Source organism: Triticum urartu, chromosome 7A (genome assembly GCF_056163025.1).
Source record: "Triticum urartu cultivar PI428250 chromosome 7A, HENAU_Tu73, whole genome shotgun sequence".
NCBI lineage: Eukaryota > Viridiplantae > Streptophyta > Magnoliopsida > Poales > Poaceae > Triticum > Triticum urartu.
Window position 1 is genome coordinate 612,556,472 of NC_141879.1, and position 72,089 is coordinate 612,628,560.

The 72,089-nt window shown below is 45.6% G+C and overlaps 5 protein-coding genes across 5 annotated transcripts; 3 read left to right on the forward strand and 2 right to left on the reverse strand.

The window, feature by feature from the left end:
- The first annotated feature begins 6,299 nt into the window (after positions 1-6,299).
- LOC147960677 (uncharacterized) lies at positions 6,300-6,977 on the forward strand. Its single transcript, XM_087533482.1, has one exon. It carries the CDS (start codon positions 6,300-6,302, stop codon positions 6,975-6,977), a length of 678 nt encoding a protein of 225 aa, XP_087389608.1.
- A 1,567-nt stretch (positions 6,978-8,544) lies between these two features.
- Positions 8,545-8,922, reverse strand: LOC147960678 (uncharacterized). The gene is made up of 2 exons (XM_087533483.1): positions 8,770-8,922; positions 8,545-8,709 (listed from the first exon to the last, which is right to left on the reverse strand). The coding sequence occupies exons 1-2, from the start codon at positions 8,920-8,922 to the stop codon at positions 8,545-8,547; spliced, it is 318 nt and encodes a 105-aa protein (XP_087389609.1).
- An 18,018-nt stretch (positions 8,923-26,940) lies between these two features.
- On the forward strand, positions 26,941-28,597 carry DGL1 (dolichyl-diphosphooligosaccharide-protein glycosyltransferase 48kDa subunit family protein). The gene has a single exon (XM_048684159.2). It carries the CDS (start codon positions 27,098-27,100, stop codon positions 28,412-28,414), a length of 1,317 nt encoding a protein of 438 aa, XP_048540116.1. The 5' UTR covers positions 26,941-27,097; the 3' UTR covers positions 28,415-28,597.
- Positions 28,598-35,510: 6,913 nt separating this feature from the next.
- Positions 35,511-39,307, forward strand: LOC125520157 (putative bifunctional riboflavin biosynthesis protein RIBA 1, chloroplastic). The gene is made up of 7 exons (XM_048684990.2): positions 35,511-35,736; positions 36,496-36,877; positions 36,961-37,182; positions 37,317-37,642; positions 37,862-37,991; positions 38,411-38,707; positions 38,790-39,307. The coding sequence occupies exons 1-7, from the start codon at positions 35,693-35,695 to the stop codon at positions 39,045-39,047; spliced, it is 1,659 nt and encodes a 552-aa protein (XP_048540947.1). The 5' UTR covers positions 35,511-35,692; the 3' UTR covers positions 39,048-39,307.
- Positions 39,308-40,709: 1,402 nt separating this feature from the next.
- Positions 40,710-42,769, reverse strand: LOC125519133 (uncharacterized). Its single transcript, XM_048684006.2, has 3 exons — positions 42,204-42,769; positions 41,159-42,000; positions 40,710-41,038 (listed from the first exon to the last, which is right to left on the reverse strand). The coding sequence occupies exons 1-3, from the start codon at positions 42,767-42,769 to the stop codon at positions 40,710-40,712; spliced, it is 1,737 nt and encodes a 578-aa protein (XP_048539963.2).
- Between the last annotated feature and the right edge of the window lie 29,320 nt (positions 42,770-72,089).

Here is a 72,089-nt window from a genome sequence, read left to right on the forward strand (position 1 = left end):
CAACTCTCCCATCTTGGTGAGGGCAATCTCCATCAACATATTCAACAGCACCATCTCCTCTCAAACCCTAGTTCATCTCTTGTGTTTAATCTTGTTACCAGAACTATAGATTGGTACTTGTGGGTGACTAGTAGTGTTGATTACATCTTGTAGTTGATTACTATATGGTTTATTTGGTGGAAGATTATATGTTTAGATCATTATGCTATTTAATACTCCTCTGATCATGAACATGTTTATCATTTGTGAGTAGATACTTTTGTTCTTGAGGTCATGAGAGAAATCATGTTGCAAGTAATCATGTGAAATTGATATGTGTTTGATATTTTGATAGTATGTATGTTGTTATTCCCTTAGTGGTGTCATGTGAACGTCGACTACATGACACTTCACCATATTTGGGCCTAAGGGAATGCATTGTGGAGTAGCAATTAGATGGTGGGTTGCGAGAGTGACAGAAGCTTAAACCCCAGTTTATGCGCTATTTCGTAAGGGGCCGATTGGATCCAAAAGTTTAATGCTATGGTTAGAATTTATTCTTAATACTTTTCTCGTAGTTGTGGATGCTTGCAGGAGGGTTAATCATAAGTAGGAGGTTTGTTCAAGTAAGAACAGCACCTAAGCATCGGTCCACCCACATATCAAATTATCAAAGTAGTGAACACAAATCAAACCAACATGATGAAAGTGACTAGATGAAATTCTCGTGTACCCTCAAGAACGCTTTGCTTATCATAAGAGACTGTTTTGGCCTATCCTTTGCCTCAAAAGGATTGGGCTACCTTGCTGCACTTTTGTTACTATTATCGTTACTTTCTCGTTACAAATTATCTTGCTATCAAACTACTCCGCTACTTACAATTTCAGCACTTGCAGACAATACCTCACCGGAAACTACTAGTCATTTCCTTCTGCTCCTCGTTGGGTTCGACACTCTTACTTATCGAAAAGAGCTACAATTGATCCCCTATACTTGTGGGTCATCAGATTGCTTATAGACTTGTATTTCTTCTCCGATATTTGGGTTTTGTTTGGCCAACTTGGTCTATTTATCTTGCAATGGGAAGAGGTGCTTTGTGATCGGTTCGATCTTATGGTGCTTGATCCCAGTGACAGAAGGGGAACCGACAAGTATGTATCGTTGCTATTAAGGATAACAAGATGGGGTCTATTTCTACATAAATAGATCTTGTGTACATCATGTCATCGTTCTTATTGCATTACTCCGTTTCTCCATGAACTTAATACACTAGATGCATGCTGGATAACGGTCGATGTGTGGAGTAATAGTAGTAGATGCAGGCAGGAGTCGGTCTACTAATCTTGGACATGATGCCTATATAATGATCATTGCCTGGATATCGTCATGATTATTTGAAGTTCTATCAATTGTCCAACAGTAATTCGTTTACCCACCGTTTGCTATTTTCCTCGAGAGAAGCCACTAGTGAAAACTACGGCCCCTGGGTCTCTTCCTCAATATATTTGCATTTGCGATCTATTTTCCTTTGCTTTTATTTTCAGATCTATTAAACCAAAAATACAAAAATACCTTGCTGCAATTTATTTTATTTGGCGTTCGATCTATCAACTTATTACAACTCTCTCACGTCTATTTTCCAATTTCTGTCGCCGTTATCCGAAAGGGATTAACAACCCCTTTAATACATCGGGTTGCGAGTATTTGTTATTTGTGTGCAGGAGATGTTTATGTAGTGTTGCTTGGTTCTCCTATTGGTTCAATAACCTTGGTCTCATCACTGAGGGAGATACCTACTGTTGTTGTGTTGCATCATCCCTTCCTCTTTGGGGAAATACCGACGTAGTTCTAGTAGACATCAGTAGACAACTGGGCGTAGAACAACCAGTACAAAATAAATTACACTAAAAAGCATACTCATCTTCTTCTTTCTCCGAGTGTACGCCGCTGGATGTAGATTGAAAATTGTACTAAACCAATAGCAAAGAAAGACGACACCTGCAAATGGCCTTGCCATACCCGACTTTCAAGACCGCAATAGTGTAGCTACCAGACCTCAAACGGTCCAATCTCTGTGCTCAGGTGTCATCCCTGGATCAGTAATGCTGACATCACACAGTACTTGAAGGATTTATAACAGAGTAGCAATCACACACTTATTACATCGAGTGTCTCAATAGAGAACTTATTACAATAAATATGGCTTAAGGCCATCTAATAACGATAACAGCTGAAGTCTTGGAAGATAAGTGAGTCCATCAACTCCAACGGCATCACTGAGTATAGAACCACGACCTAAAACTCCTTAATCGTCGTCTGAAAAGTCTGCAACATTAACGTTGCAGCCCGAAACGGGTCAGCACATGGAATATGCTGGCAAGGTAACACATAGAGAGTACTGAAATGAAACAGCTATTCTACATGCATATTTGGCCGGTGGAAGCTCTATGGTTATAGTTTTGCGTAAAGCCAATTTTTCCCTACTACAAAGGAATAAATTTTATTTAACTATCATGGTAGTTGTTAAACATTGAGAATGGTTGACAGCATTCTCAATTCCAATTAAGCATCATCATTAAACAAAACCCAACAAAATTAAATTTTAGAGTAACATGTTGAGATTCACATGATAATCCAGGTACTAGATACTCAAGATGTCCATAACCGGGGACACGGCTAACCATGATTAGTTTATACACTCTGCAGAGGTTTGCGCACTTTTCCCCACAAGACTCGATCGCCTCCGTTTGGTTTCTCGCACTACATGGTGTTTGAGAAGATGGATGACCGAGACACAGTCTTTCAGAAGCGCTAGCACCTTACGATGGATAGACCGTTACACCTATTTTCCCCTACATCTGCTAGTCTACCCTGTAAGAGTTCGCACGACTTAATCAACTATGCTAGAGCCCATAATAGCTTGTGGCTGCACACGGAAGTTTCTAGTTTGAAAAATCTCATGTTCCCTTTGGGCCTGGGTGGCGGTCCAAAAAAACAGGCAATCCTAGAATACCCAGGTACCTCAATCCACACAGATGTGTGTTTAAGTTGCCACCTTAGATAAACCATTAATTAACAAACTCACATCTGTCATGGATATCACTCACCCAATCCACGTCTACTAGCATAGCATAGCAATAGTAAGCAAACGTAGAAGTAACTCCCAAAGGTTTGATAATATAACAGGTAATAGGTACTACCTCAACTACTTCCCATCCCACAATTTAATTAGATCCTAATCATGCAATGTTTGAGGATTTATCTAATGCAATAAAACTGGGTAGTAGGAGGTATGATCAAAGTTTTACTTGCCTTGTTGATGATCTGCGAAACCTAGAGATTCGAAGTAACAGGCGGCGCACACCGGGTATTCTATCACAGACAAACAAATAAGCATACAATAATTACTCATCTAATGCACCGGTAAAACTAAAATAAGATATCTAACCAGAAAGTTCAACTTAAGAACTCCGGTTTGCAAAAAGAATCAAATCAAACGAAGCAACGAAAGTCAAACGGCAAAAGAAACAGGCTTCGTTTACTATTCTGGATCTAGGGCAATTTTTTACAGTGGCAAAAACTTGTTTAAGTTGGTTAAACGGATAGAGGGTTTCGAGATGAAACTTCAGGCGCTTGAATCGCCTGATTCCGATAAACGAGCGAAAAGTTATACTAAAACGAAAATCGGATCAGAAATCGCGATCAGAAAAATCGCGGATTTAATCCGAGAAAAAGAAAAACGACTAATGTTCGCTAGAACGAACGAACAAACGAACGCTCGCTATTTAAATAAATCAGAAAAACCGATCTATTTAAAAAACGAAGCTAAAAAATGAAAAAAAACCATCGGAAAAAACGAACGGTTTTTCGGAAAAAAACCGGCATCTCAAAAAAACTACCCGGCAACTCCGGCGAGAAATCCGGCGGCGGCAGCGGGCTCCGGCGACGGTGGTCGGCGGCGGGCGGCGGCGGCGGCGCGGACGGTGGCAGCGGCGCGGGCGGCGGCGGCGCTAGGGTTCGGGGCGGCAGGGCGGCTCGGTGGGCTGCGGGGTCGGGCGCCCCGGCTTTTAAAGGCCGGCCCCGGAGGAGTCCGGGCCTAACACGGCCCGTAGGTTGGTTTTGTTTTTTTTTAAATTATTCCACGCAGAAAAACAAATAAAAGAAATACTAAACAGACTCCAAAAATCCCGAAATAAATTTTTCCGGGCATCTAAAATTAAGCCGCACAATGTGAACATTTATTTGGGGCCTAAATGCAATTTTGAAAAACACACATTTTTCCTAAATTCAAATAAAATATCGAAAAACTCCGAAATAAAATCTTATTTGATTTTATTATTAAATCCTCAATATTTCTTTATTTTGGGAAAGTCATTTTATTCCCTCTCTCATATTTTTGTAATAGAAATAATTGATGATAAAATAATTAAAATCAAATGATCCTATTCTCAAAATTTGAGAAAACTCAAATATGAAAATAACGAAATCCCCAACTCTCTCCGTGGGTCCTTGAGTTGCGTAGAATTTCTAGGATCAAAGCCAAAAGCAAATAAAATATGATATGCAATGATGATCTAATGTATAACATTCCAAATTGAAATTTTGGGATGTTACAAATAGCCACTCGCCCCTTGAGACGAGATCTAAAAATCGTTGAAGCAACATTGACTGGAGCATCACCCTCATGCAAAACACGCTTGCAATCAATCACCATCAACACAGAGAGTTGGAGAAACCGGACCAAGTCACAGAATAACACCTAAGTCTCACACCAATAGGTTGTCATAACCTCTCCTTGTAAGACGCACGAACTGCAGATCTGAAGGGAACCAACAGATTTGGGGACACAAACTCACAGGCTCTTTGTTAACGCCAGATCGGATGTCATCAAGGTAGGGAAAGACTGGAGAGACCTTATTCCAACACGTCATTGTCGCAAACACCTCGTCGATGTCGCCGGAGAAGTAACAGCCTAACAAAAACAAAATGGACGAGTCCCAGCTCCTCTTTCCACTGACAAGGCCACCAGACAGAGAAGAGGATGGGGACTGAAACTGTGGTGGTAGTTGTGGCGGCAGCAGCTAGATTAGGAGGTGATCACATTGTGAGAACCTTTTGAATGTACTTCCCTACCTTTATGTCAAGTCGGCATACAAGAGGGGAAGAACACCACGACGGTGACCCCGCCCATCAAGAAGTTCGGGTGGGCCCAACAAAAAGACGTGAGTAAGAGAAACTCCATCGCGCTGACCCATTTCGTTCGCGCGTGTCCATTTGGGTCGGCATGGACAGAAAAGTCGGCCCAACGCCTTGACCCAAATGGATGCGCGTCCGCTTTTCGTCCGCCTGCCGACCCATTCTGGCCCAATTTTGAGCCTGATTTGAGTCAGCATGGACACGAAGCGGACGCATGCGACGCGCACCTACTCCTCCCCTGGCCCACTATTTGGTGGCACATTGGCCATCCTCTTACATTCATATCCACAACAAACCCTCGCTCGCGCTGCCCGGTCATCGTCGCCGCCCATTTTTCAGTGCCTCTGCCAGCAGCCCGTGCCGACACACCTCCCCCATCACCGCCACCTCCCACGTCGCCGGCACCACCGCCTCTCCTCCGGGGCACCGAAAGCTTCCCACCCCACACTCTAACGTCGCCGCAAGCAGAAAGCCACCTCCCCCCGTCCTGGCCAACTCCTTCGTCCGATACCGCCCACTGTACTGGCGCCAGCATGCTCGACGGACGCTGCCAGGACAGCCACCTAGTCCAAGGGAGGCGCATGTCTCTTCTCTTCACCGGCCATCTTCTTCGTTGATGCCTGCAAGCTGTTCAACAGTTTTCCAAGGAAAAAATGGACTCTGCCGACGAGTTCTTTTTCCACAATTTCCTTTGTGACTCTGACGATTCCTCATCTAATGATGAGGAGATGTTGGATGCTGTGTTGGTCCATGACACCTTAATAGGCAGCGACTGTTGTTCTAGGGCTCGATCCCAGGGCACATTCCAGCGTTGAATCACAACCGAGAGAGCGGCCATTTGCTTCTTTGGAAGGACTACTTTGACACAACCAACATGTTGTTCAAACATCAGAAATTCGGGCAGCATTTTCGTATGGATAGGCATCTTTTCAACCGTATTAGAAAGGGAGTGGTCGGATATGATAACTGTTTTGAGTGCAAAGAGGATGCCCTTGGAAAGATTGGCTTCTCATCTTATTAGAAATGCACTGCAGCCATCCGGATCCGGATGCTTGCATACGGAGTGCCCGGTGATCTCATTGATGAGTACGTCCATATGAGCGATTCTACATGCCTAGAGTCCATGTACAAGTTCTGCAAGGTTGTGATTGTTGTGTTTGGCCCTGAGTACTTGAGAGAGCTGACTGCTCAAGATACAGCCCGCTTGTTGGCAATGAATGTCAGCAGCGGCTTCCTAGGGATGCTTGGCAACATAGACTACATGCACTGGGAATGTAAGAACTGCCCTTCTATTTGGCAAGGGCAGTATAAGGGCCATGTCAGAGCTTGCACTGTCACACATGAGGCCGTGGCCTCACAAGATCTCTGGATCTGGCACTTTTTCTTCGGCATGGCCGGATCGCACAATGATATCAATGTCCTTCAATGCTCGTCGGTGTTTGCAAGGCTTGCCAAAGGCAACAACCCGTCGGTGAATGTTACCATCAACGGCCACAACTACGATAAAGGATACTACCTAGGTGACGGTATCTATCCTCAATTGGCCACTATTGTGAAGACAATCCCCAACCCTTTTGGAGAGAAGAGGAAAAGATTTGCTCAAGAGCAAGAAAGTGCTAGGAAGGATGTCGAGCGTGCCTTCGGTGTTCTGCAATCTCAATGGGGCATCGTTTCGTATCCTACTAGAACTTGGAGCACCAAGAAGTCGTGGGAGGTGATAACTGCTTGTGTGATCATGCACAATATGATCGTAGAGGATGAGCGCCCGGAACGTATCTACGATCAAGGTTTTCAGTTTTAGAGTGAAAATGTTGTGCCTGAGCATGGAGGAGGAGCGGCAACGTTTGCACAATTCACCCAATTTCACCATGAAATGCGTGATTGGAAAACTCACATGCAACTACAAAATGATTTGGTTGAGCATATGTGAGATCATGTTGGCAACCAGTAGATGTATTTTTTTCAAATGTATTTGAGACAATTTAATTTTTATTCGGCTTGTAAAACCATGATAAATTTATTTGGTTGTGAAACTATGCAAAATGTGTGCATATTTGTTGAAAAATAGCGGCCAGCCAGCCACGCTGGCAAATATGAGTTGGCGTGTTGGGCGCACTGTCGATCCAAATCATAAACAGGACGAACGTCGCACGGTCGGCCGACCGAAACGGACAAAAGCAGACAAAATCGCCATCCATTTGGGTCGGCGCGTTGGAGTTGCTCTAACCACGCATTTGGTTGGACGCAGGTAACGTTTTCAGTACTGTAATGAGAATACGCTGTATTAGATCACGGACTGAGAGATTACACGATGTGTGTGGTTCAAGCAACGGAGAAGGAAACCATGGTCTAACGCTGGCGGCCTTGTAGAAGATGCTCGGTTGCTGGGGATATAGCTTGTGGCCAAATCAGAGAGCGCTAGCTGTTCATGGTGGTGCCGCTGCTCACGGTAGAGAAAGGAAAATTGGCCGCACTGCTCGCCGTGGCGAAGATCATTGGCGCTTCTGATCATGGCGGAGGGAGATCATCGGCGCCGCCGCTGCTTACGGTGGCGAGTCACGGCAGCCAAGGGAGATAAGGTGTTGTTTCCCATGAAGGGGAGGAAGATCTCCGGTGCTGCAGGCTGCTACTCGGTGCTCGTGGCGAACAAAAGATCGGGCAAGCGGAGAATAGAGAGAGGGGATCGATACAAGACGAACGGCGTAATTCCATACCACTCTGTATGTGTTGTATTTGGTTTTACGAGGAACCGTGTTTGATTACGGGGAACCGAAACCGGTCTGACTCAAACAAACACATGTAACATAATGCTAAGAGCATCTCCAACAGCCGCGCTACACGCAGCGCGCTAAAAACACGTTTACAGCGCGCAGAGCGCCTGTTTTTGCGCGGCAGGGTGCGTTTGCTCCAGCGGCCGCTGCAAATTTTAGGGCGCGCGAGCCGCTCTAGCAGCCGTTTCAAAAAAACTGCGCGTGCTCTCGCACAAACAATATATGCACTCCGAACAAATATAAAAAAACATATGCATAGATTAAAAATAGATAAAAAGGACCATACATAGATAGTTCACATATCGTACATAGTTCATCTCATAGCATAGATAGATAAAAAAACTAGTCCAACACGATAAACACTATGGTGCAACTAGATAAAAACTATGGTGCAACTAGAACCTACTCCGAGTCGTCCTCATCATCATTCTCGCTGGTGTCGTCCGAGGTATCTAGCCACGCGTCTTCCCAACGAGGGTCGTCTGAGTCGAAAAATGACTCCCCGCCTGCGTTAACAAGATCGCACTATGCCTCTGTGAGTGCCTTCCGCCGACGCATGTCCGCCCGCTCCGCACGACGCCTTGCCATCCTCTCTGCCTAGAAGGCGTTCTCGTCGGTGACATCCGGCGGGTAGCGCTGGCGCAACCCCGCCATGGCTCGCTCGTCCGCCTCGGCGATGAGGAGGTGGCGTTGCTGCCGACGGTGTTCCTCACAGTCCTGGTCTATTATAAGACTAGGCAGAGGGGTGCTGGGATGCGCCTCCTAGCACGTCCAGATGTCATGGAAGTTCATCTGTGCGAGAGGCCTCTAGAGGCGTCATGCCACCGCGTCGTACACGCGGGCGGCCTCGTGCGCAGTCTCGAACATGCCGAGGCCGAGGCAGACGTCGCCGGACCGAATCTCAGCGTAGAAGGCGTCAGAGGGGCGCTCGCGGACGCCGCGATAGCCCTGAGATCCCCGATGGCGCGGCGGCATGGTGGCGCGTCGGTGACGGGGCGAGGAAGCGGCAGAGGAATCATAGGAAGAGGGGAGAGAGCGCGTGGCAATGTGGATAGCGATGGGAGGCCGCGTGGCGGCTGCAACAATTTATAGGAGCGCCGGAAGCAGTGCACCAAATCTAGCGCGCGACCTACCGCTTTTTCCCCCACGCGCAATTCTTTACCGTGCCTCGGAGTTTCCCGCCTCCGCTGGAGCGCGCGAAAATGTCCCTCACGCGCTAAAATGGAAGTTTACCATGCGCATGGGGTTTTTGTTGCCGCTGTTGAGCACCTCCAGCCACGCCCCCAACAGGCCCCCAGGCCATTTTTTCCCACCGACACCCGAAAAATGGCCCAGTCGCGCCCCCAGGAGCCTGTTTTTTGCCGGTTTGGGCCGAAACTGGCGCCGGCGGACCCAGGGCGAACCCGGCGCATTGGGGGTGCCTGAGGGCGCCAGGGAAAGCGTTTTTGAAGAGAACGAGAATGGGCCCGCCGAGTCAGCGACACGCCGCTTCGTCGTCCTCATCGCCTCGGTTCCTGCGGGAATCAATGCCAAGGCTACCGCGCCGGTCAGCCTCCATTGATGCCTCACGGGCGGCACAGTGAAGGTGTCGCGATGCGCGTCCCGTCCCGCTCCCGCCACATGTTTCCCGGCATGCAGGTGCTGCGACGCGCGTCCCGCTCACCGCCCGCCTCGGCTATAAAAGCGGACCTCCCCGTCAGTGAATGCCACAGTCGCCACAACACGCCTTCTCTCGCCTCGTCTTCCCCCAGAAGCCACCTCTCTCCCTCTGCCCCTCCCCCCCCGGCCCGCCCACGAGCATGGTTGAGCGGTACCCCAGCAACTCCGCGGCGGCGAACGGCTTCGGCCGACGCCATCTCCACGAGGACGAGGTGCTCCTCCTATACGAGGCCGACTATCCGGCGCCCCCAGACATGCGGGTGCCGGGCTTGTGGAAGTAGAGCATCGGCGGCATCCCGGTATCGCCGGTGCCCACCGGGGCTGAACGGCGGGCCGAGATCACCCGCATCCGTTCGTCGTTGACGGAGGCATAGCAGAACAAGCCGAGGTACGCTGCCGACAACCACACGCTATGGACGATGTACTTCGAGCGCCGCCACGCAGACCAAATCGCCTCCACCAACGGCATCATCACCCGCGGCCGCCTCAATGCCGAAGGGTGGCGCGAGTGGTGGGGCGTTCTGGCCGCACCCTCGAGGTCGTTCTCGACCACATCGAGACCGGCAACATGCCGTGTCTCGAGTACCCACCGCGCCTGTCATTCTCTCACCGTCATGGCAACTCCTAGACGTCGCGACGAATGGATGAGGCAGGGACCTCCTCATCGTCGGGCTCTGGCTCGCCGGCGCTCCGCCCCATCAAGCCGGAGCCGGAGGAGACGCCGCTTCGGCGCCGCACCCGCAGCGGCGCCCTCGTCATCAACGAGCGCAGTCACCCCTCCTTCCCGCGTTCCCTCCGCCTTGTCCGGCCGAAGCCCGAGCCGGGGCTGCTCCCCATGAAGCCAGAGCACGCGGAGATGGCCGCCGATGATGAGACCGCCCTCAAGTGGGCGAAGGCGGACTAGGTACGTGAGCAGGTGCTCCACCAGCGACAAGCGTACGCGGAGCTCCAGGCCCGGCGCCGCGGACGCGAGGAGGGCGGCAGCGTCGTCCTCGACTGCGACGACGAGGACGAGCCCGAGCCGTCCAACCCCCCACGCGTCGGTGACCCTGGGTAGCGGTGCAGTAGGGACTGTAGGGGAACATAGTAATTTCAAAAAAATCCTACGCACACGCAAGATCTATCATGGTGATGCATAGCAAAGAGAGGGGAAGAGTATTGTCCATGTACCCTCATAGACCGTAAGCGGAAGCGTTATGACAACGCGGTTGATGTAGTCGAACGTCTTCACGATCCGACCGATCCTAGCACCGAAGGTACGGCACCTCCGCGATCTGCACACGTTCAGCTCGGTGACGTCTGACGAACTCTAGATCTAGCTGAATGTCGAGGGAGATTTTCGTTAGCACGACGGCGTGATGACGGTGATGATGAAGCTACCGGAACAGGGTTTCGCCTAAGCACCACTACGATATGACCGAGGTGGATTATGGTGGAGGGGGGCACCGCACACGGCTAAGACAATTGTCAACTTGTGTGTCTATGGGGTGCCCCCCTCCCCCGTATATAAAGGAGTGGAGGAGGGGGAGGGCCGGCCCTCTATGGCGCGCCCTGGAGGAGTCCTATTCCAACCGGGAGTAGGATCCCCCCCTTCCCTAGTTGGACTAGGAGAGGAAGAAAGGGGGAGGAAGGAGGAAGGAAAGGGGGGCTGGCCCCCCACCCAATTCGGATTGGGCTTGGGGGGCGCGCCCCCTCCTAGGCTTCCTTCTCCTCTCTCCCACTATGGCCCAATAAGGCCCATATACCTCCCGCGGGGTTCCGGTAACCTCCCGGTACACCGGTAAATGCCCTAACTCACCCGGAACCATTCCGGTGTCCAAACATAGTCATCCAATATATCGATCTTTACATCTCGACCATTTCGAGACTCCTCACCATGCCCGTGATCACATTCGGGACTCTGAACAACCTTAGGTACATCAAAACACATAAACTCATAATACCGATCGTCATCGAATGTTAAGCGTGCGGACCCTACGGGTTCGAGAACTATGTAGACATGACCGAGACTCATCTCCGGTCAATAACCAATAGCGGAACTTGGATGCTCATATTGGTTCCTACATATTCTACAAAGATCTTTATCGGTCAAACCGCATAACAACATACGTTGTTCCCTTTGTCATCGGTATGTTACTTGCCCGAGATTCGATCGTCGGTATCATCATACCTAGTTCAATCTCGTTACCGGCAAGTCTCTTTACTCGTTCTGTAATGCTACATCCCGTAACTAAGTCATTTAGTCACATTGCTTGCAAGGCTTATAGTGATGTGCATTACCCAGAGGGCCCAGAGATACCTCTCCGATACACCGAGTGACAAATCCTAATCTTGATCTATGCCAACTCAACAAACACCATCGGAGACACCTGTAGAGCATCTTTATAGTCACCCAGTTACGTTGTGATGTTTGATAGCACACTAAGTGTTCCTTCGGTATTTGGGAGTTGCATAATCTCATAGTCATAGGAACACGTATAAGTTATGCAGAAAGCAATAGCAGTAAACTAAACGATCATCGTGCTAAGTTATAGGATGGGTCAAGTCTATCATATCATTCTCTAATGATGTGATCCCGTTCATCAAATGACAACTCTTTGTCTATGGCTAGGAAACCTAACCATCTTTGATCAACGAGCTAGTCAAGTAGAGGCATACTAGTGACACTCTGTTTGTCTATGTATTCACACATGTACTAAGTTTTTGGTTAGTACAATTCTAGCATGAATAATAAACATTTATCATGATATAAGGAAATATAAATAACAATTTTATTATTGCCTCTAGGGCATATTTCCTTCAGTCTCCCACTTGCACTAGAGTCAATAATCTAGATTACATTGTAATGATTCTAACACCCATGGGGTCTTAGTGTTGATCATGTTTTTCTCGTGAGAGAGGCTTAGTTAACGGGTCTGCAACATTCAGATCCATATGTATCTTGCAAATCTCTATGTCTCCCTCCTTGACTTGATCGTGGTTGGAATTGAAGCATCTCTTGATGTTCTTGGTTCTCTTGTGAAATCTAGATTCCTTTGCCAAGGCAATTGCACCAGTATTGTCACAAAAGATTTTCATTGGACCCGATGCGCTAGGTATGACACCTAGATCATATATGAACTCCTTCATCTAGACTCCTTCATTCGCTGTTTTCGAAGCAGCTATGTACTCCGCTTCACATGTAGATCCCGCCACGACGCTCTGCTTGAAACTGCACCAACTGACAGCTCCACCATTTAATAAAAATACGTATCCGGTTTGTGACTTAGAGTCAGCCGGATCAGTGTCAAAGCTTGCATCGACGTAACCATTTACGATGAGCTCTTTGTCACCTCCATAAACGAGAAACATATCCTTAGTCCTTTTCGGGTATTTCAGGATGTTCTTGACCGCTGTACAGTGATCCACTCCTGGATTACTTTGGTACCTCACTGCTAAACTAATAGCAAGGCACACATCAGTTCTGGTACACGGCATTGCATACATGATAGAACCTATGGCTGAAGCATAGGGAATGACTTTTATTTTCTCTCTATCTTCTGCAGTGGTCAGGCATTGAGTCTGACTCAACTTCACACCTTGTAACACAGGCAAGAACCCTTTCTTTGCTTAATCAATTTTGAACTTCTTCAAAATTTTATCAAGGTATGTGCTTAGTGAAAGTCCAATTAAGCGTCTTGATCTATCTCTATAGATCTTGATGCCTAATATATAAGCAGCTTCACAGAGGTCTTTCATTGAAAAATTCTTATTCAAGTATCCTTTTATGCTATTCAGAAATTCAGTATCATTTCTGATCAGCAATATTTCATCCACATATAATATTAGAAATGCTATAGAGCTCCCACTCACTTTCTTGTAAAAGCAGGCTTCTCCAAAAGTCTGTATAAAACCATATGCTTTGATCACACTATCAAAGCGTATATTCCAACTCCGAGAGGCTTGCACCAGTCCATAAATGGATCGCTGGAGCTTGCACACTTTGTTAGCACCTTTTGGATCGATAAACCTTCTGGTTGCATCATATACAACTCTTCTTTAAGATATCCATTAAGGAATGCAGTTTTGACATCCATTTGCCAAATTTCATAATCATAAAATGTGGCAATTGCTAACATGATTCGGACGGACTTAAGCTTTGTAGACAGTAACATTACCGTCAGCGCCAGTCTTCTTCTTGAAGAACCATTTATTCTCTATGGACTGCCAATCATCGGGCAAGTCAACCAAAGTCCACACTTTGTTCTCATACATGGATCCCATCTCAGATTTCATGGCCTCAAGACATTTTGCGGAATCTGGGCTCATCATCGCTTCCTCATAGTTCACAGGTTCGTCATGGTCAAGTAACATGACCTCCAGAACAGGATTACCGTACCACTCTGGTGCGGATGTTACTCTGGTTGACCTACGAGGTTCAGTAGTAACTTGATCAGAAGTTTCATGATCATCATCATTAGCTTCCTCACTTACTGGTGTAGGAATCACTGGAACTGATTTCAGTGGCGAACTACTTTCCAATAAGGGAGTAGGTACAATTACCTCGTCAAGTTCTACTTTCCTCCCACTCACTTCTTTCGAGAGAAACTCCTTCTCTAGAAAGGATCCATTCTTAGCAACGAATATCTTGCCTTCGGATCTGTGATAGAAGGTGTACCCAACAGTCTCCTTTGGGTATCCTATGAAGACACATTTCTCCGATTTGGGTTCAAGCTTATCAGGTTGAAGTTTTTTCACATAAGCATAGCAGCCCCAAACTTTAAGAAACGACAACCTGGGTTTCTTGCCAAACCACAGTTCATAAGGTGTCGTCTCAACGGATTTTGATGTTGCCCTATTTAACGTGAATGCAGCTGTCTCTAAAGCATAACCCCAAAATGATAGCGGTAAATCAGTGAGAGACATCATAGATCGCACCATATCTAATAAAGTGCGGTTACGATGTTCAGACACACCATTATGTTGTGGTGTTCCAGTTGGCGTGAGTTGCGAAACTATTCCGCATTGTTTCAAATGAAGACCAAACTCATAACTCAATTTTCTTGTTATGATGATTTTCCACTTCACTCTAAAATTCTTTGAACTTTTCAAATGTTTCAGACTTATGTTTCATCAAGTAGATATACCCATATCTGCTCAAATCATCTTCATCTCCTTCAACTCTTCTGGTCCAAGCTTGTAAGGACGTTTGCAAACAGGTTCCGTGCCAGGCTCAGGATCAATGACGAATTCAACTGGCCGGTGAGGAGGCATTCCTGGAAGCTCTTCTGGAAAGATGTCTTGATATTCACAAACGACTGGAATCTGAGAGATGGCATTCAACTCGCCCTTCTCATTAAGAGAAAACAGTCGAATGGTATCATCACGAGCGACAAAGACGATCACATCCTCAGACGAGTGTGTCAATTGAATCTGCCTGGCAGCACAATCAAGCTGAGCCTTGTGCTTAGAAAGCGAGTCCATGCCGAGAATTAGATCAATATCCGAGTTACCAAGAACAATTGGAGAAGCCAAAAATTTGTAGTCACCCATCTTGATAGAAACATCCGGAACCATGGAATTAGTGTTCATGCGTTTACTCGATGAGACAACTGCTAACGGACTAGGCAAAACTTGGAAAGCCAACTCATGCTTAGATGCAAATGGTCTTGAGATGAAACTAAGTGATGCACCAGTGCAAAAAGAACTTCTGCAGGAATATCATTAACAGGAAGGTTACCCATGATCACTTCTGAAGAGTCCTCTGCCTGAGTTGCGTTCATCATGTTGACCTTTGCAAACTTGGGATTATGCTTGACCACTGCATTGCTGGCAGATCTCACAGGAGGAGGAGGCAGAAGACGCCTCTGGTTGAAGCATTTGTTTGCATAGTGACCCTTCTGCTGACACTTGTTGCACGTCACCTCTGAGAGCGCACGGTGATAAGGAGCACTTGACCTTGGAGCATGAGACTGCGGTTTGTTCTGAAAGCCTGGGTTGGGTGGGTGGGAAGATCCATTGCCACCTTTGCTCTTCTGCTGATAAGGCTGACGGAACGGAGGAGGAGGAGGCAACCAGTACTTTTGCTGCTTAGCTGCCACTTGAGTTGAAGAAGAAGAAGAAGAAGAAGGAGTTGCATCCCTGACTCTCTTCTTAGAAGCATCGCACTTGAGCTGAGCAGCCTCCTGCTTTAGTGCCATGTTGTAGAACTCATCATACTGTTTTGGCTCAAAAAGCACAAGAGCACCTCTGAATTGATAAGTCATGCTCTTCTCATCAGGGACGTCTTGTTTGGAGAAGCGAGCGAGCCTCTGGAACATGATGTTGTATTGGTAAACAAACATACTACCTCTTCAGATTGCGAAACTCCTCACGCTTACTCTCAACAACACTTTGAGGAATGTGGTGAGCTTTGAAGTCTCGGCGGAAATCATCCCAGGTAATCACACGACCTCCTCTGGAATCTTTGTATTGTTGATACCACTCAGCAGCTTGGTCTTTGAGTTGGAACGAAGCAAACTTGACAAAGTCCTCAGGCCTGAAGTTGCTACACTCAAAATGTTTGCAGATATCCACGAGCCAATCGTCAGCGTTTGTGGCCTCGACACAGTTACTGAAAGACTTCGGCTGGTTTGCGAGGAACTGGTTGAGGGTAGCAAACTGAGCTTGATTGTTGCCATGGCCTTGATTTCCTTGGTTACGCTCTTGCAAGAGTTGCATAAGCATCTGCGTGTTGGCGTTGGTGGCGGCCATCATAGCTTGCCATGCCTCCGGAAGTGGAGGTGGTGGTGAAGGTTCCGGATTCTGACGCGTTGGAGGAGCCATCCTGAAGAGGGTGACATCCGTTAGCATCTGGAAAGACATATATTCAAGTTGAATCAATGGATCGAAATTGCAACATATAGCCTTAACATTCAAACAAGAATGAACGAATGAATTCCAAAGTAAATGATCGCACTTCCATAAAGTTGAGAAGCCACTTAGATATAGGTAGATGAATAAAACAATAAGGTACGGATACGAACAAATAATTGGTAAGGATTACCCAATCACAAACCAAATATCTGCGGAAGAAAAACTAGAGCTACATGAATTCACACCTATGAAACTCCCGAAACTTTCCGGTTATGCAATCAGGTGTTGGGGATACAGGGGAAGCATAATATCTCACCCAAAACTAGAAAATCCTACATCCAGTTGTATCTATCCTTCAACACATAACCAAGAAACCTTCGGAAATCATTTACCTCAACCTTCGAAGAGCATCCGTTATACGAGTTATGGAAATACTCCCAAAATCTCGCCCCAGTACTGGGTGGCGTCGAGGTTATCTCACCAACAACTGCATAAAAGAGATTTTTGATGTCGGCGAAACTCAGGTATTCCAGAACTGCAACTATAAAATTGTGACGACAACACCTCGGAGCTCAACTCCTCGGGACACTGCCACAACCCCTAAATGTCAGGAGGCAGCAAGAACAATGTTCTCGTCACAAAACCATCGGAACGATTCCAAGATACCCGCGTGATCCTAAGAAAAATTCGTGAAATTTGAGAAGAGAAGAGTCAAAACTCTACGTCAGGAAGCCTCACCAGAGCGATGAAGGGACTGAGGAGTAAAAGAATCCTACTCTCCGATATATATAATCCTATAAGACTCAAAACATTTTTCTAGACTCAACAACGCTAGTGATTCGATCAAGCAGGGGGGCTCCTAAGTCGGGGAAGGCTCTGATTACCAACTTGTAACACCCACGATGCGGCTATATCTCCCACGTGTCGGAGCACGACTTAGAGGCATAACCGCATTGTAGGCATGTCGCAAGAGGGGTAATCTTTACACATCCCATGTACTGAATAAGAAAGAGATACAGAGTTGGCTTACAATCGCCACTTCACACAATACATAAATATAGCATTACATCATCCAGGATACAATCAAGGTCCGACTACGGAACCAAAATAAAGACAACCCCAAATGCGATAGATCCCCGATCGCCCCAACTGGGCTCCACCACTGATCGTCTGGAAAGGAAACATAGTAACGTCCTGAATCCTCGTCGAACTCCCACTTGAGTTCGGTCGCATCCCCTGGAATGGCATCATCGGCACCTGCATATGGTTTTGGAAGTAATCTGTGAGTCATGGGGACTCAGCAATCTCACACCCTCGCGATCAAGACTATTTAAGCTTATGGGAAGGAAAAGGTAGTGAGGTGGAGCTGCAGCAAGCACTAGCATATATGGTGGCTAACTTACGCAAATGAGAGCGAGAAGAGAAGGCAAAGCACGGTCGAGAAGCTACAAAGATCAAGAAGTGATCCTGAAACTACTTACGTTCAAGCATAACACGAGACCGTGTTCTCTTCCCGGACTCCGCCGAAAAGAGACCATCACGGTTACACACGTTGTTGATTCATTTTAATTAAGTTAAGTGTCGGGTTTTCTACAACCGGATATTAACAAATTCCCATCTGCCCATAACCGCGGGCACGGCTTTCAAAAGTTCAAAACCCTGCAGGGGTGTCCCAACTTAGCCCATCACAAGCTCTCATGGTCAACGAAGGATATTCCTTCTCCCAGGACGACCTGACCAGACTCAGAATCCCGGTTACAAGACATTTCGAGAATGCTAAAACAAGACCAGCAAAGCCGCCCGAATGTGCCGACAAATCCCGATAGGAGCTGCACATATCTTGTTCTCAGGGCACACCGGATTGTCCAAGATTCCAGTAGGCCAACCCAGAGTTGCCCCTGGTGGCCACCGGCTGCTGACAGGTTGGACCAACACTCAGAGGAGCACTGGCTCGGGGGGTTTAAAATAAAGATGACCCTTGAGTCTGCGGAACCCAAGGGAAAAAGGCTTAGGTGGCAAATGGTAGAACCAAGGTTGGGCCCTCCTGGAGGAGTTTTATTCAAGGCGAACTGTCAAGGGGTTCCCATTATAACCCAACCGCGTAAGGAACGCAAAATCAAGGAACATAACACCGGTATGACGGAAACTAGGGCGGCAAGAGTGGAACAAAACACCAGGCATAAGGCCGAGCCTTCCACCCTTTACCAAGTATATAGGTGCATTAAAGTAATCAAGATATAATAATGATATCCCAACAATGATCATGTTCCAACAAGGAACAAACTCCAAACTTCACCTGCAACTAGCAACGCTATAAGAGGGGCTGAGCAAAGCGGTAACATAGCCAAACAACGGTTTGCTAGGACAAGGTTGGTTAGAGGTTTGACATGGCAATATGGGAGGCATGAAAAAGCAAGTGGTAGGTATCACGGCATGGCAATAGAGCGAGCAACTAGCAAGCAAAGATAGAAGTGATTTTGAGGGTACGGTCATCTTGCCTGCAAAGTTCTCCGAGTTGACGTAAGCTTGATCCTCGTAAGCATACTCAACAGGTTCCTCGATCATGAACTCGTCTCCCGACTCTACCCAAAGCAAGGACACAAGCAAAGGAAAACACAATCAACCACGGTGCAATGCGCAAGCAACATGATGCAAAACATGGCATGATATGCGGGATTAAAATGCAATGCATATGCGTGCTCCGGAAAGGAAAGATTGAACCAGGCCTCAACTTGGCAAACCAAGTGCGCCGCTGGAAAGATGAGTTGATTTCGGTCGAAATCGATATAAAGATCACCGGAATCGGATGCATGGTTTGCAAATGGCAAGCAAAACAAGAATGGCACGATCCTGCGATTAACAGCACGATGCCATCTAAAATGCAACAAGAAACTAAGCTACTGCACTCTAACATAGCAACAAAGCACATGGTAGTGATCTACTCAAGATGCTTGACAAAAGATGAAACACTGAGCTACGGCTAAATCACATAGTAGCAGGTTCAAACAAGCATGGCAAAAGTGCAAAAGATATCAGCTTCACAGACTTAGTGAAAATAACAACATGCCAGGAATTAACATCAGGAAGCAATGTTTAGAGCAAGATAACAACATGATACATGATCAGATCATAGCAACACAAGGCATTGCATGAAACTAATCAAAGCATATACAAAAATTCCTTACTAACCATAAGCCAAAAGGGCACAGAAAACATGATGGCACCCATGTAAACATAGCAAGTTTCGTTAACAGATTCAGACTTAGCAGAAAACTGGACATGGCATAAACAGAGTTATGAAGGCATGTTTGCGAGCTCGATGCACTCAACACAAGGCATTGCATGACAAACTAAGCATACTCCCAATAAGAAGACATGATCAAGTAGCTAACCATGGCAAGAACAATCTCCTAGCATGCATGGATCAACTACAACAACCTTGGCAAAATTGATTAACACGTAAACAATCTACCAGGAACAATTTATAGCAAAAGTAGAGCAAGATTGAGTCATGCTAGGGTACTCCATAAATGCAAACAGGGACATGGATGGATAGAGCACAAGCATATGCTCAAAGCATCCTTACTGAACATACTCAAAAAAGGCATGGATCACTCTGTAGCAACATGAATACATGGCACTAAAATAACAGCAGGGAAATGACTTAGTGAAAATCTAAGTCCCTGAAATCAGCGACATCATGAGAGCTACTTTGCATGCTTGTGCTAGTCACCACATTGATCACAAAAATACATGAAATACACCCCTGAAAAGATGGCATGGCATAGCCCAAAACACATGTAGAGCTCATACTCATATGCAGCACACATTAATCATGGCAAAAATGACAAATGATAATAATCTGATAAGAATCGGGAACTAACATTTTATAGCACTCTTGCAACAGCATTTTAGGCATCAAGATGGACTCAAACAAGCATGGTGCAATGGAACAAAATGAAGATCACATCCTAACGAACATTTCGATATCTCATATGCACAAAATGGACCACCGAGCACAGAGTTATGGCAGGTTGAACAGGGCTTGAAATTATGGGGGGGAAAGGACTTAGAGAAAATCTCACCCCGCGAGATCTAGGGTTTGACTCGCACGCGAACCGAGGTGGCACCGGAACTTCGCCGGATCTTCGCCGGAGTAGGAGGGGATGGCCGGAGAGGACGGGGAGGCGCCGGATCCGACCGAAGGCGGCGAGGAGGTGGGACGGCGCGCTGGCGTCGAGCGGCGGGACAGGAGGCGGCGGCTGGCCGGCGAGCTGCGGGCGGCGGCGGGCGAGGAGCAGTGGCTCTCGGGCGCGGTCGCCGGCGAGGGCAGCCGCGGCGGCGCCGGGCGACTCCAGGCGGAGAGATGCGCGGGGGGAGCGGGGAGGCGCACGCGGGCTAGGGGTCCCGACCCGGGCTCGGGCGGGCCGGCGGCGGCGGGCGGAGCGCGGGACAGGTGGCAGGCTGTGGTTGGACGGGCGCGGCAGCGGTGGACGTGTCCGGCCGGACCGGATGTGTCCGGCGGCGCGGGGTGGAAGAAGGCTAGGGTTTGGACCCGAATTTTCGGAGGAGTGCATATATTTATAGGTAGGGGAGCTAGGAGAGTCCAAATGAGGTGCGGTTTTCGGCCACTCGATCGTGATCGAACGGCCGAGAGGATGGAGGGGGTTTGGATGGGTTTTGGGCCACTTTGGAGGGTGTTGGGCTGCAACACACACGAGGCCTTTACGGTTCCCCGGTTAACCGTTGGAGTATCAAACAGACTCCAAATGGCACGAAACTTGACAGGCGGTCTACCGGTAGTGTACCAAGGCCGCCTGGCAAGTCTCGGTCCAATCCAAGAACTTTTAACACCCGCACACGAAAAGAGGCAAAAGGGGGCGCCGGAGGGCGTAGGAGTGCCGGAATGCAAAACGGACAACGGGGAAAAAGCTCGGATGCATGAGACGAACACGTATGCAAATGTGATGCACATGATGACATGATATGAGATGCATGACATGGAAAAAATGCAAAACGAAGACCAAACCCAACCACGAGGGAATATCATAACTTAGAGCCGAAAATGGCAAGAGTTGGAATACAAATATGGCAAGTTACATACGGGGCGTTACACATGTATATCAAATATACCTTTCACTTTACCATCCTTATTCTCCGCCAAATACTTGGGGCAGTTCCGCTTCCAGTGACCAGTCCCTTTGAAGTAGAAGCACTCAGTCTCAGGCTTAGGTCTAGACTTGGGCTTCTTCACTTGAGCAGCAACTTGCTTGTTGTTCTTCTTGAAGTTCCCCTTCTTCCCTTTACCCTTTTTCTTGAAACTGGTGGTCTTGTTAACCATCAACACTTGATGCTCCTTCTTGATTTCTACCTCCACAGCCTTTAGCATTGTGAAGAGCTCGGGAATCGTCTTATCCATCCCTTGCATATTATAGTTCATCATGAAGCTCTTGTAGCTTGGTGGCAGTGATTGAAGAACTCTGTCAATGACACTATCATCAGGACGATTAACTCCCATCTGAGTAAAGTGGTTGTGGTACCCAGACATTCTGAGTATATGTTCACTGACATAACTATTCTCCTACATTTTGTAGTTGTAGAACTTATTGGAGACTTCATATCTCTTAGTCCGGGCATTTGCTTGAAATATTAACTTCAACTCCTCGAACATCTCATATGCTCCATGACGTTCAAAACGTCGTTGAAGTCCCGGTTCTAAGCCGTAAAGCATGGCACACTGAACTATCGAGTAGTCATCAGCTTTGCTCTGCCAGGTGTTCATAACATCTGGCGTTGCTCCTACAGCGGGTTTGTCACCTAGTGGTGCTTCCAGGATGTAATTCTTCTATGCAGCAATGAGGATAATCCTCAAGTTACGGACCCGGTCTGTGTAGTTGCTACCATCATCTTTCAACTTAGCTTTCTCTAGGAACGCATTAAAATTCAACGGAACAACAGCACGGGCCATCTATCTACAACAACATAGACATGCAAAATACTATCAGGTACTAAGTTCATGATAAATTAAAGTTCAATTAATCAAATTACTTAAGAACTCACACTTAGATAGACATCCCTCTAATCATCTAAGTGATCACGTGATCCATATCAACTAAACCATGTCCGATCATCACGTGAGATGGAGTAGTTTTCAATGGTGAACATCACTATGTTGATCATATCTACTATATGGTTCACGCTCGACCTTTCGGTCTCAGTGTTCCGAGGCCATATCTGCATATGCTAGGCTCGTCAAGTTTAACCCGAGTATTCTGCGTGTGCAAAACTGGCTTACACCCGTTATATGTGAACGTAGAGCTCATCACACCCAATCATCACGTAGTGTCTCGGCACGACGAACTGTAGAAATGGTGCATACTTAGGGAGAACACTTATACCTTGCAATTTAGTGAGAGATCATCTTATAATGCTACCGCCGAACTAAGCAAAATAAGATGCATAAAGGATAAACATCACATGCAATCAATATAAGTGATATGATATGGCCATCATCATCTTGTGCCTTTGATCTCCATCTCCAAAGCACCGTCATGATCACCATCGTCACCGGCTTGACACCTTGATCTCCATCAAAGCATCATTGTCGTCTCGCCAACTATTGCTTCTACGACTATCGCTACTGCTTAGTGATAAAGTAAAGCAATTACATGGCAATTGCATTTCATACAATAAAGCGACAACCATATGGCTCCTACTAGTTGCCGATAACTCCGTACAAAACATGATCATCTCATACAATAAAATTTAGCATCATGTCTTGACCATATCACATCACAACATGCCCTGCAAAAACAAGTTAGACGTCCTCTACTTTGTTGTTGCAACTTTTACATGGCTGCTACGGTTTGAGCAAGAACCGTTCTTACCTCCACATCAAAAACCACAACGCGGTATAGTGATTGATTTTTGATCTTCAGAAAGAACCATGTTCATTAAATTCGATTCAACTAAAGCTGGAGAAACAGACACTCACTAGCCACCTCTGTGCAAAGCACGTCGGTAGAACCAGTCTCGTGTGAGCGTACGCGTAATGTCGGTCTGGGCCGCTTCATCCAACAATACCGCTGAATCAAGAATCAACTAGTGACGGCAAGCAATATGTATATACCCACGCCCACAACTCCTTTGTGTTCTACTCGTGCATATAACATCTACGCATAGACCTGGCTCACATGCCACTGTAGGGGAACGCGGTAATTTCAAAAAAAAATCCTACCCACACGCAAGATCTATCATGGTAATGCATAGCAACGAGAGGGGAAGAGTGTTGTCCACGTACCCTCGTAGACTGTAAGCACAAGCGTTATGACAAGCGGTTGATGTAGTCGAACGTCTTCACGATCCGACCGATCCTCGCACCGAAGGTACGGCACCTCCGCGATCTGCACACGTTCATCTCGGTGACGTCCCACGAACTCTAGATCTAGCTGAGTGTCAAGGGAGAGTTTCATCAGCACGATGGCGTGATGACGGTGATGATGAAGCTACCGGAACAGGGCTTCGCCTAAGCACCGCTACGATATGACCGAGGTGGATTATGGTGGAGGGGGGCACCGCACACGGCTAAGACAATTGTCAACTTGTGTGTCTATGGGGTGCCCCCTCCCCTTTATATAAAGGAGTGGAGGAGGGGGGAGGGTCGGCCCTCTATGGCACGCTCTGGAGGAGTCCTACTCCCACCGGGAGTAGGATCCCCCCCCTTCCCTAGTTGGACTAGGAGAGGAAGGAAGGGGAGGAAGGAGGAAAGAAAGGGGGCCGGCCCCCACCCAATTCGGATTGGGCTTGGGGGCGCGCCCCCTCCTAGGCTTCCTTCTCCTCTCTCCCACTATGGCCCAATAAGGCCCATATACCTCCCGAGGGGGTTCCGGTAACCTCCCGGTACACCGGTAAATGCCCGAACTCACCTGGAACCATTCCGATATCCAAACATAGTCATCAAATATAGCGATCTTAATGTCTCGACCATTTCGAGACTCCTCGTTATGCCCGTGATCACATCCGGGACTCCAAACAACCTTCGGTACATCAAAACACATAAACTCATAATACCGATCGTCACCGAACGTTAAGCATGCGGACCCTACGGGTTCGAGAACTATGTATACATGACTGAGACTCATCTCCGGTCAATAACCAATAGCGGAACCCGGATGCTCATATCGGTTCCTACATATTCTACGAAGATCTTTATCGGTCAAACCGCATAACAAGATACGTTGTTCCCTTTGTCATCGGTATGTTACTTGCCCGAGATTCGATCGTCGGTATCATTATACCTAGTTCAATCTCGTTACCGGCAAGTCTCTTTACTCGTTCCGTAATGCCACATCCCGTAACTAACTCATTTAGTCATGTTGCTTGCAAGGCTTATAGTGATGTTCATTACCGAGAGGGCCCAGAGATACCTCTTCGATACACGGAGTGACAAATCCTAATCTCGATCTATGCCAACTCAACAAACACCATCCGAGACACCTGCAGAGCATCTTTATAGTCACCCAGTTACGTTGTGCCGTTTGATAGCACACTAAGTGCTCCTCGGTATTCGGAAGTTGCATAATCTCATAGTCATAGGAACATGTATAAGTTATGGAGAAAGCAATAGCAGTAAACTAAACTATCATCGTGCTAAGCTAATGGATGAAGTCAATCATATCATTCTCTAATGATGTGATCCCATTTATCAAATGACAACTCTTTGTCCATGGCTAGGAAACTTAACCATGTTTGATCAACGAGCTAGTCAAGTAGAGGTATGCTAGTGACACTCTATTTGTCTATGTATTCACACATGTACTAAGTTTCCGATTAATACAATTCTAGCATGAATAATAAACATTTATCATGATATAAGGAAATATAAATAACAACTTTATTATTGCCTCTAGGGCATATTTCCTTCAGGGACGACGCCGGCTCCAGCGGGGCGCGGGGTGGCGGCGACGACGACTACACCCTGTTCTACAGGCTCCTAGGCATGTAGAAGGCGGGGCGGCGGCCGCGGCGTAGCAGGGCTAGGGGTAGTTCTAGGCGTAGTTTGCCTGTTTTCTCTGCTTTTGTACAAATCTCAATGAAAATCGTCGAGTTTGTGCCAGATTCATATCAGATCGCCGAGTTTGCGCGATTTTGAGGGACGCATTGGGTCGACATGGGGGCGACGACTGGGAACGCAATCGCCCCCATGCCGAAAGCTAATGCCGGTTTGGCCCCAGACGTCTAAGAGCATCTCCAATAGATGGTCCAAATTTTGACGGTCCAAAACCGGAGATGTAAAATTTGGACCGCCAAAAAGTGCACTTTGGAGCTCCGAAAAAAGGCCAACTCCAACAGATGGTCCAAATTCATGGTCCAAAAGAGCAACTCCAATAGATGAAAAAACAGGTGATGATGCAAAGAAGTTGCGCATCAATCCGTTCTCTCCGAATGAACGCACGCCCATAAACGGAACCACCGTGCTTCGGTTTCTTCCTCTTATGCATGGCCACTAGCATAGCAATCTCCTCTTCTTCATGCAAATCAAATTCCTCGTTCGACGATGAATCATCCATGAAAGAGGAGTCAACCGAGCTCATCTACAATGCACACAACCACCGTCAAACATACTATCCAATCCCAAGTTAAATCATCAAGTTTCGTCATTTTTTTACCTTGGGGAATTCCGTCGAACACCTTCTGTGCGCGGTGGAAGAAGATGGCTGCCGGTTGGATTGGCTGCTGCTGATGGCTGCGGACGGCTGCGGTTGGCTCCGGACAGTGGTGGTGATAAGAAATGAGCTTGGAGGCCGGCCAAGAGGAGCTCGGCGGGCGGCGAAGAATAATTCGGCAGCCGGACGGAGGGCTTGGTGCGGTGGTCATGCGGCCGGCGCAACGGCCGTGGACAGGCTCACGACCGATGGGGAGGAGGTCGGCGGCAGCCTAAGACCCGGCGAAGGCCTACCGCGGCAGCCGGACTGCCGGAGGCGCCGAATCCCGCGTCGGCTGCCTCCCGATTCGGTGGCGGCCGGGCGGCTGCGAGCCGGCTACCGGCGAGGGAGGCGACGGGGGCGACGGCGGTGGAGGGCGGCGGTGGGGATGCGGGGTGGTGGCGGCGCCGGCGACGAGGTTTTGGGCGATCGCGGCGGCGGATTCCGGCCGACTGGTCTTCGGGCGGGCGGACGGGGCGCGGGCGGGAAAGGAAAGGAAGTGGCGCTTGGGCGTTCACGGGCGGCGGCTGGTTGACCAAATGCACCTCATGATGTAAATTTGCACCGCGAGGTGTTGTATTTTACATTACAAGAAGGCCGCGGTCCAATTTTTTTACACATGAACCGTCTGTTGAAGCAGCGTTTATTACCCCATATGATCTAAACGTTAGATATTTTTACATTTAGACCATCTATCGGAGATGCTTTAAGCCACTGTAATCGGAAGACGGCGGAAACGCCTCGTAAGTGTCTCGTGTGTATGACTGCCACTGCCAGATGGGACCCGTGGTGTGTGAGTTGTTGGGCGAAGCTTTTCTTCATGCTCTCGGCCTCCTTATCCTGCCTCCCCCTTCTCCTCTCCAACTGCTAGATCTAGAGTAGCCCCGTTAAAGCCCAAACAAAAACCCCGCTGCGAGATCTGCGCATCTCGCTACACCACCACCACGACGGCCATGGCGGCGCCGCGCGTCCTCCTCCTCCTCGCCGTCGCCTCCCTCCTCGCCGTCGCCTCCCTCGGGGACGCTTCGGGCGAGGGCCCCCGCGGGCGCAAGCTGCTGGTGCTCGTCGACGATCTGGCCGTCCGCTCATCCCACTCGGCCTTCTTCGGCTCGCTCCAGGCCCGCGGGCTAGATCTGGAGTTCCGCCTCGCCGACGACCCCAAGCTCTCGCTCCACCGCTACGGTCAGTACCTCTACGACGGCCTCGTGCTCTTCGCCCCATCGACCCCGCGCTTCGGCGGATCGGTGGACCAGAATGCTGTTCTGGAGTTTATCGATGCCGGGCACGATATGATTCTGGCAGCAGATCATTCGGCTTCAGATCTGATCCGCGGCATCGCGACGGAGTGTGGGGTTGACTTTGATGAGGACCCGGAAGCAATGGTTATTGACCACATCAATTATGCCTCCAGTGAGGTTGAAGGTGACCACACCTTGATTGCTGGCGATGACCTGATTCAGTCAGATGTGATATTGGGGTCCAAAAAGATTGAGGCTCCTGTGCTGTTTCGAGGGATTGGGCATGCGGCCAATCCATCCAACAGCTTGGTTTTAAAGGTTCTATCTGCCTCGCCATCAGCGTATTCAGCAAACCCGGAGGCTAAGTTGGCATCTGTTCCATCTCTCACTGGGTCGGCCATATCGCTGGTTTCTGTTATGCAGGCTAGGAATAATGCTCGTGTGTTGATATCTGGATCACTGGATTTGTTTAGCAACAGGTTCCTAAAGTCTGGTGTGCAGAAGGCTGGCAGCAAAATGAGCCATGACAAAGCTGGAAATGAACAATTTGTGACAGAGACGAGCAAATGGGTCTTCCATGAGAGGGGTCATCTGAAGGCAGTGAATGTCAAGCACCATAAGGTTGGGGAGACAAATGAGCCTAGCATGTACCGCATCAATGATGACTTGGAATACTCAGTTGAGATATATGAATGGTCTGGTACAAGCTGGAAGCCATATGTTGCTGATGATGTTCAGATTCAGTTTTTCATGATGAGCCCTTATGTTCTGAAAAATATGTCAACTGACAAAACTGCTGTATATTCAGCATCCTTCAAAGTTCCAGATGTTTATGGAGTTTTCCAGTTCAAGGTTGAGTACCAAAGGCTTGGATACACTGGCCTCTCTCTTGCAAAGCAGATTCCAGTGCGTCCATACAGGCATGACGAGTATGAGAGGTTCATAACTTCAGCGTTTCCGTACTATGCTGCCTCATTTTCAACAATGGGAGCCTTCTTCATATTCTCGGTTGCGTACCTGTATCACAAATAGATAGCTCATCGAGTAGTGGAAGTAAATCAAGGTGGCGATGGAATTGTGATGTCACAAGCCTGGTGATCTTAGGTGCAATTTTATGGAACCATATTTTTGTAGCGCCAATCTGTAGTACCTTTATTTTTAAGAAATGGGCTTCTCCCTGCCCCCAACCTTTATTAACATTTTTGCTAATTTTCAGTTGACTGATTTTGATTTGGCTTTAAGCCAAATTTGTGGCCGTCTGATTTCAGCACGGATCTCAGCGTGCTGTGTGCCTGCCATCCTCGTGCGTGTGCGATGGCTTTTATTGGGTTCCGGGTTTGGTCTTCCCACCTGTTTTGGACCCGTGACCGTCACACGAGTAGATCTTCTGAATTTTTTATTGGATCAGGAAGCATATAGGTTCAGAGATAACTTTACTCAGAAACAAATTATTGGTTGTTCTGATGTATGTTCAGTAGCTCAATTTTGTTTTGATCTGCTACACTTAGTCATTGTTAGTCCTAGTCTGTTTCTAATTAGTGATGCGAAAATAGCTATATCAGGATCGAGGTCTGCAGCAGCAATTGTTTTGCTGGTTTCTGGGGAAGTTCTGGCGATTCAGTTCAGTCCTGAGGCCACAGTTTTTGTCTTTGTTGTCTATACTTAATCTCCATCAGTTAAGGCCTGGTGTTCGACGATTTTTCGTCAAATCGGGGCCTGGCTTGTGGTGTTTTCCCGGCTCATTTCAGTGGGGGTCCAGAGCCATTTTGTTTGGCACTAAGTTTGCACGGCTGTTGTACAAGAAGAGCAGTTGCCACTGTAAAATGTATCATCTAGCTGCTGTCGTCCCCATGTCATTGAGATGCAAAATTTGCAACTGTCCTAACTGAGCTGGCTTGCTGCTGCAGATTTTCCTCTGTTTCATTGTTCAGAATTTGCTTTCCGTTCCTCAACAATATCAATTTATCATAGTAGGCATTCATATTTCATTTTGCTCTTCGATCCCTTCGAAGCCATGTGGAGCAGTCTCCCCATGAGCATGTTGTACCTCAGGGCAGAGCGCTCCAGCCTTATGGGTGCAGACTCACCTCAGGGCAGAGCGCTCCGGGTGCAGGCTCAGTTACTCATGTTTGTGCAGCTCCTTATCATGCCTACACCATCTTTGTTTGTATATACTCATGTCATCTTGTTCCTGCCTGTGGTGTGTATACATTTCTGTCAAGTCATCAGTCATCAGTGTTCCTGCCTGTAGACGAGGGATTTAGATCTTTTTCTAGACAAGGGATTTTAGCTATAATGTGCAGTTAGATTATTCTCTAGTTTAATCTTCTGTCTTTCTTAGTATTCATAGCAAGAAAAAATTCATCAGTTTTGTTCCTGCTTCAGAATTCATGCTTTAGCATGACCTTATTCTGTTCAGTTTTTTCTTCAGTATGCATTGGTCATTCCTCCCCTGGGTGTTCGTTTATAATTCTATCTGTAAATTTAACTACTCTTTGGTTCTTTTGATCATTATTTTCTTGTTAGATAACTAATCTTTAGTGTTGCACCCCCTTCAGTTCTCGTATAAGTCACCATTTTCTCTCTTCTTTGCTGCATGTATACACATCATGTTCATGCTTAGTTTCGGATAGGGAATACTAGCTTTACCGTGCTCTTCTCTTCTGTGTTTTACATATTCATTAGTTCAGTGATTACTATTTTTCAGGTTAGCCATCCGCTGTGTAATGCTTAGCTGTATGTAGCTCTAGTCGTAGAATATTTTTTTGGTCGGTTCATTAGAATATTTCATCAGTCCTAGAATGCCCAGTCGTAGAATTCTCAGTTGTAGAATGCTCAGTTGCGATATACGAATGGTCTGGAACAAAGCTGGAAGCCATATGTTGCGGATGATGTTCAGATTCAGTTTTAAGTACATGATGAGCCCTTATGTTCTGAAAAATATGTCAACTGACAAAACGTCTGTATCACCCTTCAAAGTTCCGGATGTTTATGGAGTTTTAAGTTGAGTACCAAAGGTTTGGATACACTGGCCTCAGAGCATCTCCAGCCGCGCCTCCAACAGACAGGTGTTTTTGTCGCGTCGGTGCCGAAAAAATGGCCCAGTCGTCCGTTTTTCGCCGGCTTGGGCCGAAACTAGTGCCGGCGGACCTAGGTAGAACCCGACGCCCTGGAGGGCACCTGGGGCGCCGGCACAAGCGAAAAGGACGTGTGGGTCCGCCCTGTCGGCGAGTCCCGCGCCTATTCCCGTCGTTTCTTCCTGCTTTTCCCCCACTTTCCTCCCATTTTCTCCTTTCCTCCCGCCAATCTCCCTCCTGCTTGCCTCCCAGTTGGCCGCCATGCCACCGAAGAAGTACGTCGTCCCCCGCACGGCGGCAACCACGACCGCCTCCGTCGCCCAGAGGAAGCCGAGGGCGCCGCTATCGAAGCCACCGGGCATGCCGAACGCCGAGTGGAGGGCGGAAATTCAGCGACGGGAGGCTGTCACCGCCGACCGACGGAACAGGGACATCGCCAAGAAGTCCCGTGACAACGCGGCGCGCGTGGCTGCGGCTGCCGCTTCGGCGGACCAAGCCGAGGCCGAGGCGACTCGCGCGGGGATAATGAATCCACCCGGCAGCCACGCCCAGTACACTCCCTGGGGCCAGCAAAGCTTCGGCTCTCCGTCGCCACAGCCATGGGGATCGCCCTCCCCGAGCTACACCGACGGGGACGCGCACGGCGGGTTCAATCCAAACGTCACCTTCCCCCATGGACACCCGGTCCAGCGCACGCCCTCGTCGGTGACCTTCACCGGCGTGCAATACCCTCCATACAACTACTCGCCGCCCGCCTACGCGTCTTCCCCGACGCCCCATTTCCGTCATTGCATGCTGCCCTTCTCGCACCTCGGCGACACCGACGAGACCGAGGGCGACATGGACGACATCATCGCCGCAGGTTCGGCCGCGGCCGCCGCGTCTCCCGGGTTCGACACCCCCGACGAGACGATGGATCTCAGCGGCGGCATGGACGGCGAGCTCGGCTACGTCTACGGCGAGGAGGAGCAGGAGGAGCAGGAGGAGCAAGAGGAGGAGGATGAGGAGGTGGAGGAGGAGCTGGCGACTGTTCCGGCGAAGATGCGCAAGAAGACGCGGGCGGCCAGGTCAGGCGAGCCGCGCATCAAGTGGGCGTCCAAGGAGGAGGAATGCCTCGCCGAAGCATGGAAAGTCGTCTGCCTCGACCCGACCACCGGCACGAACCAGAGCATCGAGACGTATTGGGAGCGCATTAAGGCCGAGTTCGACGAGCGCAAGCTCGTCGACCCCTACTTCAAAGGCGTCTACATGCAGCGCGGCTCGAAGGCGATGGCGAACCATTGGGGCGTATCCAGGGGCGTGCAACAAATGGCATGCGGTCGTCGAGGAGGTCGCGGCTCGCCCGGAGAGCGGCGCCAGCGTTGAGGATCAGGTATGCCACGCCGGTCTCCCGCCTCTCTTCGCCGTGCACGCCCGCCAACTGTTTGTTCCTCCGTGCAGTTGCTGCGCATGTTCGCCCTGTACCGGCGGAGCAACAGTGACGCCGAATTCAAGTACCTCCACGTTTACAAGCGCATTGACAAGTGCGAGAAGTGGGCGGAAGTCCGGCGCACCCTCGACAAGGCCAAGGAGACCTACAAGCCGGACGCGCCGACTCCTGGCGCATCGGAAGGGCGGCCGGACGGCAACAAAGGTGCCAAGAAGGGGAAACACGCCGACGCGGCCACCGCTCGAGTGCACGAGTCCATCGAGCATTGCCTCGCCGACGCGCAGGCCCGGGCCGTCCTTCGTGAAGAGAAGACTGACGCGCGGTGTCGGCGTTGATGTCGAGCAGCGCCGTCAAGCTCGACCTGCTCCAGACCAACGTCGCCGCGAAGAAGAGAAACACCGACCTGGCTTTCCTGCTGGGCGGGGCGGACATGCTCCAGAGCACCGACGAGGCGGTCAAGGCGTGGTACTTGGTGGAGCACGACCTCATCCTGAACCAGCTTCCCTCGACAACGCCGCCGCCGCCGCCAAGCCCGCGTGATGACGCCTCCACGACGCCCAGTAGCACCGAAGCCGCGCCGACACCGCCCAGCGCAGAAGCAGCTCCGACACCGCCAAGCCCGCGCACGCCAACTCCGCCGACGCCTGGGGCAGAGCCCGCCGAGTGATGCGTTGTGCACGTGAACTCCTGCCGCCCTATTTTTTGTACGCCTGACTATATCCGATCGCCGAACTGTGACTTGCGATCGCCGAACTTATGGCGTCTTTTGTGAGCGGGAACGACAAGTTCGAATTTTTCGCGTCCTGAGGATGGCGCCTGGGGACGTGACTGGGAGCTAGGTCACCCCTAGGGACCGAACTAGCGTCGGTTCGCTCCCAGACCGCTCTTTTTTAGCGCCCTGGGGGGCCGAACGGCTGCAGATGCTATCAGGTTCATACCTTCCGCATATATCCATACTATGCTGCCTCATTTTTAACATTTGGGAGCCTTCTTCATGTTCTCAGTAAATGAGTAAATTGCTAAAAACTACCAGAGCTGAACAAAAAACTACCACTTTACGTAACCCTAACACAAAACGATCATTCTTGTGGTAATATATCGCAAATACCTACCGATCCTCTATAACACTAAGCTTCCTTAATTTTAAAGGGCTCACAATTAATCGAGGGCTCCAATTAAAATTGGGTCACCCAATTTTGACCGGCTCAATAATTTCTCAAAGCTCTCTCATTCATTTTTTATTATTATACACTATATGCTTCTTAATTTTTAAGGCCTCATAATTAATTGAGTTCATTATTATACACTATTATACTCAATTTTGACTGAGTCAACAATTGCTCAAGGAGCTTTCTCATTCAATTATTGTAAGTCACTATTGTTCCCTAATTTTGAAGCTCTCCAATTCGATTGGGGTATTCAATTATGGAGTCAATCATTTTTCAAATTAATCGACGGCAACCGACCTATTAAAACATACCAATGCTGCGCACTCTCCCATCACCTAGGAAAAAGAAGCATCACCATATGATACTATAGCGTCCATATAGTACATGTAACCACTGACGTAGAAATTCTCCCATATAAATATGAGTTTCTTAGTGGATAACACATAATCACATCGAGAAAGCCCATCAAATCATCAAACTGTATATAAAAATAAAACAGTCTATTATTTTTGAAAAAATAAATTCCTTTAATTTTGACCAAGTTTAGAGCCAAAAATGTCAGCACAATATTAAACAAAAAAAATATGAAAATTCATTTCATGATGAATCTAATTATACCGATTTGGTATTATGGGTTTTGATATATTTCTCTACAAATTTGATCAAGCTTAAAAAGGTTTGACTTTTTTAAAATGTAATACATCTTATATTCTGAAATAGAATAAGTAATGTTTTTAAAAAACCCAACAATACCAACGATGCAGCAAAGCGCGCCCAACCCTTCTAGTTTTGGTTAGTTGCTAGTTTGGCCATTTTAAACAGGATTATGACAAGGCGGACCCACATGTCAAGACTGACATGGGTCAATAGTCAACGTCGTTAGATTGATGGGTACGTTTGGCGTTACGACATGTAGGACCCACATGTGAGTATGCAAGGTGGTGGCATGGGCCAGCAGGGTGCTTGACGGCCATGGCTGCGCAACGATGTTGGGCGTGCTTCGGGCGCAGCTGGTCAAGGAGGCGGCGAAAAAAGGAGGAGAAGAAGGATAAAAGAGGCGGAGTGTTGGTGGGTGCTCGTCAGCGGGCAGCTGGTGCCTTGGCTGGGTCGAGCTGGTGGCACATGCGCGGGCTGGTTCCAGTGGCGGCACATGACGTAACTAAGGGGATGCCATGGACGGGATAATAAGAGGAATTTTAGGGGAATAAGTGGAATTTTTTATTTAGACCGGCACGTGGGTCCCACATATCATAATGCCCAAGGTGTTGGTCAATCTAACGGCGTCAACTATCGTGCCATGTTAACCCTAACATGTGGGCCTGCCACGTCATAATCCTGTTTAAGACGGCCAAACCGACAACTAACCGAAATTGATAGGTATTTGTGATGTATTACCATGAGAGTATATTTTTTTGTTAGGGTTACGTAAGAACGATGCTACACACACGATAAAAATTTGGACATTTTCTGCATGATGCAGCACATCCAGCTGTTTATGCGTAGGGCAAAATTGAGAATCACTATTCAATCCTCTTATTGTCCACCTAGTAGTTTCGGTCATGTAAAGTGGTAGTGCCGCAACAATCCTTTCGCAAAACAAAGGTCTGCTCATCTGGAAGAGACGTTGACAAAAATTCTCATAGTATGTTGGGGACTGTTGGAAGTAGTCCTTATAGAAAAGTTATGTGTCAGCGACCTTATGTCGAGGGAACAACTCTCTACTCCTTTATTGAATCCTTTTCTAAACATGCTCCACCTCCTTACCGATTCTCCATTTTTTGATGAACGCTCATCATCAACGTCATTTCAGCATCTTCGTTGTTCGAAACTAACAAATCAACAAACTCTTTATACATGAATTCACCAAGCCTCTTGTTCTCAAAGTCATCATCCGATGGATCCATCGTTTTGCCTAAAATGAGCAAAAGAATCTAGAAAAAACACTCGAACATTTCATCGAACACATAGATGACGAGATGTATGTCCGGAGCAGTAGGATGTATCGGAGCGGCATCCAATGGCGGCGACCATATCCGGGTTGAGAAGGACAGTCAGGAGGGGTTTGGGGCCGGTGGCGGCGGCGATGTGGGTTATGGAAGACGATGAAGCCAGGAAAAGGGGTGACACGAACGTGGAAAAAGATATGAGAGGAAGATGGCAGGTAGGAATAGGTTGTGGATGATTTAGAAAGAATTGAGATCCGTGTGACTGATCGGACTGTTGGCTTTTGAGGCAGCGGGGTCCGGTTGCAGATGCTCTCAGGCCTTGTACAATAAGAGGTGCTTAGAAAAATAAACTAGGCTTTCCTTAAGCACCGGTATTTGTACATGATAGATGCTTAACTAAGCATCTCTTTTATAGAAATAGACATCGATGCTTCAAAAAAAACTCGATTTATTTTTCTAAGCACCTTTCCAAACACTTCCCATTGTAGAAGGCCTTACGAGCCACAACTTTTCCCCGCCCGGGCGCCGCCGCCACGCCAGCTGCGCGCGCTGCGCTATCCTACCGACCACCTTCTGGACGTCTCTCTCCGTCTTCCGCGCCTCCACCCCACGCGGTTCATTCGCAACCCGCGGCGGCTCCTCTCCTCGCTTTCCGTCCTACCCCAGGACGGAGGGGTCTCGCCGGCGACATGGCTCCCTCAATCGCGCCGCCTTCTTCTCCTTCGTGCCTCCGGTGAGTTATTACATTTTCCCGGCCGTGAGCATGTATTTTGCCCAGTCGGTCAGTGGATTTACAGTCGAAATCACTTGGGAAAATGTTTCGACAAGTAGAAGAGATCGATTGGGGCTCTCCCCGTAGCCATCTCTGAGCACCAAACCCTAGGATTTTTGTAATGGTCTGTTTGGGCTAAGCTTCGGACTAGAGGAGGCTCGGTACCCAATTTTGGCCCAAGGTCTATTTGGTTCGAGTAATATAGCCATGATGTAGTTATATAGGCATGGTTGGGTTGGTATAATGGTTCTACTATTTTTTAGGTTCAGGAGATATGATTTTTTACTTTGGAGAAATATAGGAGATGTGGATTGTGCTTCATCTTCGTTGTTTTTTGGGGAAACCTGACGTCAGAACTGCCTATTCATATCGAAGAAACAGTTGCTCGGTTTATGAGGGATAGCTGCACAAAAACAAAATACAAAGGGCATGGAGTCACTCACCGAACTCATTATTAGCTTTGTGCGTAAAGTTTGATGTTGAAGATTTCTACTCACCCACATTTCCTTGTTTATTTCTTACCATGCTCCTTGTATACAGTAGGCATGAAATTTGTTAAGTATCTTCCATCAAAATTTTGTTCATATGGTGCTACAACCTACAAGGCATTATGCTACACAACAGGACACAAGATTATCGATATGACATTATCGACAATAATTCAGATCATAGCATTTTACTTCATAATTCTAACATCTTATCTTAAATTGGTTTATGCAGTGGGAAACTCTTTACACGGTTCACTGGTACCAACAGTCAGCCCATCAATTCTGTCTTGCGCTGCGATATTTCAGTTTCACCAACTTTGGCATCAAACAGTTTAAGGAGAACCAGTTCGCTTCACTTGGCAAATAATAATCGAATCAAAAGCTTTCATGTATGTCATGCTGGGGTTGATCCTTCAGAACGTATTGTTATAAATGGTCAGGCCAGTCCATCTAAAACTGTTCAAGCTGATGCTGCTGCATTGGGGACCATAGCTGCTGACATGGCTCCTGTCGTCGATGGGTTTTCAGCTGATGATGATGAACTTGACCTAGATTTGCCTACAGAGGGTTTCTCATCTATACCTGAAGCTATTGAAGATATTCGCCAAGGAAAAGTATGTCATGTTACCAAAGTTATGTTTTCTGTTTATTTATTTTGCATCATTTGCTCTGTAATCCTAACTGATTCATTTTGCAGTATGTGATTGTTGTGGATGATGAAGACAGGGAGAACGAAGGAGATCTTATAATGGCAGCATCCACGGTAACACCAGAGGCTATGGCTTTCATAGTGAGGCATGGCACTGGGATTGTATGTGTCAGCATGAAGGAAGATGACCTGGAAAGACTACAACTTCCTCTTATGGTAGTGGCAAAGGAAAATGAAGAGAAGCTGCGGACAGCCTTTACTGTTTCAGTGGTATGATGTCCGATTTTCTAGTCAGAATTCTGGTCTATGAGCATATTGTATTTTCTCCTTTTTCATATGGGCATATTTTACTTTCTCCTCTTGCCTGTTTCTCCAACTGACTCTGCTTAAAAAATGTATTTTAGGACGCTAAAGAGGGCACAACAACAGGGGTTTCAGCCAAGGATCGGGCAAACACAGTTCTAGCACTTGCATCTCCTTATTCTAAGCCTGAGGACTTCAACCGTCCTGGACATATCTTTCCTCTTAAATATAGAGAAGGTGGTGTCCTCAAAAGGGCTGGGCATACTGAAGCATCAGTAGACCTTGCCATGTTGGCTGGGTTACCTCCTGCTGCAGTTCTTTGTGAAATTGTTGACGATGATGATGGTTCCATGGCTTTGTTGCCAAAGCTGAAAGAATTTGCAGAGAGGGAGAACCTGAAGATAGTCTCAATTGCAGACTTGATTAGGTTTGTTATTTGCTAATATACCCAAGTGTCAGTTCGTTCATACAAGTTAAGAATTTAATTATGATGCACTGAACGGTAATAGTTTCATGCCGGATGGCAACTAGAGAACAATTACGAATATGAAAGCTACAGTTTGATGAATTCTTACTTGAATGCATACTTTTGTGTAATATTTTACTGGACCATCAGTTGCTTATAAGAAATTATTTGCATATACAGATATAGGAGAAAGAGAGACAGACTGGTAGAACGTCTTTGTGTCACACCATTACAATTACAGTGGGGGTCATTTGAATCCTATTGCTACCGATCTCTTATTGATGGGATGGAGCACATTGCAATGATCAAGGTAAGCATCCCTGAGCAAATATAGGTAGTCACTTGCAAGTTTGCAGTTGGACTCAACAATGGGATATTTTTTGTTCTAGTACATACATCTGTAATAAAATTCTTGAACAAAACTAAATGCAGCAAGACATTTTTTTTGCCATTTACATCCATCAGTCTGGCCAAAAAACCTCAACCAGTTGTACAGCCTATACTGCAAGATCATGGTGAAGCAGCAATGTATTGTGGGAATGAAACCTTCTTAAATAATGAATGCTGCTAAGTCTTTCTTTTCATCTAGGCTTATTTTTTGAAGAAACCACGAAAGCACAGGAGCTCTGCATTTCACAGTAGAAGTAGAATTCCCCAGTTAGTTAGGGAAAACCAGGCAAAAACCATTTATATGCAGGGCAATAATAAATTGTTTTCCTTTATATGCAGGGTGATGTTGGGGATGGCCAGGATATTCTAGTGAGAGTCCATTCAGAGTGCCTAACTGGAGATATATTTGGATCGGCGAGGTGTGATTGTGGGGGCCAACTTGCCCTGGCGATGACCATGATCGAGAAGGCTGGTCGGGGTGTGGTGGTTTACCTACGTGGCCACGAAGGCAGGGGCATTGGGCTGGGTCACAAGCTCCGGGCATACAATTTACAGGATGCTGGACGGGATACTGTTGAGGCTAATGAGGATCTTGGGTTGCCTGCCGACTCCCGGGAGTACGGTATAGGCGCGCAGGTAAAGACCATTCCACTGGAATTGGCTTGTATTACAACTCCTGAGCTATCCACCTTTGCTGATATCTATTTCCGCTATGCAGATACTACGTGATCTTGGCGTCCGAACCATGAGGCTGATGACTAACAACCCGGCGAAGTACACTGGACTCAAGGGCTACGGTTTAAGTGTCCTGGGAAGAGTGCCGCTGTTGACACCAATAACTAATGAGAATCGGCGTTACATGGAAACAAAGAGGTTGAAGATGGGGCACATCTACGAAGACCCTCCTAATGGCCATACAAGTGGCATGAGTGACGAGGAGCAACATCAGGAGGATAGTGGCAGCGAACAAGATTAGACCCTAGAGCCTTAATAAATGTCTTCATGTTTCTCCCGGCAATAAAAATAAAACCCTCAAATTTGTTATGAGCAGTTCTTTTTCCAATTTTGATTATACATATGTAGTTACTATTTGTAGATGATGTATATTAGTCTGGTCTAAGCATGTGCCATGTGCAAAAATATATTCTCATGTACTCCCTCCACCTTGGTTTGTAAGGTTTGCACGCATTTCAGTAAAAACTTTGATCCTTTTCAATAAGAAGCTTTGATCATTAATTTGGTCAGTGTCCTGCACCTCTTTGAATTGTTTTTTTTTATCAAAGTGTACTTAAATGAGTTTGTGAGCCAGAGTGTTGAGCTGGTAATTTGAATTGGTTAAAGTTGTGTCCAAGGACACAATCTTGTACTCTCTTTTTTGTGCATACCTGAGCTTAGTTTCATCTGTGAAAAGTGAGTGATATGAGGGCACAGACGGCACCTCCTGTTAAATCTCAAGGCATGTCATGCCAAAACTAGTTGGGTGTCAAATTTAACCATGCTTTGCCAAAATTTGACCCTTGCTACTATGTCTACTCATGCAATAGAGATGAGCAATCCACTATTGAAAGAAATGTCACATTCATGGGAGATTATACTCCCTCCGGTCCTTTTTACTCCGCGTATTAGATTTCTGTCAAGTCAAACTTTACAAAGTTTGACTGTATTTATATTTAAAAATATCAACATCTACAATATCAAATATATATACCATGATACTATATTTCATGATGAATCTAATAATATTGATTTGACATTGTGAATGTTAATACCTCTTTTCTATAAATTTGGTCAAAGTAGAGATACTTTGACTTCAGACAAAACTTATATGCAGACTAAAAAGGACCGGAAGGAGTAACAAACATTAGGTACTGACACTGTTGGTTTTTATCTTTGGTTGACAGTTGCCGGCCCATGTTATTTGGCAGTGGAAAGTGGGAATTCCACAGTTGATGCAATAGTCAAAACACTTGGAAAGTGGGAATTCCACAGTTGATGTGATAATACCTATCGTCAGCATGATCCAAAGCTAGATATATAGATTGTTGTCTTTGTTTGTATAGCCTCTTACTTTTGTGATACTGGACTGCAGCCAAGTGCCTCTTCGGAGTATGGACCATAAACTAGTGTTTGCCTTCTCTTGCCTGGCCGTGAAACTGCTGAACCTGTCCCTCTTACCAGAGCTGTAAACCTGCCCCTCTTTGCTGGTTGGACTAGTGAAAACTGAATCTGCGCTACTACTTACTCCCTCTGTCCGGAAATGCTTGTCATCAAAATGAACAAAAAGGCAGAAGGGAGTACTTGACTCATGGTACCACTGCCGCATTTGCTTTCAAAAAACTGGAGGGGAAATGTCCAAGTGTCGCTACCGAATGCTGCATCCCCCATGAACCTTCAAGTTCTTCCTTTTGCACATACAAGCCAGACATTCCAAATGCGAGTGAAATCAAGAGTCAAGGAAACATGTCGGTGACACTAATTTTGGGGATGCCGAGAAGGTATATATCTGTTGCAACATTTGGTCCATATGTTGTCTGCTACCACGGCTCTGATGGCTGAATGTAAGGAAAAAAAAACATTCTGTCACAACATTTGTGCCCACACGGCACTGATGAAAGTTCAAGGAATAAAATTGCTATGTCTATGTGTTCGATGATCCGATTACGATATGCTGTCGGTGCCGCGGATACAGGAACCAGTCGCTCCCCAGCTTCCTGCCAGGTTTACCACACTGATCCCCCGAAAGACCGCCTATGAGTGGTGCAGCGCTGGCAAAATGCCTGTTGTGGTGGGCGTACTCCAGCCCACGGTACAGCTCTTCGAGATCAGCTCCCCTCGTCTCATGCGCCTCCTCCGATACCTGCCTGCTGATGTTGTATCTTTTAGCGCCAAAGCATGTTTGGCGTAAGACCCGAGTGGCGAAGCTCTGCAGCTCAGGCGTGTCTGTCCCATGCGCCGACCACCAAACAACTGTAACTGAAGAAATGGTCAAAACTTAATTCCCTTATTTTAATACAAATGAAGCATGGATTTCTTCGTATTCTACAAGTCAAAGTGTAAATAAGTACGAGGGAATAGGCTCTACTTTACCTTGTGGTGTCTCCACTATTTGCTGAATTGCTGAATCTGAACCAAAAGAACCTGATCTTCCTTTATATACTTCAATTTGTGCTTTCAGTCTCCCTGGATCATAATGGCCTTTTGCAATTGCGGTTGTGCAGGCCTCAATACGACCGCTGAGCTCAGGATCATCACAGGAAGGATCTTTGTAAAAGACCCTTGGGTTTAGCATATGACCAGCAGCATGGAGTGGGGAATGCAAGTAACCATACCATATCTCGTCAACCCAATGCAAAATATCACCATATTTATCTCCAAGATTGTGCATTATGTCTTTTGCACTTGCCATGGTGTCATACAAGATACCCATTGGACAGTCCTCAGATTCTAGTTTAAGCAACACATCAATAAATGGTTTTGTAATCTTCAAAACATCAGCAGCAGCACACCAAAATGCACCATCTGTCTTTACTATGCCACAGATATGCCTGAACAAACTTGTAGTAGTAGAGAAACCAGAGGAAATCCAATCAAGTGGGTTAAACATTCTAGTAGACCGATCAGAGGAAACCCATTCAGGTGAGCTAAACATCTCAACTAGATTTTCTTTCACAGAAACTAACCTATCTAATGTGATGAACTCTGCAACAGATTTCAAACAAGAATTGCTCAGGATCTCACCGTCATCAATATACCGCCCTACCAGTTCATATGCCAGCACATTGCCATATATAAACCTTGTTATTTCCTTTGCCTTCCTTAGAACCTCACTGACGTGATCAAATGCTGCAATTTTCGCAAGCAGAAGGTTGATGCAAAAGTCAGCACACGGTGGGACGAAGAATGAATGGTCATGTTCCTTTTGCACATAGAGCATAATTGGTTTGGTGCCAAAAATAGGCATGCCAATGTTTGGCAGTGTGCCAAATATTCACTACTACTTGATTGATTACCGAGTTGTCTTGCCTATCTCACATAAAGTTGCTAATATTTGGCAAGCCTTGGTATTGCCAATATTTGGCAATTCCAACATTTGGCTAGCCAAATATTGGCAGCAAACCAATCATGCTCATAATGCCATGCCATTCGCATATGTGGTGACGCATCATTTCTGATAACTTGAACTATGTTGCAGGCACCAACATCATCAACCACATGAGAAAACACTGAAGCTAGCTCATCCATGTCCTCGGGAATTCCAGAGACATCGATCGACCTGAGGAAATACATACCTTTGCTGCAATGCACCAAAACACTTATGAAGCTTTTTGTACCACATCGGCTCTTCCAACTATCCATAATTATACTGCAACCACTTTTTTTCCATTCTTGCTTGAGTTGCATTGCCCGGTGCTGAGTTTCTTTTAGTTCCTCCCGTAGCATGGATTCATACGTAGGAATTTCAACATCCCTATTGTGAACAGTTTGAAGCATCTCCTTGAAAGATGTCAAGTAGACAAAACGAGGCCCAAGTCCAACTTCAAAGATGAAATTGCGCATTGCTTTTTCTGCCCAAGAATCGAACTGAACATCTGCCTCCATTAAGGGTTTCGATTGTTCTAGCTGTGATGCAGAAGACATGTCCATAGAGGAACTCAAGTGAACTCGCTCCCCAGAAGATGTTTTCGGTCTCTTGTTCATCGCACAAGGATTTTAATAGTGCAGGCAAGTGCCTTCTAAAGTCTGACCTCCCTGCAATAATTAACAATTCATTATTCCTGCACTCATGTATCCAAAGTGTTATTCTCACAAGTTACTACTATTTATTATTCCTGCATTCATGTATCCAAAGTGTTATTCTCACAAATTACTGGAGCACATTTACCAATAGCCGACAGATAACGATATGAGCTTTCATGAATAAAAAGTTTATTGTCGCCATGGGCAACAAAACTTTTAGCAACAATATGATGGATGAACAGTAATGTATGGGAAGACATTTTTGAAGGGTTGCCCATCCTCACCATGCCACTTTAAAGCAGCACGTAGTTGAACTGATAGATGGACATAATTCTTCCAATATAAGTACAACGATGACAATTTTGGTAAATATCGACCGAGCAATTCAGTATTATTTACAGACTAATGATACTCTATAATGGAAAATGACTACATCTTGACATTTCTACATTGGCGGTAGGCTCTTGAATTCACTAAAGGGAATGGGTAACCATGGTGGTGCTAGGTCTCAAACCGGAGTCAACCAGGAAATTCAACAGCCCTTGTACCATTAGGCCATTATCTTGTCCACCTCAACTCTAGTTTCTACGGTGATAATATCCCTGCAAAACTAGCCACCCGCAGCAGAATTACCTTTTTGGTGCAAAAGTTAGTTCCCACAAAACCATATCTCTACTCCTAATGGACGAGTTGGTTGAATAGTCCCCACCACTTTCGTCTGGTTTTTTTCGTTTGGTTTTTTCGTCCGGTTTATTTCCTCCCACCTCCCACCACCCCCTCCCATGGTTTTTCTTATCAATTGGTTTATTTTTACTCCACTATTTTTTTCTTTAAAAAATCAGCACTTTCCAAACATACAAAAGATCACGGATCTAACTTTCCTAACTTATCCAAATCAACCGATCTATCTCATTAATGCAATTTGCTTTAGGAAACAAATAATAGATTATCAGGAAACAAATAATAGATTTTCAGGAAACAAATAAAAGTTTTTTAGGAAACAAATAATAGATTTTCCAAACAAACAAGTAAATCATGACGAAAAAATCTTATTGTGGAGTCGTGATTGGTCCGTTCGGTTGTCGTTTCGTTCGTTCGTTTCGTGTGGTTCTCTTCCCCGTCGCTCGTCCCACATAGCCGCACATGGGCCAAGTCCAGCAAAGCCCACAACACACACACGCAATACATCCCTCTACCTTAACTGGCTAGGTAGGGTTAGCGCGAGCGCCGCCTCTAATCCCATCCTGCCCCTCGTCTCATCAGCCGCCGCTCGCCATCCTTGGCACCACCTCGCCGTTGCGCTCGCCCACGCGTGCTCGTCCAACAGCCGCTGCAGCCCCTCTACGCCGCCCCGATGACCTCCTCCGCGGCCCTTCCCACGCCGACCATGGGCTGCCTCCATCGTCGTCATCCGGATCTGTTACCTTGACGACCGACCCCTCCCCTTCCTCCTTCGCCCCCCTGGCTGCTCTGCCGCCGCCTGAGACGGTGGTTCTTTGGCTGAAGCTCGGCGAAAGAGAAGTGCCATGGAGGGAGGGGACCGTCGACAACCAGTTCCTCAGCCGCAAGAGCACGCGTAAAGTGATGCATCTACCACAAGGAGATGCCCTTCAAAGAGACCAATGTTTTAAATAGCGGACTATGGAAAATAGCAGCGGGCCTCCAAATCAGCTATAGCGGGCCAAAGCGGGCTATAGCGGGCTATTTATGAAGACGCCCATTTTAGCGGCACCTTACTGAAAAGGCTATAGCGGGCTATAGCAGAGCTATAGCCGGCTATTTAAAACTATGAAGAGGACTGCAGCGACGACGGGAGCGGGCCACGGGAATCCATCCGGGGGACGACAGCGAGGGGACCAGCGCGGCAAGGGCGGCTGCTCTTCCTCTACCCGTGGCCATGAACACAGCCACAAACCACCGCTGAGCTCTGGTTCGATAGGTATGATTTGGGGGTTGTTGATGCTTGTGGTCAATTTATTGTGGTAGATTTTGAGATTATTAGATATTTGGGAGTTCCCATTCTATGACCAGTCTCGGAAAATATTGTTGCAGGGTAGTATAATCAACAAGCAACTGGGAGGATCAGTAAGGCTCCTCTTTATTTTGTGTCTAATTACAGAAGTATTTATTTTTTATCTGAGGTTTTGTAGAGTTGTAAGAATCATTGTCCATAATAGAAAGCTTAAGCACACTGCTCTCGTGTGTACTAATATAGAGTATGCTTAGCTTCCATGATCATAATCTTGTATGTAGGAAACTTATGAGACTGCTTGTCTACGCTTGATGTTGTCAAAGGAAACATTGCTTCTGCATGTCTAATAAGATCACTGAAGAAAAGGAAACTGCAGTTTGAAGGATATGCTGGTGAAGATACTGAGGAGCATAAGGTTACAGAAAATCTGTCTCGTATGTACTAAAAACAAGGTTTGAGTACCGAGCTTTGGGATGTTAGAGAAGAATTTCAGATATCAACACTAAGCTCAGAAAGGTGTTGGAAATATGCCCTAGAGGCAATAATAAAATGATTATTATTATATTTCCTTGTTCATGATAATTGTCTATTATTCATGCTATAATTGTGTTATCCGGAAATCATAATACATGTTTGAATACATAGACCATAACATGTCCCTAGTGAGCCTCTAGTTAACTAGCTCGTTGATCAATAGATAGTCATGGTTTCCTGACTATGGACATTGGATGTCATTGATAACGGGATCACATCATTAGGAGAATGATGTGATGGACAAGACCCAATCCTAAGCATAGCACAAGATCGTGTAGTTCGTTTGCTAGAGCTTTTCCAATGTCAAGTATCATTTCCTTAGACCATGAGATCGTATAACTCCCGGATACCGTAGGAGTGCATTGGGTGTACCAAACGTCACAACGTAACTGGGCGACTATAAAGGTATACTACAGGTATCCCCAAAAGTATCTGTTGGGTTGACACGGATCGAGACTGGGATTTGTCACTCCGTATGACGGAGAGGTATCTCTGGGCCCACTCGGTAATGCATCATCATAATGAGCTCAGTGTGACCAAGTGTTTGGTCACGGGATCATGCATTACGGTACGAGTAAAGTGACTTGCCGGAACGAGATTGAACGAGGTATTGGGATACCGACGATCGAATCTCGGGCAAGTAACGTACCGATTGACAAAGGGAATTGAATACGGGATTGATTGAATCCTCGACATCGTGGTTCATCCGATGAGATCATCGTGGAACATGTGAGAGCCAACATGGGTATCCAGATCCCGCTGTTGGTTATTGACCGGAGAGTCGTCTCGGTCATGTCTGCGTGTTTCGCGAACCCATAGGGTCTACACACTTAAGGTTCGGTGACGCTAGGGTTGTAGAGATATTAGTATGCGGTAACCCGAAAGTTGTTCGGAGTCCCGGATGAGATCCCGGACATCAAGAGGAGTTCTGGAATGTTTCGGAGGTGAAGATTTATATATAGGAAGTCCAGTTTCGGCCATCAGGAAAGTTTCGGGGTTAATCGGTATTGTACCGGGACCGCCGGAAGGGTCCCGGGGGTCCACCGGGTGGGGCCACCTATCCCGGAGGGCCCCATGGGCTGAAGTGGGAGGGGAACCAGCCCCTGGTGGGCTGGTGCGCCCCCCATGGGCCTCCCCCTGCGCCTAGGGTTGGAAACCCTAGGGGTGGGGGCGCCCCACCTGACTTGGGGGGCAAGTCCCCCTTGGCCGCCGCCCCCCTTGGAGATTGGATCTCCTAGGGCCGGCGCCCCCCTAGGGCCCCTATATATAGTGGGGGAGGAAGGGCAGCCGCACCCAAGCCCTTGGCGCCTCCCTCTCCCCTCGTAACACCTCTCTCTCTCGTTGGAGCTTGGCGAAGCCCTGCCGAGATCGCCGCTGCTTCCACCACCACGCCGTCGTGCTACTGGATCTCCATCAACCTCTCCTTCCCCTTTCTAGATCAAGAAGGAGGATACGTCTTCCCAACCGTACGTGTGTTGAACGCGGAGGTGCCGTCCTTTCGGCGCTTGGTCATCGGTGATTTAGATCACGACGAGTACGACTCCATCAACCCCGTTCTCTTGAACGCTTCCGCCCGCGATCTACAAGGGTATGTAGATGTACTACCCTCTCCCTCGTTGCTAGATGACTCCATAGATTGATCTTGGTGATGCGTAGAAAATTTTAAAATTCTGCTATGTTCCCCAACAGTGGCATCATGAGCCAGGTCTATGCGTAGTTTCTATGCACGAGTAGAACACAAATTGTTGTGGGCGTCGATTTTGTCAATTTGCTTGCCGTTACTAGTCTTATCTTGATTCGGTGGCATCGTGGGATGAAGCGGCCCGGACCAACCTTACACGTACGCTTACGTGAGACTGGTTCCACCGACTGACATGCACTAGTTGCATAAGGTGGCTAGCGGGTGTCTATCTCTCCCACTTTAGTCGGATCGGATTCGATGAAAAGGGTCCTTATGAAGGGTAAATAGAAATTGGCATATCACGTTGTGGTTTTGGCGCAGGTAAGAAACGTTCTTGCTAGAAACCTATAGCAGCCACGTAAAAAAAAGCTTGCAACAACAATTAGAGGACGTCTAACTTGTTTTTGCAGCATATGCCGTGTGATGTGATATGACCAAAAGGATGTGATGAATGATATATGTGATGTATGATATTGATCATGTTCTTGTAATAGGAATCACGACTTGCATGTCGATGAGTATGACAACCGGCAGGAGCCATAGGAGTTGTCTGTTGGGGAACGTAGTAATTTCAAAAAAATTCCTACGCACACGCAAGATCATGGTGATGCATAGCAACGAGAGGGGAGAGTGTGATCTACGTACCCTTGTAGACCGACAGCGGAAGCGTTAGCACAACGCGGTTGATGTAGTCGTACGTCTTCACGACCCGACCGATCAAGCACCGAAACTACGGCACCTCCGAGTTTTAGCACACGTTCAGCTCGATGATGATCCCCGGACTCCGATCCAGCAAAGTGTCTGGGAAGAGTTCCGTCAACACGACGGCGTGGTGACGATCTTGATGTTCTACTATCGCAGGGCTTCGCCTAAGCACCACTACAATATTATCGAGGATTATGGTGGAAGGGGGCACCGCACATGGCTAAGAAAACGATCACGTGGATCAACTTGTATGTCTAGGGGTGCCCCCTGCCCCCGTATATAAAGGAGCAAGGGGAGGAGGCCGGCCGGCCCTATAGGCGCGCCAAGGAGGAGTCCTACTCCTAGTAGGAGTAGGACTCCTACTAGGAGGGGGAAGGAAGTGGGGAGGGAGAAGGAAAGGGGGCGCCGCCCCCCTCTCCTAGTCCAATTCGGACCAGGGGGGAGGAGGCGCGCGGCCCACCCTGGCTGCCCTTCTCTCGCTCCACTAAGGCCCATATGGCCCATTACTTCTCCCGGGGGGGGGGGGGTTCCGGTAACCCTCCGGTACTCCAGTTTTCTCCGAAATCACCCGGAACACTTCTGGTGTCCGAATATAGCCGTTCAATATATCAATCTTTATGTCTCGACCATTTCGAGACTCCTCGTTATGTCCGTGATCACATCCGGGACTCCGAACTAACTTCGGTACATCAAAACTCATAAACTCATAATATAATTATCATCGAAACCTTAAGCGTGCGGACCCTACGGGTTTGAGAACAATGTAGACATGACCGAGACATGTCTCCGGTCAATAACCAATAGCGGAACCTGGATGCTCATATTGGCTCCCACATATTCTACGAAGATCTTTATCGGTTAGACCGCATAACAACATACGTTGTTCCCTTTGTCATCGGTATGTTACTTGCCCGAGATTCGATCGTCGGTATCTCAATACCTAGTTCAATCTCGTTACCGGCAAGTCTCTTTACTCGTTTCGTAATACATCATCTCGCAACTAACTTATTAGTTGCAATGCTTGCAAGGCTTATGTGATGTGCATTACCGAGAGGGCCCAGAGATACCTCTCCGACAATCGGAGTGACAAATCCTAATCTCGAAATACGCCAACCCAACATTTACCTTTGGAGACACCTGTAGAGCTCCTTTATAATCACCCAGTTACGTTGTGACGTTTGGTAGCACACAAAGTGTTCCTCCGGCAAACGGGAGTTGCATAATCTCATAGTCATAGGAACATGCATAAGTCATGAAGAAAGCAATAGCAACATACAAAACGATCGGGTGCTAAGCTAATGGAATGGGTCATGTCAATCACATCATTCTCCTAATAATGTGATCTCGTTAATCAAATGACAACACATGTCTATGGTTAGGAAACATAACCATCTTTGATTAACGAGCTAGTCAAGTAGAGGCATACTAGTGACGTTTAGTTTGTCTATGTATTCACACAAGTATTATGTTTCCGGATAATACAATTCTGGCATGAATAATAAACATTTATCATGATATAAGGAAATAAAATAATAACATTATTATTGCCTCTAGGGCATATTTCCTTCAGTCTCCCACTTGCACTAGAGTCAATAATCTAGATTACACAGTAATGATTCTAACACCCATGGAGCTTTGGTGCTGATTATGTTTTGCTCGTGGAAGAGCCTTAGTCAACGGGTCTGCAACATTCAGATCCGTATGTATCTTGCAAATCTCTATGTCTCCCACCTGGACTAGATCCCGGATGGAATTGAAGCGTCTCTTGATGTGCTTGGTTCTCTTGTGAAATCTGAATTCCTTTGCCAAGGCAATTGCACCAGTATTGTCACAAAAAATTTCATTGGACCCGATGCACTAGGTATGACACCTAGATCGGATATGAACTCCTTCATCCAGACTCCTTCGTTTGCTGCTTCCGAAGCAGCTATGTACTCCGCTTCACATGTAGATCCCGCCACAACGCTTTGTTTAGAACTGCACCAATTGACAACTCCACCGTTTAATGTAAACACGTATCCGGTTTGCGATTTAGAATCGTTTGGATCAGTGTCAAAGCTTGCATCAACGTAACCATTTATGATGAGCTCTTTGTCACCTCCATATATGAGAAACATATCCTTAGTCCTTTTCAGGTATTTCAGGATGTTCTTGACCGCTGTCCAGTGATCCACTCCTGGATTACTTTGGTACCTCCCTGCTAGACTTATAGCAAGACACACATCAGGTCTGGTACACAGCATTGCATACATGATAGAGCCTATGGCTCAAGCATAGGGAACATCTTTCATTTTCTCTCTATCTTCTGCATTGGTCGGGCATTGAGTCTTACTCAATTTCACACCTTGTAACACAGGCAAGAATCCTTTCTTTGCTTGATCCATTTTGAACTTCTTCAAAATTTTGTCAAGGTATGTGCTTTGTGAAAGTCCAATTAAGCGTCTTGATCTGTCTCTATAGATCTTAATGCCCAATATGTAAGCAGCTTCACCGAGGTCTTTCATTGAAAAACTCTTATTCAAGTATCCCTTTATGCTATCCAGAAATTCTATATCATTTCCGATTAGTAATATGTCATTTACATATAATATCAGAAATGCTACAGAGCTCCCACTCACTTTCTTGTAAATATAGGCTTCTCCAAAAGTCTGTACAAAACCAAATGCTTTGATCACACTATCAAAGCGTTTATTCCAACTCCAAGAAGCTTGCACCAGTCCATAAATGGATCGCTGGAGCTTGCATACTTTCTTAGCTCCCTTTGGATCGACAAAACCTTCCGGTTGCATCATAGACAACTCTTCTTCCAGAAATCCATTCAGGAATGCAGTTTTGACATCCATTTGCCAAATTTCATAATTATAAAATGCGGCAATTGCTAACATGATTCGGACAGACTTAAGCATCGCTACGGGTGAGAAGGTCTCATCGTAGTCAATCCCTTGAACTTGTCGAAAACCTTTTGCGACAAGTCGAGCTTTGTAGACAGTAATATTACCGTCAGCGTCAGTCTTCTTCTTGAAGATCCATTTATTCTCAATTGCTTCCCAATCATTGGGCAAGTCAACCAAAGTCCATACTTTGTTCTCATACATGGATCCCATCTCAGATTTCATGGCTTCAAGCTATTTTGCGGAATCTGGGCTCACCATCGCTTCTTCATAGTTCGTAGGTTCATCATGATCTAGTAGCATGACTTCCAGAACAGGATTACCGTACCACTCTGGTGCGGATCTTACTCTGGTTGATCTACGAGGTTCAGTAGTATCTTGTTCTGAAGTTTCATGATCATCATCATTAGCTTCCTCACTAATTGGTGTAGGTGTCACTGAAACTGGTTTCTGTGATGTACTACTTTCCAATAAGGGAGCAGGTACAGTTACCTCATCAAGTTCTACTTTCCTCCCACTCACTTCTTTCGAGAGAAACTCCTTCTCTAGAAAGTTTCCGAATTTGGCAACAAAAGTCTTGCCTTCGGATCTATGATAGAAGGTGTATCCAATAGTTTCCTTTGGATATCCTATGAAGACACATTTCTCCGATTTGGGTTCGAGCTTATCAGGTTGAAGCTTTTTCACATAAGCATCGCAGCCCCAAACTTTCAGAAATGACAACCTTGGTTTCTTGCCAAACCACAGTTCATAAGGCGTCGTCTCAACGGATTTTGATGGTGCCCTATTTAACATGAATGCGGCTGTCTCTAGAGCATATCCCCAAAACGATAGCGGTAAATCAGTAAGAGACATCATAGATCGGACCATATCTAGTAAAGTACGATTACGACGTTCGGACACACCATTACGCTGTGGTGTTCCGGGTGGCGTGAGTTGCGAAACTATTCCGCATTGTTTCAAATGTACACCAAACTCGTAACTCAAATATTCTCCTCCACGATCAGATCATAGGAATTTTATTTTCTTGTTACGATGATTTTCAACTTCACTCTGAAATTCTTTGAACTTATCAAATGTTTCAGACTTATGTTTCATTAAGTAGATATACCCATATCTGCTTAAGTCATCTGTGAAGGTGAGAAAATAACGATATCCGCCACGAGCCTCAACATTCATCGGACCACACACATCTGTATGTATGATTTCCAACAAATCTGTTGCTCTCTCCATAGTATCGGAGAACGGTGTTTTTGTCATCTTACCCATAAGGCACGGTTCGCAAGTACCAAGTGATTCATAATCAAGTGGTTCCAAAAGTCCATCAGTATGGAGTTTCTTCATGCGCTTTACACCGATATGACCCAAACGACAGTGCCACAAATAAGTTGCACTATCATTATCAACTCTGCATCTTTTGGCTTCAACATTATGGATATGTGTGTCACTACTATCGAGATTTAATAAGAATAGACCACTCTTTAAGGGTGCATGGCCATAAAAGATATTACTCATATAAATAAAACAACCATTATTCTCTGATTTAAATGAATAACCGTCTCGCATCAAACAAGATCCAGATATGATGTTCATGCTTAACGCTGGCACCAAATAACAATTATTTAGGTCTAATACTAATCCCGAAGGTAGATGTAGAGGTAGCGTGCCGACCGCGATCAAATCGACTTTGGAACCATTTCTCACGCGCATCGTCACCTCGTCCTTAGCCAATCTTCGCTTAATCCGTAGTCCATGTTTCGAGTTGCAAATGTTAGCAACAGAACCAGTATCAAATACCCAGGTGCTACTGCGAGCATTAGTAAGGTACACATCAATAACATGTATATCACATATACCTTTGTTCACCTTGCCATCCTTCTTATCCGCCAAATACTTGGGGCAGTTTCGCTTCCAGTGATCAGTCTGCTTGCAGTAGAAGCACTCAGTTTCAGGCTTAGGTCCAGGTTTGGGTTTCTTCTCTTGAGTAGCAACTTGCTTGCTATTCTTTTTGAAGTTCCCCTTCTTCTTTCCTTTGCCCTTTTTCTTGAAACTAGTGGTCTTGTTGACCATCAACACTTGATGCTCCTTCTTGATTTCTACCTCCGCAGCTTTCAGCATTGCGAAGAGCTCAGGAATAGCCTTATTCATCCCTTGCATATTATAGTTCATCACGAAGCTCTTGTAGCTTGGTGGTAGTGATTGGAGAATTCTGTCAATGACGCAATCATCTGGAAGATTAACTCCCGATTGAATCAAGTGATTATTATACCCAGACATTTTGAGTATATGCTCACTGACAGAACTGTTCTCCTCCATCTTGCAGCTATAGAACTTATTGGAGACTTCATATCTCTCAATCCGGGCATTTGCTTGAAATATTAACTTCAACTCCTGGAACATCTCATATGCTCCATGACGTTCAAAACGTCGTTGAAGTCCAGATTCTAAGCCGTAAAGCATGGCACACTGAACTATCGAGTAGTCATCAGCTTTGCTCTGCCAGACGTTCATAACATCTGGTGTTGCTCCAGCAGCAGGCCTAGCACCCAGCGGTGCTTTCAGGACGTAATTCTTCTGTGCAGCAATGAGGATAATCCTCAAGTTACGGACCCAGTCCGTGTAATTGCTACCATCATCTTTCAACTTTGCTTTCTCAAGGAACGCATTAAAATTCAACGGAACAACAGCACGGGCCATCTATCTACAATCAAACATAAACAAGCAAGATACTATCAGGTACTAAGTTCATGATAAATTTAGGTTCAATTAATCATATTACTAAAGAAATCCCACTTAGACAGACATCCCTCTAATCCTCTAAGTGATTACGTGATTCAAATCAACTAAACCATGTCCGATCATCACGTGAGATGGAGTAGTTTCATTGGTGAACATCACTATGTTGATCATATCTACTATATGATTCACGCTCGACCTTTCGGTCTTTGTGTTCCGAGGCCATATCTGTATATGCTTGGCTCGTCAAGTATAACTTGAGTATTCCGCGTGTGCAACTGTTTTGCACCCATTGTATTTGAACGTAGAGCCCATCACACCCGATCATCACGTGGTGTCTCAGCACGAAGAACTTTCGCAATGGTGCATACTCAGGGAGAACACTTCTTGATAATTAGTGAGAGATCATCTTAAAATGCCACCGTCAATCAAAGCAAGATAAGATGCATAAAAGATAAACATCACATGCAATCAATATAAGTGATATGATATGACCATCATCATCTTGTGCTTGTGATCTCCATCTTTGAAGCATCATCGTGATCACCATCGTCACCGGCGCGACACCTTGATCACCATCGTAGCATCATTGTCGTCTCGCCAATCTTATGCTTCCACGACTATCGCTACCGCTTAGTGATAAAGTAAAGCATTACAGCGCAATTGCATTGCATACAATAAAGCGACAACCATATGGCTCCTGCCAGTTGCCGATAACTTGGTTACAAAATATGATCATCTCATACAATAAAATTTAGCATCATGTCTTGACCATATCACATCACAACATGCCCTGCAAAAACAAATTAGACGTCCTCTACTTTGTTGTTGCAAGTTTTACGTGGCTGCTACGGGCTTAAGCAAGAATCAATCTTACCTACGCATCAAAACCACAACGATAGTTTGTCAAGTTGGTGCTGTTTTAACCTTCGCAAGGACCGGGCGTAGCCACACTCGGTTCAACTAAAGTTGGAGAAACTGACACCCGCTAGCCACCTTTGTGCAAAGCACGTCAGGAGAACCGGTCTCGCGTAAGCGTACGTGTAATGTCGGTCCGGGCCGCTTCGTCCAACAATACCGCCGAACCAAAGTATGACATGCTGGTAAGCAGTATGACTTATATCGCCCACAACTCACTTGTGTTCTACTCATGCATATAACATCAACACATAAAACCTAGGCTCTGATACCACTGTTGGGGAACGTAGTAATTTCAAAAAATTTCCTACGCACACGCAAGATCATGGTGATGCATAGCAACGAGAGGGGAGAGTGTGATCTACGTATCCTTGTAGACCGACAGCGGAAGCGTTAGCACAACACAGTTGATGTAGTCGTACGTCTTCACGGCCCGACCGATCAAGCACCGAAAGCACACGTTCAGCTCGATGATGATCCCCGGACTCCGATCCAGCAAAGTGTCGGGGAAGAGTTCCGTCAGCACGACGGCGTGGTGACGATCTTGATGTACTACCGTCGCAGGGCTTCGCCTAAGCACCGCTACAATATTATCGAGGATTATGGTGGAAGGGGGCACTGCACACGGCTAAGAAAACGATCACGTGGATCAACTTGTGTGTCTAGGGATGCTCCCTACCCCCGTATATAAAGGAGCAAGGGGAGGAGGCCAGCCAACCCTATAGGCGCGCCAAGGAGGAGTCCTCCTCCTAGTAGGAGTAGGACTCCTACTAGGAGGGGGAAGGAAGTGGGGAGGGAGAAGGAAAGGGGGGCGCCGCCGGTAACGAGATTGAACTAGGTATTGAGATACCGACGATTAAATCTCGGGCAAGTAACATACCGATGACAAAGGGAACAACGTATGTTGTTATCCGGTCTGACCGATAAAAGATCTTCGTAGAATATGTAGGAGCCAATATGAGCATCCAGGTTCCGCTATTGGTTATTGACCGGAGACGTGTCTCGGTCATGTCTACATTGTTCTCGAACCCGTAGGGTCCGCACGCTTAATGTTACGATGACATTTTCATTATGAGTTTATATATTTTGATGTACCGAAGGTTGTTCGGAGTCCCGGATATGATCACGGACATGACAAGGAGTCTCGAAATGGTCGAGACATAAAGATCGATATATTGGACGGCTATATTCGGACGCCGGAAGTGTTTCGGGTGATTTCGGAGAAAACCGGAGTGCCGGAAGGGTTACCGAAACCCCCCGGGGAAGAATTGGGCCTTAGTGGGCCTGAGGAGAGAGAGAGGGCAGCAGCCCAGGAGGTGGCGCGCCCCCTCCCATGGGGAGTCCGAATTGGACTAGGGGAGGGGGGCGCGGCCCCTCTTTCCCTCTCCCTCTCCCTCTCCCTCTCTTTCCTTTCCCCTTCTCTCTTCCTAGTTGGACTAGGAAAGGGGAGTCCTACTCCTACTAGGAGGAGGACTCCCCCCTCCTTGGCGCGCCCCAAGGGCTGGCCGGCCTCTCCCCCTTGCTCCTTTATATACGGGGGCAGGGGGCACCTCTAGACACACAAGTTGATCTTCGTGATCGTTCTCTTAGCCGTGTGCGGTGCCCCCCTCCACCATAATCCTCGATAATATCGTAGCGGTGCTTAGGCGAAGCCCTGCGACGGTAGAACATCAAGATCATCACCACGCCATCGTGCTGACGGAACTCTTCCCCGACACTTTACTAGATCGAAGTCCAGGGATCGTCATCGAGCTGAATGTGTGCTAGAACTCGGAGGTGTCGTAGTTTCGGTGCTTGATCGGTCGGGCTGTGAAGACGTACGACTACATCAACCACGTTGTGCTAACGCTTCTGCTTCCGGTCTACGAGGTACGTAGACAACACTCTCCCCTCTCGTTGCTATGCATCACCATGATCTTGCGTGTGCGTAGGAATTTTTTTGAAATTACTACGTTCCCCAACACTAGAGACAGCTACATTCACTTTAAATAGGGCACTGTCTAAATCCGTTGAGACGACACCGTATGAATTATGGTTTGGGAAGAAACCTAAGCTGTCGTTTCTAAAAGTTTGGGGATGCGATGCTTATGTCAAGAAACTTCAACCTGAAAAGCTTGAACCCAAGTCGGAAAAATGCGTCTTCATAGGATACCCTAAGGAAACCATTGGGTATACCTTCTACCTCAGATCCGAAGGCAAGATCTTTGTTGCCAAGAACGGGTCCTTTCTGGAGAAAGAGTTTCTCTCGAGAGAAGTAAGTGGGAGGAAAGTAGAACTCGATGAAGTACTGCCTCTTGAACCGGAAAGTAGCGCAGCTCAGGAAGATGTTCCTGTGGTGCCTGCACCGACTAGAGAGGAAGTTAATGATAATGATCAAGGTACTTTGGATCAAGTTGCTACTGAACTTCGAAGGTCCACAAGGACACGTTCCACACCAGAATGGTATGGAAACCCTGTCCTGGAAATCCGGTGAACCTTCGAACTATGAAGAAGCAATGGCGGGCCCAGATTCCAACAAATGGCTTGAAGCCATGCAATCCGAGATAGGATCCATGTATGAAAACAAAGTATGGACTTTGACAAACTTGCCCGATGATCGGCAAGCGATAGAGAATAAATGGATCTTTAAGAAGAAGACGGACGCGGATGGTAATGTTACCATCTATAAGGCTCGACTTGTCGCTAAGGGTTATCGACAAGTTCAAGGGGTTGACTACGATGAGACCTTCTCACCCGTAGCGAAGCTGAAGTCCGTCCGAATCATGTTAGCAATTGTCGCATACTATGATTATGAGATATGGCAAATGGACGTCAAAACGGCATTCCTTAACGGCTTTCTTAAGGAAGAATTGTATATGATGCAGCCGGAAGGTTTTGTCGATCCTAAGAATGCTAACAAGGTATGCAAGCTCCAGCGCTCCGTCTATGGGCTGGTGCAAGCATCTTGGAGTTGGAACATTCGCTTTAATGAAATCATCAAAGCGTTTGGGTTTATGCAGACTTATGGAGAAGCCCGCGTTTACAAGAAAGTGAGTGGGAGCTCTGTAGCATTTCTCATATTATATGTGGATGACATACTTTTGATGGGAAATGATATAGAACTTTCGGACAGTATTAAGGCCTACTTGAATAAGCGTTTTTCAATGAAGGACCTTGGAGAAGCTGCTTACATATTAGGCATCAAGATCTATAGAGATAGATCGAGACGCCTCATAGGTCTTTCACAAAGCACATACCTTGATAAGATATTGAAGAAGTTCAATATGGATCAGTCCAAGAAGGGGTTCTTGCCTGTGTTGCAAGGTGTGAAATTGAGCTCAGCTCAATGTCCAACCACGGCAGAAGATAGAGAAAAGATGAGTGTCGTCCCCTATGCCTCAGCCATAGGGTCTATCATGTATGCCATGCTGTGTACCAGACCCGATGTAAACCTTGCCATAAGTTTGGTAGGAAGGTACCAAAGTAATCCCGACATGGAACACTGGACAACGGTCAAGAACATCCTGAAGTACCTCAAAAGGACTAAGGATATGTTTCTCGTATATGGAGGTGACGAGGAGCTCGTCGTAAAGGGTTACGTCGATGCTAGCTTCGACACAGATCTGGATGACTCTAAGTCACAAACCGGATACGTATATATTTTGAATGGTGGGGCAGTAAGCTGGTGCAGTTGCAAGCAAAGCGTCGTGGCGGGATATACATGTGAAGCGGAGTACATGACAGCCTCGGAGGCAGCGCATGAAACAATCTGGATGAAGGAGTTCATCACCGACCTAGGAGTCATACCCAATGCGTTGGGGCCAATCACTCTCTTCTGTGACAACACTGGAGCTATTGCCCTTGCCAAGGAGCCCAGGTTTCACAAGAAGACCAGGCACATCAAGCGTCACTTCAACTCCATTCGTGAAAATGTTCAAGATGGAGACATAGATATTTGCAAAGTACATACGGATCTGAATGTCACAGATCCGTTGACTAAACCTCTTCCGCGAGAAAAACATGATCAACACCAGAAATCTATGGGTGTTCGATTCATCACAATGTAACTAGATTATTGACTCTAGTGCAAGTGGGAGACTGTTGGAAATATGCCCTAGAGGCAATAATAAAATGATTATTATTATATTTCCTTGTTCATGATAATTGTCTATTATTCATGCTATAATTGTGTTATCCGGAAATCATAATACATGTGTGAATACATAGACCATAACATGTCCCTAGTGAGCCTCTAGTTAACTAGCTCGTTGATCAATAGATAGTCATGGTTTCCTGACTATGGACATTGGATGTCATTGATAACGGGATCACATCATTAGGAGAATGATGTGATGGACAAGACCCAATCCTAAGCATAGCACAAGATCGTGTAGTTCGTTTGCTAGAGCTTTTCTAATGTCAAGTATCATTTCCTTAGACCATGAGATCGTGTAACTCCCGGATGCCGTAGGAGTGCTTTGGGTGTACCAAACGTCACAACGTAACTGGGTGACTATAAAGGTATACTACAGGTATCCCCGAAAGTCTCTGTTGGGTTGACACGGATCGAGACTAGGATTTGTCACTCCGTATGACGGAGAGGTATCTCTGGGCCCACTCGGTAATGCATCATCATAATGAGCTCAGTGTGACCAAGTGTTTGGTCACGGGGTCATGCATTATGGTACGAGTAAAGTGACTTGTCGGGAACGAGATTTAACGAGGTATTGGGATACCGACGATCGAATCTCGGGCAAGTAACGTACCGATTGACAAAGGGAATTGAATACGGGATTGATTGAATCCTCGACATCGTGGTTCATCTGATGAGATCATCATGGAACATGTGGGAGCCAACATGGGTATCCAGATCCCGCTGTTGGTTATTGACCGGAGAGTCTTCTCGGTCATGTCTGCGTGTTTCGCGAACCCATAGGGTCTACACACTTAAGGTTCGGTGACGCTAGGGTTGTAGAGATATTAGTATGCGGTAACCCGAAAGTTGTTCGGAGTCCCGGATGAGATCCCGGACGTCATGAGGAGTTCCGGAATGGTCCAGAGGTGAAGATTTATATATAGGAAGTCCTGTTTCGGCCATCGGGAAAGTTTCGGGGTTAATCGGTATTGTACCGGGACCACCGGAAGGTTCCCGGGGGTCCACCGGATGGGGCCACCTATCCCGGAGGGCCCCATGGACTGAAGTGGGAGGGGAACCAGCCCCTGGTGGGCTGGTGCGCCCCCCATGGGCCTCCCCCTGCGCCTAGGTTGGAAACCCTAGGGGTGGGGGGCGCCCCACCTGACTTGGGGGGCAAGTCCCCCTTGGCCGCCGCCCCCCTTGGAGATTGGATCTCCTAGGGCCGGCGCCCCCTTAGGGCCCCTATATATAGTGGGGGGAGGGAGGGCAGCCACACTCAAGCCCTTGGCGCCTCCCTCTCCCCTCGTAACACCTCTCTCTCTCTCGTTGGAGCTTGGCGAAGCCCTGCCGAGATCACCGCTGCTTCCACCACCACGCCGTCGTGCTGCTGGATCTCCATCAACCTCTCCTTCCCCTTGCTGGATCAAGAAGGAGGAGACGTCTTCCCAACCATATGTGTGTTGAACGCGGAGGTGCCGTCCGTTCGGCGCTTGGTCATCGGTGATTTGGATCACGACGAGTACGACTCCATCAACCCCGTTCTCTTGAACGCTTCCGCTCGCGATCTACAAGGGTATGTATATGCACTCCCCTCTCCCTCGTTGCTAGATGACTCCATAGATTGATCTTGATGATGCGTAGAAAATTTTAAAATTCTGCTACGTTCCCCAACAAAAGGTTCAGTCATATACATAATCGTTTTCACTCTCGAGCAATATTAGACACTACACACACTGTGAAAGACTATAATTTTGAATTTGACATTTCATAAATTTTGAAATTGAACAACGGGCGTTGCTATGGGTGACATACAAGTAAGTCCGTGATTGATGCAGCAGTATTGAAATATACACATGTTTTTGCTTGATATAATTTTGAATGCAGTAGTTCACAGATTCACTCGTGCTTGTGCCTCCAGCCTGACTTGTTCTACTTACCGGACTTCTTCAGGTTATTTAGATTGCTCATAAATTGAGTGAGCCTGTCTATGCATTTTTAGTTCCTCAGCTTCTGATAAGTAGCAACTTTATCTGATATTCACAATTCACTTAATCCTAGCAGGTCACTCACCACTCACCATGCATTGTATTTTTTTTCAGTGTTCAAATATATTTCTTACAAAGGACCAAAATATATGGCTCGATAAGTATTCTCTAACAAAACCAGGTTGGAAAAATACTTGAAATAACTGCACTGTGAATACTGGTAACGACAATATTTTGTGTCCTGAATATATATGTTGTTGTCTGAAACAGGTGATTTTGGGCTGATTAAAGTATTGACTTCTCATGACTTAGCTGCGTCAGTAGTTTTTGGAGCTATGCTAACTTTGTCATTGCAGTTTGTTTTGTAGGCCGCGTTTTTACCATATTGGCATAGGTTAATACACAGTTACAATGTGGTCATATTCTTTGAAGTACTTTCTGTTTGATAGAATTGTTTGAACCTTGCGATCGTTCGAAGAAAATTTTACTGTCAAAACACATTATTTCTTGAGCAAATTCTGCTTATTCCATTTCAATAAAGTGGCTTGTTTGAAACCATCTTTTGTGTGTGCAGAAGATAGTTACATACACAATATTTCGAAGTTGGATTACTTTTCCAAGAGACTCTACAATGGATGTTGGTTGGTGGTCCATCCAGGATCTGCATGAGTTCATCTTGGGAGATCGCAATGTGCCAATCACTTCTTGCCAATTTTTCATGGCTTACAGTTTGTTGTCACCAAGCTACTTGCTTACTTTTGCTGTTCAAATCACTAATTCCCTGCTCTTTCTTGGATTTCTCACCAGCTCGTGGGTTAGTAAGTGCTTTAGCACTTACCACACAGTTTGGTCTCTTGTGCCCAATAATTTCTTCAATCAAGGATGGCTACACTGTCAAAGATATCTATGACAATTAGGTGTCGTTTCTTCAGTTTTCAATATCGTGATCAGGCTTGATTTTTTAGTAATGAAACCTCTCTGGAGTTGAGGCATTCATTAGAATGGGCATGGTTGGGATGGCAGGTGCCGGTGAAAATTTTTGTGCTTGGGTACAGTGTAGTATTGTAATATTATCGAACCAATTTTGATTGCTAACCTGGTCATTCATTTTTAACTTCTGAGCCCCTTGTTGTTTTTAATTTACCTCTTAATGCTTATCAGTATTCATTGATGGTAAGCATACTTTTTGTAGCACGTTACTCTATTGTGAGAAGTGAAGATGGATGTGTATGGACATGAAAAAACTATGGTGTGTTATGTTGCATGCAGCCTAAGATAAATGATCTAAACTGAAAGGTTGCGATGCATGTGGCTTCTTTCATCTTTGAAAGACATGCATGCGTGCTCCAAAGAAAGCACAGGTGAGAGGCCGTATAACATCACAACCTAAATTAGATTTTTTAGCTATTTTTGAAACTCATTTAGTTACAAGTTTGTTTGTAATATACTTTTTGACTATTACTATTGAACTACCTTTCCCATACACAAATGTTCGCATGCACAATGAAATGGAAGAACTTAAGGAAGGAAATCACTTTAATTATTCGGGTCTTTGTTTTAATTTGATTTTCTCAGCTATACATCTTTTTTCGCACTTCTGTGTTCCTTGTGGTCCTTAGAAGCGTTATCCGTGTTGCGGTTGAGGCAATATTGATGATCTAAACTTCTGTTTCCGTTCCAAGCAGGCCACTTATTGAAATATAAATTCTCAAATGAGCTCAATGAGCATCAATTGCCTTGAAAAGAAAGGCTTAGGTTTTCATATTTGTATTCAGTTTTGTTTAGGCTGGTTAGTTCAAAAAAAGGTTTTTGTGTGGATGATATTTGCGCCATTTAGAAAAAAAAGCACTTAAATTAATAATTTTTCTTCATGTCTTGCTTCTGCACTGTGTCAACACATATATTATCCGTATAAATAATGTACAACAATAATGGATCTCTATGCACCAGTGGACACTCGCAGTGTCACAGTCTATAAGAATCAGGCGCCGAGATATGGAGGAGCCAGCATGGGCGGGGAGGGGCGGCGCGCACGGGTTAGACTAGCCTCGAACGGTGGGTCAAGAGGCTGGAAGGAGGAAGACGAAGGTGAGGAAGAAAAGATGGTGTGCACGGTATTTGGTTGGTGCAAAAAAAATGTGAACAACTGACATATGATCTTTCACATAGCATTTACTAAACAAATTTACAAAATGGATATATAGTCGAAGGACTTCGACATGTTGCTTAGTCACCTATTTGATTTATTTGTATGTCGCCCGTAGCAACGCAAGGGCGTTCTACTAGAAATTTTGAAACTGAAGATATTTCAGAAATTTTGAACACAGCGACGCGAGAGGTTTAGAAGGGTTGAAGGAGGCGGGCCATGTCGTGGCGGAAAGAGAAGGGGGCTGGCGATGCCATGGATGAGAGGGGAGGCGGCGGAGAGAGGAGCGGGTGGGCTTCACCATGGTGTGGAGGGGAGGTTGATCAAAGAGATGGCGTCGACAACGTTGTGGTGGGGAGATGAGATGCGGCGACAACCAGTGGTTGGCTGACTATGCGGGAGTGAAGAGAGGAGTGGCTGCTTTTTACCCATCAATATTCTGAACTACTCTTTGTGTACACATCATTGTATTAGGTTTTTTTATCAAATGAAGTGGATTTCAATTACTTTTACGTGCATCATTTCTATGCATGTAAAATTTGACATGCATTTTCATATGTGCAACCGACAAAAATACATTCATGGCCCGTAGCAACGCACGGGCATTCTACTAGTTAGGTTTGTATATGTGTCCTCACCTAAAAGCTCAAGCCATCCCTGTCTACTACTGTCCCCACCACCCAAAATAAAAAGGAAAAAAAATCTCTGCTAATCACACCTAGCCATGTGATTGCTCACTCTAATGGACCCAAAAGCAGTGTTGCACGGAAACTCATGCCCGGATTTATTTCGCCAAACTGAAACCGCAAATCTGTGTAGCATATTTGCACGTGTCCAATTTATTTTGCCAAATCAGGCACCCGAATCCAAGTCGGATCCGGGGACTTTATTTTGCGGAATCAGACAGCCGAATCCGAGTCGGATTCGGGTACTTGTGTCCGTGTCAGAGAATTACTTATAGCACGAGAGAATGACCAAAAACACCACTAATCAAAGTGGAAAGCTGCAAAATATCACTAGTGAAGACCAAAGCGCCAAAATACCACTCAGTTCAGTTTTCCCATGCCAAAACACCACTAGTGTCAAACGGAGACTAACACGTTCCAAGAAAGACACATATATGCCCCTTGCTTGTCTCCTTCAGTTCCAGAGCAGAGGGTACAGCAATGCATCGTTTGCAGGATTATAGGATTGATAACCCCAACTTGGCAACTTCAATGCAACCGGCAATCAAGCACGCGAACTTGTGAATCAGAAAGACAACTTCCAGAAGAAAAGCTCTGCAAGCACGGGAACGGATGACAACGGGAGCAGTAATTGAGTACAATGGTGGATTACTAGCCACAGCTCGGGTAAGTAGATCAGATCAGCGTACGGGAAAGAGAGAGGGGCAGCACCTCGACACGCGCCGCCGGTCCTTACTCGGCCAGCGGAGTAGGGGCACGCGTGCCGGCGCGGCTGAAGTCGACGTCGAGGGGACGGGCGCGGCGCGGTCGGAGGAGCAGCGGCGTCTTCGAGGTCGCGGGGGCGAGCCGGGACAGGGGCGCGGCACGGTCGGCAGAGAAGGGCCGCGGCGCGGTCAGTGGACCAGAGGGGGAGGGGAGCAGTCGGGAGGAACGAGCGCCTCCGTCGGGTCGGGTCGTTTTTTTTTTCTGTTCTTTCGGGAAGGATTGGGGATACAGGTTGAAACAGGGCTAGAGTTCCAAAATGGTGTGGCTAAAGTTCCCTCCCGCCAAAGTTTCTTATTTTTCAGGTTCTATTAAAAAAATGTCCCCCGTTCCATAAATATAGAGGAAATGGGTTGGAATATGCAGATCCCACCAAAAAATACCGGACGGATGATTTTGTGGAATCTATTCCGGGCAAATAAATGCCATCATCCCACAAACTGGCGGTTATTTTGCTGGATGGTCCCTTTTAGGTATCTGCTAGAGATGCTTTAAAGTGACATAGTATATAAGAAAAAAAATAAAAAACTGAAAAAAATAAGTACAAATCTCATGTAAGATCAAAGGCATATAACATCAACTGAGACATAACGAAGCCCCGGTTAACTGAGACTTAGCAAAAGTGCCCCCTCGCCGACCGCTAATCCCCAGCCAGTTTGACCTGATTTGACCACTAATGACCTTCCTTATGTCGCTGACTGATACGTCTTCAATGTATCTATAATTTTTGATTGTTTCATACTATTATTATCAATCTTGATGCTTTATATGCATTTATATGTTATTTTATATTATTTTTGGGGATTAAACTATTAACTTAGTGTTCAGTGATAGTTCCTGATTTTTTTGCTTGTTTTTTATTTTTCAAAAAACAGTAACAAACGAAGTCCAAACACGATGAAACTTTACGATGATTTTTTCTGGACCAGAAGGGGCCTTAGAAGGTTCGGGAGGAGGCCACAAGACGTACGAGAGAGCCACAAGCTTACAAGGAGGGAACTCGTGACTCCCAAGCAACTCCGTTTGACCTAATTCCACCTCTATAAATTTTCAAATAAAAAACCAACAGAGAGCCATTCAAAACATTTTTTCCGTCGTTGCAAGCTTCTGTTCTTCCGCGATCACATCTGGAGGTCTCTTTCCGGTACTCTGCTGGAGGGAATCGGTCATGGAGGGCTTCTACATTATCCTTGCTGCCTTCAAATGATGCGTGAATAGTTCATCACAGACATACGGGTCCATAGCTAGTAGCTAGATGACTTCTTCTCTCCCTTTGATCTTCAATACCATATTCTTCTCGATCTTCTTGGAGTTCTATCCGATGTAATCTTTTTTTGCGGTGTGTTTTTTAGATCGGATGAATTGTGGGTTTATGATTAGATTATTCATTGAAAGTAATTGAGTCTTTCTGAATTTTATTATGCATGATTGTGGGTTTATGATATCCATTTGGTTTGGCCAACTAGATTGATTTATCTTCAGTGCGAGAGGTGCTTTGTAATGGGTTCAATCTTACGGTGTCCTCACCCAATGACAGAAGGGGTAGCGAGACACGTATTGTATTATTACTATTAAGGGTAAAACGACGAGGTTTGTTTATATTGGTTGGGTTTATTTTCTCTATATTATATGTCATCTTATTTAAGACGTTATTCTGTTTGTCATGAACTTAATACCATAGATGCATGGTAGCGGTCCATTGGTGGAGTAATAGTAGTAGATGCAGACATGATTCGACCTACTTGTCTCGGATGTGATGCCTATATACATCATTGTTGTGAATACATCATAACAATGCGCTTTTCTATCAATTTCTCAACAACAATTTATTCACCCACTGTATGCTATGTGTTTGAGAGAGAAGCCTCTAGTGAAATGGCACCCAGGGGGCATGAAAAATTGTGTTACTATCCTTGCTTGTGTGCCATGTGCCTTCTATTTGCTTGCTAATAAACTATTGATATGGATCATCATCCACTTGCTAATCTTTTTGAAAAATTCAATTATGATAAACCAATTGCTAATGATTTTAGTGCACTTGATTATCTCTATAAAGTTTTGCTTAAAATTATGAATATGAAAATTAATGTATAAAAAAGACCAGACAAACCTGGATTAATTCCAAAATTTAACACGATATTCCTATTGGTCTATGTTGTCTCTGTAAAAAAAATCAAGACGGGCAGAGACGGTGTATGTCGTTTCGCAACAGAGGTGACACGTCCCTCTCGAAACCATGAGGCTTCTTGAAAGAAGCTCCGGTTTGTAAAAAGCTTATACCAAAACTTGTTTCAAATCAGACAAAATTTTTACCACGGCATGTTGATGCCATTTCATGATACCATGCCAAGTTTCATAATTTTCAGGCGATTTTTGGATTTACAGAAATTTAAAAACCAAGTATCTTAATGTTTCCGGCCGAACTACGATGCTGAGGTATTTGAAATTTATTCTCATTTCTTGCATGGGACCTAAAAATTTACCCAAATACACATATATGATTTTTCAACTCATCTCGATGCACTGTTCCACCGCTGGTTTCGTCAATCCCTTCCCACAAGTGTGCCTAGTGATCAAGCAGCGATGGAACCAACTCCGTTGATTTGTGGCTTGGACCAAACCCACAAAGCCCAACGAGAGAAGCGTTTCTCGACAAAGCCCAGCAAAAAAAAGTGTTTCATTCGTTAGGTTCGTTCTTCCATATGGTGGGAGCAACTAGTTAACGAGCGCTTCTTCGGGAGCCTTGCAACGATCAGCGCCACTTGGCGCGCTCTCAGCCATTCGCCACGTGTTGCGCTTTGGGTGCTTCCTCCGAATTTTATTTTTGTATTTTTTTGCACGCGTTTTTGGCTTTTTAAACGGTTTTTTCCTGGGTTTTTTCGACATTTTGGTTTTCTCCCGGTCTTTCTTAGCTTTTCGATCAAAAAAATATTCGAAAAAAAATATTTTTTTGCATGAAAAAAACACGTTTTCTTTTCTTTTCTTTCGCGGAAGTCACGGTTTTTTTTCGCAAGAGGCACGGTTGTGTTTTAGCGAGAGTCACGGCCGTGCCTTTCGGAAACGAAAAAAACGCGTTTTTTTTTCTTTCACGAAAGTCACGATTTTTTTCGCAAGAGGCACAATTGTGCTTTAGCGAGAGTTGCTACCTCTTGAGCATTGCGTTGGATTTCCTTCAAGAGGAAAGGATGATGCAACAAAGTAGCGTAAGTATTTCCCTTAGTTTTTGAGAACAAAGGTATCAATCCAGTAGGAGGTTGCGCGCGCGTCCCTAGTACCTGCACAAAACAAATGACTCCTCGCAACCAACGCGATAAGGGGTTGTCAATCCCTTCACGGTCGCTTACGACAGTGAGATCTGATAGATATGATAAGATAATATTTTTGATATTTTTATGATAAAGATGCAAAGTAAAATAAAAGCAAAGTAAAAAGCAAAGGAAATAACTAAGTATTCGAAGATTAATATGATGAAGATAGACCCGGGGGCCATATGTTTCACTAGTGGCTTCTCTCAAGAGCATACGTATTCTACAGTGGGTGAACGAATTACTGTTGAGCAATTGACAGAATTGAGCATAGTTATGAGAATATCTAGGTATGATTATGTATATAGGCATCACGTCCGAGACAAGTAGACCGACTCTTGCCTGCATCTACTACTATTACTCCACTCATCTACCGCTATCCAGCATGCATCTAGAGTATTAAGTTCATGAAAATAGAGTAAGGCCTTAAGCAATATGACATGATGTAGAGGGATAAATTCATGCAATATGATAAAAACCCCATTTTGTTATCCTCGATGGCAACAATACAATACGTGCCTTGTTGCCCCTACTGTCACTGGGAAAGGACACCGCAAGATTGAACCCAAAGCTAAGCACTTCTCCCATTGCAAGAAAGATCAATCTAGTAGGCCAAACCAAACTGATAATTCCAAGAGACTTGCAAAGATAACCAATCATACATAAAAGAATTCAGAGAAGATTCAAATATAGTTCATAGATAATCTTGATCATAAACCCGCAATTCATCGGTCTCAACAAACACACCGCAAAAAGAAGATTACATCGAATAGATCTCCACAAGAGAGGGGGAGAACATTATATTGAGATCCAAAAAGAGAGAAGAAGCCATCTAGCTAATAACTATGGACCCGAAGGTCTGAGGTAAACTACTCACACTTCATCGGAGAGGCTATGGTATTGATGTAGAAGTCCTCCGCGATGGATACCCCCTCTGGTGGAGCTCCGGAACAGGACCCAAGATGGGATCTCGTGGATACAGGAAGTTACGGCGGTGGAATTAGGGTTTTGGCTCCGTATCTGATCGTTTGGGGGTATGTAGGTATATATAGGAGGAAGGAGTACGTCGGTGGAGCAACAGGGGGCCCATGAGGGTGGAGGGCGTGCCTGGTGGGGGATGGGGGGGGGGGGTAGGCGCGCCCCCTATCTCGTGGCCTCCTCCTTTGTTTCTTGACCTAGCGTCCAAGTCTCCTGGATCATGTTCGGCGAGAAAATCACGTTCCCGAAGGTTTCATTCCGTTTGGACTCCGTTTGACTTTTCTTCGAAACCCTAAAATAGGTAAAAAAAACATCAATTTTGGCTGGGCCTCCGGTTAATAGGTTAGTCCCAATAATAATATAAAAGCGGATAATAAAGCCCAATAATGTCCAAAACAATAGATAATATAGCATGAAGCAATCAAAAATTATAGATACGTTGGAGACGTATCAAGAGTCACAGCCGTGCCTTTCAGAAACGAAAAAACGTGTTTTCTGTTTTTTTTTCTTTCGTGAGAGTCACGGTTTTGCTTCCGCGAGAGGTACGGTTATGCTTTCGCGAGAGTCACGGTCGTGCCTCTCGGAAAGGGAAAAATAAAACGCGCTTTCTGTTTCGCGAGAGGCACGGTTGTGCTTTCATGAAAGTCACGGCTGTGCCTCTCAGAAAGGGAAAAAATACGCATTTTTTGTTTTTTTTCTTTCGCGATAGTCAAGGGTTTGCTTCCGCGAGAGGCACGGTTGTGCTTTCACGAGAGTCACGGTCATGCCTCTTGGAAACGAAAAAAAACATGTTTTCTGTTTTTTTTCCTTTCACGAGAGTTACGGTTTTGCTTCCACAAGAGGTACGGGTATGATTTCGCGAGAGGCACGGGCGTGCCTCTTTTAGAAAGGAAAAAAAACCGTGCTGCTGGATCGGTTTTTTTCGCCCGGTTTTTTTCATGAAAAAAAGTTCGTCAAAACCTATCAACATGGGATCTAGTTTTAAAGATCTCGACGCGAGGAATCCAATGATGAAAACGGTCAAGATTTAGACGCACGGTTTAAAAGATAAAACGTTTTGAATAAACGAATCTATAAAAAAAGGAAAACTTATAGATTGCGACAAGTGACGCGCTGATTAGTGATTTCGCCATATGGTTCCTGTGTCCTCCATGCAGGGAGATTAATAGCTACGACCTTGTGTCAACTAAATACAACTACAAACTTGTGCGATTCTCAAAAAAAAAAACTATGATCGCATGCCGAAATAAAAGATGCAGCTATGACGAACAATTATAAAAATTATTCACCAATGACGGAATGCAAATCAACAAAAAATATATTCAGTGAGGATAGTTGTGGTTCCCCGTTAATAAAAACAATTCTTTTCAATTGGTTACTTATTCTAAGAAAACTACGACCTTATGCTAAAAAGAGCGTCAGCTACGACCAACGCTTACAAAAATTATTCAGCTATGTCCGAACGCAACCCAGCAAAATAATAATCAACGAGGACAGTTGTGGTTCACCGTTACTAAAAAAATATCCTTTTGAATTGGTTATTTATACTGTTTTATTACATAGATACTTACTATCCACAGCAATGCACGAGCCTTTTTAATAATATGAGATGAACATCTTATACGTATGATTGCATACTTTTCCCCATTTTTTGCAATACATATTCCCCATTTTAAAACTGATTCATATTTTTTTCACAACTATGAAATAAAAAAATCTCCTGAAAATTTGAAAACCAAACATTTTTCAAATATGCATTTCACATTTTATTTTATCTTCATTTTTCAATATTTGATTTTTTTTGTGTATTATTTTTTTGCACACCAATTTTTAAATATGTCATGAATTTTTTACAAGTATGCAATGATTTTTTTAATTCCATGATGAACATTTTCTGAAAATGCCAGAACATTTTTCCAATGATGCGATGGACATTTTTTATTTTTTTGAATGCATGAGTTTTTTAAAGACACTGATATATTTATTTCTGGCAAAAAAGGTGGATTGTGATTTGCACATAAGGTTTAGGCACGCGAATTGCCAAGCAAGAGACAATCGCCTCACTTGCAGTTTGTGTTATCTTGAACTGTGTGTTTTTATGCATGAAACTTTTACAAATATATGATGCATGATTTTCAAGTGTGTGATGAACATTTTACAAAGATGCAATGAATATGTTTTTGAGTACGTGATAAACACTTCTTTCTAAATAAAACTATTTTCAAATACGCGAAGAACATTTTCCGAATATACGATAAGCATTTTTAGAATACATGATAAACATATTAAATGTATGAATGTGTAAGTTTCATTTTTTGCAATATATTTTGCCATTTTAAAAATTAGCCCCCCCCCCACCCCCCCCCCACCCCCACACACACAAATAAGAAAAAACCAGTCAAAAATTGCACATTCAATATGCGATGACATTTATTTTAGTATATGAACTATTTAACATATATACCAGATTTTAATAGATATGATGAACATTATCGAATAGATGACAAATTCTTTGGACGAACCTGTAAGAATTTATTCATGTGTTTTTTTATTTTAATTACAGTAGAAGCTATCCATCAGAGGCACAAGTGACCAAACTAGCTAAAAGATTCTGCCCAAACACTTAACTGACAATATCTTCCTGGCTCAAAGAATGGTCTCCCATTAAACCTCCTAATCAGATTCTAATCAGGGTCAGAGAATCACGTGTAGCACTCCTAATCATCCAGAACCTAAACCTAAAAGTTGGTGCAAAATGGTTATTTCATGTATGTGCTCATATTAACCTAATTGGGTCGACCTCTCTCTTGTACAATACTGAGCCCTATCCTGGCTACGGATCAAAATTCCTTCTCTTCCATCGGATCCCATTCTGAATATTGTTCAAGTGAGATGCAATATCATTCCCCAATTTTTAGAAGGCGATTTCTAAACTAAAATTGAGCATCCGAAAACCTCCTAGTGTAGCGGTGAAAGATAAGTGAGATGGGCTCATCGCCATTTCTGAAGACCTCTGCATTGCTTATTTTCCACATGTTTCAAAGAGCGGCGGTAAGAACAGAAGAGCACTTTACTGGGAACAGTGGCAGGATCTGTCAAAGATGAACTCATCGGTGTTGATTCAAGAAGAGGGCCAGATGGTGAACCGGCGAACGTAGACCTCCCTGCAATGATTAACAACATATTATTCTCAGTCATGTATCAAAGTGCAATTTTCATAAATTATTATATTCAATGCTTCCACAGATAACAAGACCGCACATGACATAGACCCACCCTAACACGAAAAAGATCAAACACTGTTACTTGTAAAATATTGTTTTGTGTTACTGACATGAAGAAAAGAGCATATGAATATATGATGTTCGGTCCGAAACACATTACTGGTTTTTAGACTACATGGTAAACATATTAAATGTAGGAATGTGTATTTTCCATTTTCTGCAATATTTTCCCCATTTTTATAATTGATTGACTTTCCTCTAAAAATGGGAAATACCCCCCCCCCCCACACACACACAAATATGGAAAACACAATTGAAAACCGCACATTCAATACACATTGAGATTTATTCTAATACATGGAAATTTTAAAATATTAATAGTTTTTAATAGATGTGATGAACATTTTTTATTACAGGACGAACTTTTTTTAGCCGAACTATAAAAATTTATTCATGTGTATTTTTGTAAATTTTAATTACAAAAAAGACAATATAAGCGTGGGAGTCCTGGATTAGGGGGTCTCCGGACAGCCGGACTATCTCCATTGGCCGGACTGTTAGACTATGAAGATACAAGATTGAAGACTTCGTCTCGTGTCCGGATGAGACTCTACTTGGCGTGAAAGGCAAGCTAGGCAATACGT

Coding starts and splice junctions, on each gene's coding strand:
- LOC147960677 (XM_087533482.1), top strand. CDS start 6,300: ATGTACAAGTTCTGCAAGGTTGTGATTGTTGTGTTTGGCCCTGAGTAC.
- DGL1 (XM_048684159.2), top strand. CDS start 27,098: ATGGCGGCGCCGCGCGTCCTCCTCCTCCTCGCCGTCGCCTCCCTCCTC.
- LOC125519133 (XM_048684006.2), bottom strand. CDS start 42,769: ATGAACAAGAGACCGAAAACATCTTCTGGGGAGCGAGTTCACTTGAGT. Junction 42,001..42,203: donor CATATGCGAATGGCATGGCA/TTATGAGCATGA, acceptor ACCAATTATGCT/CTATGTGCAAAAGGAACATG. Junction 41,039..41,158: donor AATAGTGGAGACACCACAAG/GTAAAGTAGAGC, acceptor CTTCAGTTACAG/TTGTTTGGTGGTCGGCGCAT.
- LOC147960678 (XM_087533483.1), bottom strand. CDS start 8,922: ATGCCGCCGCGCCATCGGGGATCTCAGGGCTATCGCGGCGTCCGCGAG. Junction 8,710..8,769: donor CCCGCGTGTACGACGCGGTG/GCATGACGCCTC, acceptor TGGACGTGCTAG/GAGGCGCATCCCAGCACCCC.
- LOC125520157 (XM_048684990.2), top strand. CDS start 35,693: ATGGCTCCCTCAATCGCGCCGCCTTCTTCTCCTTCGTGCCTCCG. Junction 36,878..36,960: donor AAGATATTCGCCAAGGAAAA/GTATGTCATGTT, acceptor TTCATTTTGCAG/TATGTGATTGTTGTGGATGA. Junction 37,643..37,861: donor TCAATTGCAGACTTGATTAG/GTTTGTTATTTG, acceptor TTGCATATACAG/ATATAGGAGAAAGAGAGACA.